The sequence below is a fragment of the Poecilia mexicana genome, unplaced genomic scaffold, assembly GCF_051168715.1.
Source record: "Poecilia mexicana isolate PSO_F unplaced genomic scaffold, ASM5116871v1 scaffold_10, whole genome shotgun sequence".
NCBI lineage: Eukaryota > Metazoa > Chordata > Actinopteri > Cyprinodontiformes > Poeciliidae > Poecilia > Poecilia mexicana.
Genome location: NW_028263379.1, coordinates 15,263,835 through 15,335,923, shown reverse-complemented (window position 1 = coordinate 15,335,923; position 72,089 = coordinate 15,263,835). Strand labels below are relative to the sequence as shown.

The 72,089-nt window shown below is 37.2% G+C and overlaps 4 protein-coding genes across 4 annotated transcripts; 2 read left to right on the top strand and 2 right to left on the bottom strand.

The window, feature by feature from the left end:
• Nucleotides 1-16,184: 16,184 nt before the first annotated feature.
• On the bottom strand, nt 16,185-32,472 carry emx3 (empty spiracles homeobox 3). The gene is made up of 3 exons (XM_014996341.2): nt 29,715-32,472; nt 20,869-21,053; nt 16,185-16,412 (listed from the first exon to the last, which is right to left on the bottom strand). Exons 1-3 carry the CDS (start codon nt 30,100-30,102, stop codon nt 16,245-16,247), a joined length of 741 nt encoding a protein of 246 aa, XP_014851827.1. The 5' UTR covers nt 30,103-32,472; the 3' UTR covers nt 16,185-16,244.
• A 4,906-nt stretch (nt 32,473-37,378) lies between these two features.
• Nucleotides 37,379-57,384, bottom strand: ccdc69 (coiled-coil domain containing 69). Its single transcript, XM_014996340.2, has 9 exons — nt 57,229-57,384; nt 48,107-48,170; nt 44,039-44,217; nt 42,437-42,524; nt 41,112-41,185; nt 40,431-40,532; nt 40,233-40,352; nt 40,054-40,151; nt 37,379-39,374 (listed from the first exon to the last, which is right to left on the bottom strand). Exons 1-9 carry the CDS (start codon nt 57,247-57,249, stop codon nt 39,206-39,208), a joined length of 915 nt encoding a protein of 304 aa, XP_014851826.2. The 5' UTR covers nt 57,250-57,384; the 3' UTR covers nt 37,379-39,205.
• A 7,423-nt stretch (nt 57,385-64,807) lies between these two features.
• LOC106923353 (ribonuclease-like 3) lies at nt 64,808-65,449 on the top strand. The gene is made up of 2 exons (XM_014996338.2): nt 64,808-64,863; nt 64,961-65,449. The coding sequence occupies exon 2, from the start codon at nt 64,967-64,969 to the stop codon at nt 65,399-65,401; it is 435 nt and encodes a 144-aa protein (XP_014851824.2). The 5' UTR covers nt 64,808-64,863; nt 64,961-64,966; the 3' UTR covers nt 65,402-65,449.
• Nucleotides 65,450-67,564: 2,115 nt separating this feature from the next.
• On the top strand, nt 67,565-69,645 carry LOC106923352 (uncharacterized). Its single transcript, XM_088009713.1, has 4 exons — nt 67,565-68,436; nt 68,512-68,832; nt 68,976-69,335; nt 69,506-69,645. Exons 1-4 carry the CDS (start codon nt 68,394-68,396, stop codon nt 69,643-69,645), a joined length of 864 nt encoding a protein of 287 aa, XP_087865839.1. The 5' UTR covers nt 67,565-68,393.
• The last annotated feature ends 2,444 nt before the right edge of the window (nt 69,646-72,089 follow it).

The window sequence follows — 72,089 nt, the reverse complement described above, 5'->3', positions numbered from 1 at the left end:
TGATGAAAACTGCAACAAAAAAAACCCAGAAGAATGTATATATTTCATCATCAGGTCATAGAGTCAATAGCCACATGAATGTAATTCTGGCCCTGATGATGACTTTTCTGCAGTTTTCTGAATAACCTCTTGACAACCACATGGTCCTGGACATGTTTCAATGTGTGATGCAGTGTCACCTTCTCTATGACTTGTTTTGTGTGGAGCTGTTTGTTTTTTCCATCTTTATTTTTTTTTATAGTTATTTATTTATTTCTCATCTTGCTGTGTTTCTCTCCCCACACACCCACTCGGCTCTGTGCTGCCTCAGAATCTGTTTCACTCACTAAATTGGCTCCTCAGACACCCTTCCCCTTCTTCCACATCTCTCATTTAAAAAGTGAGAAATTATAATTATCTGAATTATGCTTTTAATGATGCGTTAATTAGAGTCATGGAGTGAGATTAGCCTATGAATTATTACTTGTGAATTTGTTCCAGATTCATCCGAGCCTCTTGTGCAGGCAGACATGAGGGAGAGAAATGTTGCCGTGCTCGGTGATTAGCGCACCAATAAATAACAGAACAGATTGTGGTGCATATGCTTACGATTACAACTTTTAAACCAACACTTTAAACTCACACCGACTGTCTAGTGCTGGCAAGAGGTTTCTGTACCAACAGCCAGTCAGTTTTTTTGTTCCCTTCTGAGGCTCTCTGTGCAATTCTCACCAAATGTGAACTATTATTATACTGTGTTACAGGAAAGCTGATTGTTGTCCTCGCAGCTTTTACTGCTTGCAAGCTGAACGGCTGCAAAATGACTCCTAGTGCAGGAGAGTGTTTAAAACATGGGAAATAAAGCTGTTCCAATTGAATCAAATGAAAATCAACTGAAGGTTTATGTGTGTCTATGAGCTTAAGCAGAAGGCACTGGGGCATATGCAGAAGTTTTAGCATGTCCTCACTAATTACAACCATTATTGTGCCTTTTTTTCTGATCCTAGAAATGACTTCTCACCCTAATGATATTACGTCCCAATATTATTTTGATATTATTTTCTCTTATGGAATTTTCCATAAGAGAAAATTCAGCTGAATTTTCTCTTATGAAGTGTAAAATCAAAACCTTAACAAAAATATAACTATTCCAAATTCTAAATCTGAAACCATTTGCAAAAAAAAAAAAAAAACACACACAAAAACAACAAAGAAATTAATAAGTTAATTCAACATCAAAACCAAAAGTTCCCTAAAACTGAATCATCAGTGAGTGCTAAATCTACTGTCAGTAAACCTAGATTCAAATGAGGGGTAAAACACAATTATACCAATTAGACAAATATCAAGATCAAAACCATTTCAAATCCAAGAACAAACATTTTTCAATCCCAAGTCATAGATCAATCTCAAATTAAAACGACCTTTAAAAATAAACTGAAAACTGTTTCAAACACTTAAAATGAACACAGAAACCAAAGCTTTAACTTTAAAACAGATTCAGATCCAATCTCTCGTGGAAAAAGAAAAATGTTGGAGTCAGTCACAAAATAGGACTGATTAAATTGAACCCAATACAAGATGGCAACCAGTTGAAAACCAATGTCCAAAATCATCATTAGGTAAAGGTCGAAATCTTTCTCCAAACTAACATCAAAATCCTTACGAATCAAAGACGAGGGAAAGGGAAAAACAAGACCAAAACTATTCTCCAACCAACCTTTGACCTGTTTGAAAAAAATAAAAAATTCTGTCCCAAAGCATAACCTTAACATTCTGAAAACCAGGGTACATAATCAGTTTAAAGCAAAATCCTCAAGCAAACATCATTCAGCTCAATTTCAGCAGAAAAACCAAAACAAAACCAAAACTTTATATTTTACAGCACAGTGATAAGCACCAAATCAGGAAGAAGTCACTAATCATTAGTGTACTTGTAATCATTATAAAACATATCGATATTAGAATACAACTTTAAACACAAACCTACCAGGTGCATGAATGATTTTAAACTAAACAGTAAGTTGTGTTTAATCGATGCCACTTAGAAATCATACTGGAGAGCACTTAATTACAAATGACAACTTTAATGGCTCGGGTCAGTCAAAAATTAAACAAACATCGTTAGGATAAAACCAACTGAGGGATTTATTTGTGAACCAAAACATGACCTGGAGGAGAGTCCACCACACTGAGAGCTCAACCCTGTGAGCATGTTTACATGCTCACTGTCACTGCAAATTAAATTCGCCCGCTGATTAGTTGGAGGACCATTACACAGATGGTCCCAGGTCATTTTACTCTGATAGTCTTCTGTTGCAAAGAGCGGAACCTGGTGATGGGCAGAGTTGGAAAATCTCCATGGGCCCATGGATGAGAGAAAACGCAGTTGTGGAAAGACAGCTAATCAATCTACACTGTCACTATGGAGATGTTTCTGCTCTTCACAATCATCCAGATGGCTGCAGAGAAAAGTCTGAGATGTTAACCCATAATGAAGGGGAAAGGAGCCTTCTCAAAATAAACTCTGTGCAAAACAAGAGGCTGGCAGCATCAGAAGTGTTTAGTTCATAAATTACAGACTAATTACTGTTTAAGGTTCCAATTTATAATCACTATGAAGCTTCTTTAGAGTGGGTAATTCATTGTGCTCCTGCTCACTGACTGGAAGGCCAACCCTGAACAGTTTACTGCCTCATTGAACTTATGTAAAACATGCATTCCATTATTACCCTCCTTGTTCCAGTCAGCTTCACACATTTACATGGAGAAGGCAGGATTATTTCCATTCTAATCCAGAAAACCTCTGATGGTAAACAGAATTAATTCTTTCATTAGAGGTAAGATCATTCAAATCCTGCAGCACAATAATGAGTCCTGGTGTTCGGAGTTACATCAGTGGCCAACCTGATCACAAAGGTCTCCTATTTTAAGGAGCAATATTAGGGTCAAATTTACGACTATTATGCAACCAAAGTTGGCTACTTTCTTGTTGCAGGAGGTAATATGCACCAGCACCAGTACCTGAAGAGCTGGCACTGGTAAAATGAGGAGACTACACATGCATGTTAGCATTGAAAAGGCTAGAGGCTAGCATGCCTAGATGGTTCATCCCTGCCTCTTTCCTTTTGACTGCTGGTCATTGACTCCAAACACACATACCTTAACCCTTCACCCCATCCAGAAATCCACACAAATGCCAACAAGATTATCTGACTGATACCAATAAGTTAAAAAGATTAATAACAATGGTCCATGTGGCTCTTAATGCTGACACATCTTGCATGGCTACACTAACAATTTGTTATGATCCGTCGTAACTTTTAGGATAGACCATAAAACACCTCTACTAATCTTTAATTGTGTTTTCTAAGACAGTTGAAATCTGATTTGAAATGCCTTTGTCCAATATTCAAAATTTTGTTAAGCTGAGAAAATGTACCAAGAATGGCTCATCTAAAATATGTTTATAGATTGTTTATGGAATCATGTTTTTTTTTTGTTTTTTTTACACAATATGTTTAAATCTTTGTAAAGATTTAAACACAGTCATGCTGACATTAACTATTTTTTTTTTGTTTTGAATCAAAATTTTGCAACAAGTTACAAGATATAAAATAGCTGTTGTCAAACATCTATTTTATAAGCTAAGGAAAAATCCTCAAAGCCCTTTATGCCTTTATTGAAAAGTTATCTCAACCATCCTGTGCAGCTGGCCTACTATTAGAGCAACAAGTGGGAAGTAAAGTTACCTTAGGAAGCATCTCCAGCTGCTGACTAACCTGTTTTGTGTTCTAAATAATTCTTACGATGAAACATTAAATTATTTTTTATGACAGGGTGACAATAACCTTTGGAAATGTCATTAAACACAAAACAATTACTTGTGGTTTTTGCTTTGTTTTTGCAATTTAAACCTAAATTCATTTGTAATGGCTACAGACATTGATTTGAATATTTTGATTAAAAGGCCCTGGGATTTTCTGTACTTTTACTGTATGTATATTGTTTCCTGGATATTATCAATCCAGTAATATTACACAGGATTGATAATATTACTGATTAATCATTGTGACCAGATTTTTCTTTAGGAGAATAATTTGACTGACTTCCTTCCTTTCTTAAAAGTAACTCCCTATGAAGCCTGGGTTAGACTGAAGGCAACTAAAAGCTAATCATCTAATGTCCAATTGGACTTTTTGTTTTCCTGATTTAATCTAAAAGCACAGATAGAAACAGTGAAATAAAGCTTTGAAATGAGCTGAGATCAACATCAGTATCTTTGCTGTGTTTCTCGTGCCGATGATTTGCTGATCTGCTGCTGCTTCTGGAGCTAAACAGACCGTGCACAGGACATTTGGGTAAAGCCCGCCTGTAACAACACTGGCTGAAACGTTTTGAATCGCCTTCGGTGACACTGGCCCCATGTTTGGGGCCTGGCAATGAGCCGCAGGATCCTCTGTTCAAACCCAGCGAGGGAAATCAGCCTGCTAATTTGCAGGATGCGTCGTCCTCCTCCCTCGATTTAAGCATGCATGGCTGCTGCTGAACAAGCAGAGTGAAGGAGGAGGGGGCTCAGAGAAAAGGGTTCGCTTTCAGGATTTGAAAAGACAGAGCCGGGTAACGAGGCCTCCTCTTAACCTGCCTGCACCTTTTAAACAAATGATCTGAACAAATGTCTCCACAGAGGCTGGGAAACCTGCGGGCGGAGGGGTCCGGAAGGTAAATAACAACCGAGTCTGAGAGGGTTTGAATGAAGAAATGAATAAACATGATGACAGGCATGAAATAGCCTCATACTGAAAATACAGCAAAATGTCTCAGATGACTCACTTTGACTCATGTAGAATCCAGGTGTGTTCATGTCTTTGTCTCATGGTCATGTTTAGCAGCATGCTGAGAGCAGGAAAGCTCTTAAGTCAGAAATAAAAACTCTATAATATACTTCACTATATTTCCTTCAGTGTTATGGAAATGCTGTTTTATATGAAAACACTCTAAAAGAACTTTGACTTTGATATAAACTTCTGACAGAATCCTGATTAATGACTCATTCATGTGTTTTCAGTGAGTAAAAAAGACATTTTATAGATTAACTTTATGTGAACTACATTTTCAAGCCTCTATTTCTGCTAATATAATTAATAAAAATTATATTTGAAACCTACTTAAGGTTATTTTCAAAAGGTAATTTATTAATATGACAATGACAGTTCTCATCAGAATACAAATTTTCATTTATTTAATATGAATATTTGTTCTGCATATTGTTACACATATGGAGTAGATACTTGGAAAAGAGTTGTTTTTTTTTTCTTTAAATATAATTATGTGCATGACTTAGGACGTTTTCACACTCAGTATATGTTCCCCCTATCCTGTAGGGGCGCTACACTAAGAACCACTGAAGGAAATTACAGCAAAACATTGATCAAATCATTGATGTTGTTCTTGGATAATGTAGGTGTGTCCAAAAGTTTTTCCGTCATGGTGCGTGAAAATTCACTCATAGTGTCAGCTCTGCACGGGTGCAAACATGATTTTTCTGTATCTCAGGAGGAGATAGAATACTAAAAATGGGTATTTGTCAAACTAAACTTTTCACATATCTACGTAGTAATTAATAAAAACAATGTGAAAGGTCAATACAAAAACTGAAGTTTTGGATCAGTAGACAAACTGATTGCTATGGCTTTATGGGTTTTTTCCACTATATTTTCATCTGGTGTTCACCTGGATCTCCAGAACATTCTGTCTGCTCTCTATGAGCCTAACGGTTTGACATTATCTCTTATAAAGCATTCTTTCTGCCTTCCTAATCTTCTTTCATCGCTGTTTTAGTTTCCAGCAGTGTTTGGTATCTTCAACACCTCTTTTGGTACCTAATTGCAATTCCTCTGACACTGTTTTAGTCATTTATTAGAGTTAAATATAAGCACAGCAGTAAGGTTGTGTGACTGTCTCCATCAAACTTGCTAATTGTTGCAATATTCAATTTTCCTTTGTCTGGAATGTGATTAGCACCCAGCTGGCATCAATGAAATCAAACATTATTTACACGTTCACTCTGGGCACGAAAAAACTGAAAACTCACCTTGCAAGCTGCAGGATCCTTTTTCCTCCCCAATCTAACACTTTAGTTTCTGCGCTCAACTTAGAATAGATTAAAAAGTATAACGAGTTATTGTCTCGGCTCCCTCCTGCTACCAGCGAAAAAGATGAGGAGCCCACTCTGGGTGTCAAAAGAGCTTGAGGGCCTTCAGCAAATCCACAGCCACCAACGGTTCCAGGTCCTGTTGTTTTTTTTACCTCACATGTAAGTCAATGAGCCGCTGCTCCTCTCCCCTCACATGCACTCCACCCCTCCATCTAACATTAATTAGCACGGCGCTATCTTGCTCAATATTTGGTAACAGAACAACCGTAGGCGGATGCTGAAATTTGCAGGATTCAGCTCTTAATTAGCTGGAGGAGAGCACAGGTGCACTAACGAGCAAAAAGGAGCTAATTTGAATAAAAATTGTCCCTTTTATGGGGAGCAGGCATGGGGAGTGTAGCGGAGGAAGCGTGTAATGAAGGAATATTTACTGCCATTTATGGAACTTTACTGCCTCTGATTGCTGCATCCCAACAGAGGAGAAAATCCTCAAGTCGAAAGTTTAAGTGCAAATCACTATCACATCTTTCGAGTAAAGGTACAAAAGCTGACTTTAACTGTAATGATGATTATTAGACATCAATCGTCTGTTCAGTTCTAACTCTTGCGTTCGCGGACGGTGGCAGATTTTTGTTTTTGGTTGTCGTTTCCAGCCAGACGCCGTGTCTGAAAGCGGCCGACTCAGCCGTTTGGCGAGCAGGTGCTGCCTGCAGACAGATGGAGGCAGGTCATGTGATGGTGGTCGCTGAAAGCTGACGTCCATGTCTGATCGGCACGTCGGGCGACTGTTTGTGTACCAAACATTCAAATAGCTTTTTTTATGAAGCTGTCTGCTGCTTACCTGAATGACAGGTTGAGTCAGATTGTCCTGAGATGTGACATTCACTTGTCTGAGGCCGATGTGTCTGTCATGTTTTTCTTTCTTAAACCATTTTGTTGATTACCAAACACTTATTTTATGTTTGTCTAAGCCTTCTAGCAATTACTGCCTAGACTCCCATCAAGGCAGTTTTTATTACCGTAGTATAAGTAATTACAACATCATCTGCATGGATGGTTGCATATTGATTGACTATGAAGAAATCATAAACTCTAAATGTTTTTGTATCTGCTGTCTACCTGATACAAAAGCATCTATATTCAAACTCTCTTTTATGTTAATTGTAGATGGAAGCTACACAACAAGCAGCTAAAATTAATTTTTAAGATTAAGTGGTTTTAGAAATAAGACAGGGCATAAGACAGAACTCATAGCTGAGACTATTGACTATATTCATCTTATCTGGCCCACAAACACCTTGGTAACACCACTGGGAAGCTGTAGGATATTACCAAAGTGAGAATTATATTGGATTCCCTATTGCTTGTTGCCTTTACAACCTAAAGTTGAATAAATAATTAAAAAAATATATATAAATAAACTCTATGTTTCCGCACTCCAGCATATTCCACCCAAAGTCAAACTGTCTCGCTTAGAAAATTTGCAAAACAAAAAAAAAGGTACTTGAATTTACTCCAAACTGTCAACCGCAGTGGTGGAGGCTTTATGACTTGGGATTATTTTCTGCAACGGGTACTTTATTGTCACCGAGTATTCTAAAGTCACATAGGAGGCAAAGAGATCAGCTTACCTTGACCCAAACTGGATCATCAGAAAATGTTCTCATTTGCTGCTACATGATCTCATACAGCAGCAAATCTGCACCAGAATTTCTGAAGGAAGAAACGAATCCAAACAGCTTTGGTGGGACCCTATAGACCCACGTATAAGCAAGTGCAAAGAAGACCTTCACCATGACATGAAAGAGTAAATTCTGCTAAAGGTTGTTCTGCAAGGTGAAGAATCATTGACAGTACTTGGTGCTTCATCAATCCTTAAATTCCACGGTCCATTCTTCGGTCCATGTCTGAAATATGGACCGAAGTGATGAACTAAAGGAGGGTGAACTTCAACACAGTTCACCCTTCAACACAACACAGAACGCATAGCTTTATTGTGTTACCTCAGTAACAAAGCTGCATTATAGGTACCTCGGAAGTCGGAAGTCGGAGCTGGGTTTGACGTCAGACCCGAGGTAAGAACATTCTTGTTAAGAAAGAATTTCTACATGGCGACGCTCGTAAAAATTGTTTGCAGTACCTCTTACAAACATCATTTTAAGCTTTACTTTCCATAAGCAAATACAACTTTTAATCTGTTCGGTTTAGAGTTGCAGTCACTACATTTAAAATTAATCTTAGACGTACTTTTACATGCGTATCTTGAAAAATAAATATGTTTCCATCACATTTTACTGCTGATGTGAGAAGCGGTCATATTGGAACACAAAGTTGGGCTTTCAAGTCGTACCTGGAGGTAGTTGGAGTTTTTCCCAGTGAGAAATCTGAGGGCGTTCCATTTGAATTTTACGACTGGGAAGTCGGAATTTCCCAGTTCCGAGAACAACTGCAATACAGCATAATTAAAGCAATCAGTACAACAAAAACCCCCCAAAAAGCCTTAACTTCTTAACAGTGTGTAACTTGGTGAACTTGGAGAACTTAGTATGTGTGAGTACGTGTTGTTGTTTAACCAAACAAGTTAAACCAAACAAGTTAAAGTCAAACACTTTTCAATCTGGGCTTGTTGTGTGTAACTATGAAATTGCTCATTTACCACCTCTTAAAGCAATAAGCCATTTCTCAGGTAATAAGCACCACGAAAATTAAGCAGTAAATTAAATGACAGAGCGCTCAGTCTGCAGCGGAGCTTTAACTTCAGAATAAAACCTTATTTTCTTTGTGATTACCTGTAATCATCACAATCATTGTTCTGCACACTCACACCAGCCCTCACTTCTCGTTACTCAGGAGTCATTACTCTTAATTAGAGATTCTTTAATGATTCATATTTTACAGGCCAAGCTGCACTGCTGGAGGCAGCCAATCACTCTCCCATGAGTTCCTCTCAGCCAATCACAGCAGCTGGTCCAGGTGGTGGATCCTGAGAGGTGAGGTAGCCCGCGGGGCTCTGATTCAGGACCAGCTCTTCCTCCTGCTGCTCTCCTTCCTCCGCCGAGGCCTGAAGCTGATCTGGGAGCAGTGCCTCCTCCAGCCCGACCAGCTCTTCCAGTCTATAAACGCAGCTCGGCGCTTGAAAACCCGTCATTAACTCATCACAGGTGACATGAGCCACACCCACTGGCTCTGTTGTCACAGCAACAAATTGTCAGGATGTTTTAACTGTCAGCTCCTTGGCAGGGACTTTTTTTTATTTTTTTATTTTTTCAGACAAAGTTGGACAGGGTTCAGTTTACGGCATTCAGGACAAGCCAAAGCGTTTTGTGTTAATTTGACATTTATTCCGCTGTGCAGCTGAGGAGGGAGGAACATTAACCCATCCATCATCTCTGCGCTCATAAACGGCAGTTAGTGAGGTGCAGCAGTCAATAAATACAGGTTGATAATCAACAGTCATGAATCAATGACTTTTATAGATGTTCTGTTTCTTTTTTTATGATGTTTTCAGGGAGACCAAACTGCACGCTACTCTTTCTCTTGCATTGTTGAGCTGTTCACACCCCTAAAATGATACTTACATTAGATGCCGCACCGCAAATTTGAAGAATTACATTCTCGTCTCTTCCCTTTGCAGATACTTTTCATTTCCAGACTTGAGGAAGATTTGGAGGTTATCGCAAGCATAATGTGGATCTTGTTTGTGCTTGTGTGAGTTAATCCCATATCACATCATCAAAACTGTTATATAAACAAATGGATTCAAATGACAGCAATGACACATCTTTACCAGTCATTTCAGCCAAATGAGTTTTGGTTATGCTTTTAATCTTGTTTAATTAATTTTAGCTTTAGTGTGATTGTCTGTGAAGTGCCTCGGTGTATCAAACAAATTTTAATATCAAATATATAATTTCTCCATAAAGCTAACGTAAAATATTTTGAAAACTTTGAACTTTGAGAAATGCAGGTTTTTAAGTGTCGCACATTGACCAACACTGTGTGGGTGAATGAAAGATTTACAGTGTATGCTTTAGGAGCAAACTTTGGAACATTCACAGGGAAAGAGTCACAGTATTTCTCCTCAACGCACAATCTGAGTGTCTGCTGAGTGTCTGCATGCCTGCAGGCAGTAGAGACTCGGTTCAGTCCTGTGAGGACCCATACCGGTAATTTATGTCCATAACTTGCTTTTAACTTATATGATTGTATGAAGAAAAAGCACAGACTCTAACCTGTCAAATGTTTCATTTTTGCTGAAGAAACTATTAAGCTACGTAAATGAGAGCAGCGATGTTGAAATTTCAGTCATTCTAAAGTATAGTTCATGTAAGTAAAAACAACAGGAGAGAATAAAATGGATAAAATGCTATGCTGATTTGTGTATGATGCAGTGAGTATATATATATATATATATATATATATATATATATATATATATATATATATATATATATATATATATATATATATATATATTCTGAGAACATACTCTCAAAGTCCTCCTCCTATGTCTTCTTAACCATGTCTTGTAGAAATATAAATTAAATCCTAAACCACAAATTGTTAAGAATCAAAACAATACCTGTGTCTTGTGCCTGTGCCAAATTGTTGATGTATATTTCATGAAGAAGTAACAACTTGTGACCGATTCATGTTTTATACAATTTCAAAAGAAGCAATGTTTAGAAAGCTTAACGACTTCACTTTTAATTTTCTATCCTGACAATAAATTTAGTTTTTTAAAACTACACACCATATTGAAAACTGCTTGTTCTCCACATCTTTCTGCAGGCTGATTTGTGTTCCCAGTATATGTTCAGGTGAGTATACCAAGGTCCTTACATGAGTCTAAACTGTTTCTCAAAGGGAGCAGATTTAGCTGCAGCCTTTTTAGCAGCAAAGTGACCCACACTGATGTTGATCGCTTTAATTTGTTGTAATTCGGCTGATTTGGTTGATGACAGGGGTTTGATAACGAGCAGTTAAGTTAATTTGTCTTGTTTGGATAAATACTTTGATTAACACGAACGAGCTGCTCAGCCCCACTGATCCAACACACACTGAGACGACTGATGGTAATTGTGGCTCTCAGCTGATTGGAGGTCGACAAGCACAACAAGTGTGTTGCAAACTTCAGTGAACAACAGAGCAAAATGTTCAACTGTGAAAAGAAAAAAACACTCAACAAAGATGTAATCACTTGTAAAACACTTTTCTTGCGGATCATTTTCAAATTACTCAAGGGCTCCTTAATACTGATTTGGAGAAAATTTGCTACTTTTAATAGCAAAATAAATACACATTTATGGGACAAAAGTGAAAGATTTTGGGCAGATTAGTGACTGAAACTTGTTTTTAATCTTTGTGACTTCAAAAGCATCTTCATGATTAATATGCAGTGTCAATTTCTTCTGTTTCTTTGTTAATTAGTGGTATTTTCTCTAGAGCATTTATATTATAAATCCCCGAGGAACTGCGTTAAATCTTCACTCAGTTCACCTGAAAGCTTAGAGGTGTTAGCAGGATCTGCACAGCACCTTGCAAAGCTATATACACCTTGAGTTTTTCTACATTTTTTCACATTTCAGTTGTGGACTTCAGTGTATTTTAATGGGATTTTAAGTGATAGACCGAGCAAAATTGCATGACACTTTGAATTGGAAAGAAAATAATGCATGGATTTCCTTTTACAAATAGAAACTTTGGCGTGCATTTAGTCAGCCTCCTTTACTCTGATGCCCCTAAAATCCAGAACAGCCAATTATCTTCTGCAACCACCTAATGAATAAATACTTAATTGTGTGTATTTTTACCTCAGTACAAATAAAACTGTCACTATTCTTACCATCACTGCCGGTCATATATTTGATAGTAATTTTACTTTTCTGGGGGGGGGGGGTGAATTAAGATGAGATGAGAGCCCTCATTGAGTTGTAAAGTGTATTAATTTATTTATATGCAGCTTTAATGAATAAATGTCTCTCCCAACAAAACAACCCTTTGTATTTTTGATGATCCCAAGAGTATAGCCCCCATTTTGCCATCACTTCTTTGACTACTTTCAGTACACTCCCCTGGTTAAGGATAAAATTGTGTTCGGACTGCAAAATAACATCCCAAGTTTTGATGATGTCACAGAGCACTGTTCAGTCCGTCACCCAAAAATAACAGGATTATTTCACCACAGCAAACCTACCAAGGCATGGCTGTCCATCTAGACTACCAGGTCAGGTCCACCGTAGGCCCACCGTAACTCTGGAAGAGCTCCAGAAAATCATGGCCCAGTTGTTAAGATCAGTCAAAGTGACAGCTGCTCTTAGCTGCAGTCGCAAACTTCCCAAATCAGGACTTTAAAGTAGGATGAAAACAAAGGGGAAGGAGAATACCACAGTTAAAAGACAATACAAATTCATCAAGGGCACTTTGTTCAACTATATTGAATAAAATAATGGCATACAACACAAAGCAAACATCAGTACTACTCAGTTTGAATACTTTAAAAAATGTAATTTAATCTGTTTATTTGTGTTAATATACTTTCTTTTTTGCCCCTCATTCAAGTAAATTCAGTTTAAATTTTTGTCCATAATTTTCTTGATTTTATGAAGAACCCTTCATCGCAGCATCGTCCACAGAAAAGTACTCCCCAGAACAAAATCACCTTTCTTTATCAGGTTGTTTAGCCTCTTTAAGTCCCTGGTTCTGATGCTGCTGCATTCAAGGACAGAATGAATTTTTACTCAGCTTCAGACTACAGAATCTCACTGGGGAGTCTGTGCATCATCTTCTTGTGCAAGATGATGCAGACAATACATCATCTTGAAGACTGTAGACATTGAATAACCTCCTCCTAGAAAGTCAGTCTGCTGTGCCCCTTGTTGCTGATGGCTTCACTTTGTAATGTATTTTTGCCTGAGTTTGAAAGAGCCTTAGATTCTGTCATGAGTTTTGATTTTGCTATTCCACTAATATTATAATGATCCCCGCCCCCGTCTAATCAAACACTTACGAGTGTTTCTAGAGGCAACAACAACAAAAAAAGTCTCTTCAGTCATACAATTTCACCTTCTGCGGGATCAGATCCGAAGCTCATTTAGCCTCTCGATCTTTCTTTTGTTTGTTTTAACTTTTTTTTCATGACGCCTTCACTAAACCTCGGACTAAAAACGCCGCTTGTTTCTGTCTCATCAACAATTTTATAGATAATACTGGTGCGCTGTTGCCAACTTGCATTATAGTAGATCGAACTTTTTTGGCTTTGTGTATTTTTATTATTACTATTATTATTTATTTATTTTAGTGAATAACTCGTAAACAAATCGCACAGTTGTTTCCTTTTTCAGGACAGGAACCAAGCATAATGTAAACATCACCGTAAGGATGGCATGCTTTGTCACCTCCATGATCCGCCAGGCCGCAGGCTGTAGGTGGAGCCGGACACCAGGCCGAGAACCGCTACAAGGACAAAAAAAAAAAATCCAGCCGCTCCGTCCTCTGTTGGATATTTGACGTCCACATATTTAAACCCATGTCGTCAGAATCTATTCATAAATAAGGCGTAATTAAATAAATCCAAAATCTTAATTTGTCATATGTCATGCGGAACTATTGGAAATGGACAAAACTAAATATATTTTAGCATCAATATACGTTTTTTAATAATTCAATAATAATTGTATTAAATAATGAAATTGTTTTTATTACCTTCATTCTATTTTTTTTCTTTGAATTGCAGTTTTAGAAACGTATAGTTTGCCTGCAAGTGCTAAACTGTGACATTGCAGCCAAATTTGAAAAACGCAAAAGTATTAATGAATTAAAATATTAATTGTTGTAAATTGTAATGTAATTAGATTCAAATGAGCATAGTTTAGAAAAATACATAAATAACGAATGCAACATTTTAAGGGGAACACGTAATTTTATTTACTTAATTGGAAATGATGATGTTTTTAAATTGTTTTTATTTTGAACATTGTGAATCACTCCATTTGTCAATAAATAGGAAATTAACCTAAAGAGAAAAATCAAAATTAGAAAAGAAAATCAACTCTAAAAAACGAATTAAGCAAACAAAAAACATTTTAATTGTATTTATTTTATTTACTTTTTTTTTTCTCCAAACTGAGCACAGGGAGTACAAAGCCCCTTTCATCTTCTCAGAGGTTGTACAGTTAGTGCATTCGGTCCTAAAAGAATGAAAAAATAGATCTGACTAAGTAGAAGAAGAAGAAGTGCTACATGAGGAGAAGATGAGGTAAATCTGTCCAGATGGAAGAAACAAACTAATGTACTGATGCAGAGAAAAAAAAACACATCATCAACATCATTAATAATATTATCATCATTATATACACACATTAGATGCATAGAATACTTTCTCATCCAGTTTTTACATAAATACCAATATTCTACCCCCAGCCCCCCAAAAAAACAACTGATCTGGGATCCTGCTAGTTTCTGTACCTGCTGCTGTGTTTTGAAATGAAAAGCTGCATTTTCTTGCATTTTTTTTTTTTTTTTGTGTGTGTAATTTTCATAAGTCAGATTTCGCTTACATAATTACCTCAAACAAAGATTGGCATTCCAGATTTTTTCTCTGTTGGTGAGGAAAACAAAAGCTGCTGAATCAGTTCTCCGTAAAGGAACCTGAACAATCCACAAGATTTCGAGACAGGATGCAACAGCAGGCCTAAAAATTTGAGCTCAGCTCTGATTTTGCATTCAGAAACTCACAGCTGAGTCAACACTGAGAGGAGATACCAGGTTCTCCAAGTTCGGGGTTTAGAGTGAGTGTAATTGAAAAGTCGTCTGTCAGTGTTGCTCAGTGAATTTTATGCAAGTTTGTGCAGATCCATTTTAGTTTATATTCCTCATGAAATGAAGAACCATTCATGCTTTTTTATCGGTTTATAAGAATGTGGTTGGATTGCAGCAAGTTTGGAGAACCTCGTTCAGTGTGAGGAGATGGTTCACTCTTACTACTGACTAAGCAGCTGAACTCACAGTGTGCATTCATGGTGTGAGTTCAGGACCCTCCTACAATGATACTCAGACTAAGACCAGTACTATTGATGCTGTTGTCAAACTGATAAAGCACTTTGATAAGGAAGTTTTGTGCATCCTTGAAACTCTCAGAGAACTTTCATGATTTTATTATCTGTAATGAGGGAGCACATTGATTCTTAATTACCGTCTAAAAACCTGCTCAAGACCCATCTACATTCTTGCAGGCTTCCTAAAAAATTGCAGGGTCTTCATTCAGTGTGAAGGAGTCCTGTTTCTATCAGCTTTAATTTAACTGCACATGGGAACACAGGATAGGAAAATACAAAATTACAAACATTTTTAGCTGACTTTCTTTATTTTTGCAATAAGTTTTGAGCAAAGCTGTCATCCATCACATCTAATCGACTGCATTTGAAAATTGAGGGGAAAGCAATAGACTCAAAATCTCTCAGTTTGTGGGTTTTGGAAGTAGCTTTGCCTCAAACACCTTCAGTCTGGATTGTCAAGAATCTCAGACTAATGCTTTTGAAGAAACTCCAGGAAGGTTCCTTCCTCTCTTTTGAAGGAACATTGTTTCTCCCAGAATGCCTGTGAGCTGGTTCAGAAACCTGCAGCCCAGCAGCTTTGAAAGTCTTTTTTTATGTTTAATTTTCAGGACACGGTCTTTGTTTGGCACCAGAACCAAAGTCGGGTTGTCATCCTCTTTTGCCTCTTGGAAGCATCGAAGCCTTGTCAGTCCAAATCTGACAGAAAGTTTTCTTTTTTTTTCCTAGGAAAACAACCCTCTGTTCTTCTTTTCCTTATCCATTGTCCAGAATAAAGGTTCATTGTCCATCCGTCAGTCCATAGCAATGAAAGCTGTCTGTGTCTACATGTATGCGTGTCTGTTCATATGTGTGTTCGGTTTTAATCTGCAATGTGTGTGTAAACTTGCAGTGAAAAGGGTTAAACCTTGTTTTTGACTAAAAGTCACTGTTCTGAGTGACGCAGGCCTCAATTCCTTAACTTTAATGTATTTATTTACTTTTTTAAATTCAAAATGTGTTTTGTGTGTGTGTGTGTGTGTGTGTGTATGAGATGGCGCAGAGACAGCTGTTGTCTAGTCGTCGCTGATGACATCCACGTCCTCGCTGCCAGCCTGCTGCGTCGCTGCTCTCCAGCGGCTGACATGTTGGCTGCCCTTCCTCTTCTGCTGAGCTTCAGGAGACTCTTCCTCCAACTTCTGCCGCTTGTGCTTCGTCCTGCGGTTCTGGAACCACACCTTTACCTGCACACGCAGACACACACAGTCGCATCAGAATACAAGGCTCATATGAAGCTTGGATGTTGAAAATGTCTGCTTACGCTTACTGTGTTTGGTTTTCTATGGTTTTCTATGGTTTACTAAACACTGACTAATCCAAAATTACTCTTGAAATGTCTAACCTGAGACTGATAAAAGCAGTCTCTCACATGCTGGTAAGAATTGCTGCTGCTAAAGGTGATTCTATAAGCTGCTGTTTTCATTTTACACTTTTTTAAGCAAATAATGGTACAGGTACTCTACATATAACATTCAATTTACCTCATTTTATGACAAAGAAAAACAAAAAAATAATATTTTCACATTTTGATAAATAAGTTGGGTTAAGCATGATTTCAACAAATTTATTTGAGCTCTTTCCGAACTTCCAAATGCTAGTTTTGTATCTGAGAGAAAAGCTCTGAAAAGTTTCAACTCTGCAGGATTTTAGAAAAAAAAAAAAAAAACCTTATGAAGTGTAAAGATGTGACACTCAGTAACCAGTGAAGATTTCTACTGCTTGAAGGTGTTATGATTTCGACGTTTTCCAGAGGTGTTCCAGCAGTTTAGATCTAGTGATGTTCTCAGCAATGCAGTCGAGTAAATGTGTCTTGTGTTCACATATGAAGATGTATCTTTTCACAAATGATTTACAGACATTGAGGCATGCTTTAATTTCTTCCCGATTCCAATGATATTAAACTAATTAAGTTCCGTCTGATCAGAATCTGTCAAATAAATAAGCTGGAACCCACAGAATCCACTTTGTTTTGGGTAGTTAAAACACAGAAGCTGTTTCCACCAACTGCAAACATGCCTGAGAACAATGAGGAGCCATTTGGAAACCTTCGCACAGCTACCAGCCACAACCACAACAAGCTGTGATTCTGTCACTGATAGGAATGATTGTGTGAGAGCAACTCAGTGATTTAAGACCTTTTCGCTGGTAAAACACGACCATGACATGCAGAGCTGTTCAAACTCGCTGAGCTGGCTCCAAGATCTTGTTGCGCAATCTGTCAGAGGCTGTAAACTCTAGATCAGCATGATAGATGCTCAAATTACCTTCAAACATCAGATAGGTTTACCACAGATTCTACCGAGGATTCAAAGTAACACTTCGTCTTTACAGTGAAGAAAAAACACAAAGACAAGAAAGAAGAGATAACATTAAGTGAAAGATGTTTTTTCTGATATATTCAGTTAATCTAAGAGCAATCGTCAAGTAATTTTTAAAGAAAGATAATAAATTCCTTGTTTCTGTAATCTAATTTCTGTGTAGCTGAAAACACAGGCAATTTGGATAAATATGAAACATAATTTTAAAAAAATACTCTAATGAAATCTGGCTGGGTTTGTTTTGAGAAGGATTACCCAACAGACAAACTTCTGCTGCTCAGCATCAAGAGGGAGCACATCCATGATGTAGAGCCCACGCACACTGGCATGATTTGTAATGGAAAACTTCAAGTTTGACTGACCATGCCAGCCTCATACCAAGGCTAAAACCTTGCTACACTGACAGCACTTTGTGTAAGAGACTGCAACACTCTGTCCAGCTGTAATGACCAATTCATTTCTCATATGGCCATAAATACTGGCCCATACTTAGTTGCTCTTCATTTTCCCACTGGATGATAAATAAAAGGCACTTTTTCAAAATTGATAGTGTAGACCCAGGAACCCAAATATTTCTGTAAGACATGGTTTCTATTTCTAGTGATCAATGGGTGTAAGTTCAGGGTAAACCCCGGATAGATTATCAGTCCATCAACAGAGACATACAATCATGCACACTAACACTTGCGCCAAAGGTCAATTTGGCCAATTAACTTAACATACATTTTTAGTAGGAGGAAGCCAGAGAGAACCAGGGACTCCCACTGGTCCACCATATAGCCTAACCTGCCCCACATAAAGGAAGAGTCACAAATCAAACAGGATCATTGAAAACATCCTGGCACAGATAAACGACCCAAAGGTTGATACCAATGATACAATCTGAGAGAGCTGTGTCAGTTTCTGGACTGGGTCGTGGTCCCATGCATGGAAATGCGACTAGGCTGCTAACATCTAGGAAATTATTAGCATGGAAGGAAGCATGTCTCTGGTGCAACGATGACCAGGGAAAAAACTCTTTGGCGAGCATCGTGCAGCAAGCCTGCCTCACTTTAAACGCTATTTGTGGTGAAGGAAGAAAGATTTTTACCCAATCTTAAAGACATAGCCTGATAAAAACCACTCTCTTGTTTTCTGTGTTGCTCTGCAAAGAAGCTCCAGACCCTCAGCTGTTGAGAAACAATTGCTTGCTGGAGTCGTGGGCCCTGTTGAAGCTTTAAATTTTATGCAGTTGATAATATTTGACTATGACGGTATGAAGCTTACCAGAAATTGCCTGCAAGGTAAAAAAATAATGTGCCACTGCGAAAAGAGAAGTGTTGAGCTGAATGAGATGGTCGTTAATGTTAACTCAATATTTGCAACAACATGTACTGAACAGCTTAATTCACTTCATGTGCTGCCACTGCTAAAACTACAAGCGGACCACAATTCTAAAACAGTGCATCATTGTTCACAAACTCTCCTTCTGCTCACTGATCTTAGAAATCCTACCAGAAAAATCTAGATCAACGGGCGTAACGTCAGATGGAGCACTGAAAGCAGAGTTGTGCAGGATGGTAGAATGGAAATTGTTTTGCAACATTTTGCATGAACACTTTGGATCAGTCAGATCCAGAAATGACATGCTTTCCCGGTGAGCAGTTCTGTTCACACATCAAAAACAAACATCTAAAATATGCACAGCACCAGAATTTTCTACTCTCCGTGTAAAGATTCAATTGTTTAACACAATGGTGACGATTCTTACGAAAACTAAGATAAATTAAGTAGATTTATATAAGACCTGAGTCACCTTTTCTCTGCAGGGCCCCTTGTGGCCCCCAGCAGTAAGAATTAAAAATTTATTGACGCTTATTTGGATCCTAGCCCTGAGATGTCCCGCAGGAACGTTGATCACTTGATCATTACTGCCTGTAAAGGCGCTCTGATTGCACAAAGCTGTGATTTATGAGTGATTAATAACCGCTGCTGGCAAGTGACTGGCAGAGCTGCGTCCTTCTCTTCCTGTCTGTTGTTGTGAAATGAGCTCATAATTTATGAATCACGTCGTTTAACTGGCGTCAGGAGTCCAACCACCGCGCCGACTTGATGACAAACACCATCCTGAGAAAAGGAGGAGTTCGCTGACTAATTGCCCACTCAGCATTCCTCACAACGCAAAGAACACACACTGACATCACAGCTAACAATGCATGCCACTGAGCAATGCAGCACATATATGTGTGTGTGTGAGTGTGTATTTAGTGTGCAGATTATTAATTTAGTCATGATCTGGCATAGTTCTATCCTCTAGATGACAGCCAAGTATTTATAGTATGATTGGTGGTGTGCCCTGAAAATGCATCAACACACATGAGAGGCATACTGTGCAAGCGGCGTGACATAAATTTGCAACAAGAGTCCAGTCTGAGCGGTTAAAATCACTTTAGTGTCTGTGATTAATCAGATTTATTTTTTTTTTTTAACTGTGTGGATCTGTTTGTTGATCAATCTTGACCAAGCAACATCTGCAGCGTAGCTTTACCAAAAGTTTCGGCAAAGAAATGTATATATAGTTTGAAAAGGTATGAACCTTTTGGTGTTTATAAGATCTGTGGTTAGGAAACTTTCCAGATCTTAACCCTCGTTGAGAAAAAGTGGTCAGTTCTCAGAAAATAATGTGAAGAAACTGAGGGCAGCAAATGAACTCGAAAACGTGATGATAAGAATATATCCCCGTCAGTCTGTATTTGAATCAAAGGTTGGTATCCAATATGTCAGGTGAATTACAAAAGAAGAAAAACCTTCCTTTGTATACTTTGGTAAACCTGGTTGCTTTATTCTGCTTTTTAAAGTAATTATTTAGTTAGAAGTGAAACTCAGGTGGAGCTTAAGGCAAGACTCGGTAAGCTGAATTGATTTGCCAACCCTCATTTTTTTATCTGTTCTGAAAAAATATCAGTCATATCTGCAGTGATTTCTGTGTCCCACTGGTTCATTATTCCCAGAGTTGTCAGTAACTGTTAGAACTGAAATCTTATTTACCATCTGTCAAAAACTGTGCTATTCTTAACATATTCAGCTCCAGAAATGGGATCCAGTTGTTTCTTTTGGATAGACTATCAGTAACAAAGAAACATCAAAAGCAACAACAACAACAACAAAAAAGAAATACAAGATTATTATAAAAAGATATGGCTGCTTTAAGGCAGATCTGTTGCTTCAGGACGTTAACTCAGTACTGTCAGCTTTTCTTTTCTAACTTTAGTATTTACCATAACAACATCTTGTCTGAACCGTCCCATCATGCACCTCTGCCTCTATTTCCAAGTTGCCTCACCTGTGTCTCAGTCAAGCACAGCCCACTCGCCAGTTGCTTCCTCTCAGCTCCGACTACGTAATGGTTTTTTTCAAAAGCTCGCTCCAAGCGCAGCAGCTGGGAAGGTGAGAAAGCCGTCCGGATCCGTTTGGGCTTTCTGGAGAACGGACCGTGAAGCAACAGGTTCTCTGGACTGCTGTCCTCTCCTGAAAAACAAACGAAAGTCAATCAGTTTTAACTCTAGATATTTGGTTGACTTCTTTTATTTCCACTCTTTAGTAAAATATAATGTATCTAGTGGGCCATTAGGTAATCATTAATGAAAATAAAATTGTAAAAAAAAAAAAAAGTAGATTGGAAACGAAAAGGCAACTTATAATGCAAATCCAATGGCATGTTCAATATCACATACTGATGTTTTTCTCATCTGCACTGTGGCCTGACATCTTCCTTTTTAATTCTTTGATGAGAATAAAAATTGGAAAGCCGTATTTGGTCCTGAATCTTATCTGGAGGCTAAAGACCGTCCTGCATGCAGCCTGAAAGGCTGAAGTCAGGGCCTTTTATTGTTGTTAAATTAGAGTGTCATTGAAAGGTTCATTTATTTCAGTAACATAATTTTAAAAATAGCGTTTTCCACACAAGGCTGTGATGAGTATATGTCGTAGCTGAGCAGAAGTGCGGTTTCAGATTCGTCCTTGAGTCCGACTGCTTCACAAACTTTGAAATTTTCCTCTGATCCAATAAATGTGAATCAAGTTCTACACAGTCTTCACAGTTATTTAAGTCACGTCTATTAAAGCAGAGACACAAGCTAACTGTGATCAATAAATGTAAAAAAACTGGAAAAAATAAGGATGTAGATACTTATAAAATACATGAAAATCTAGGCTCTAAAAATATTGTCATTTTTACCACGACTATGAATATTACTATAGTCAGGAGTCAGGAAGATTTACACATTTAGTGAATAGGTCCTGTAGTAATTTATTTAACTTCATTAGAAGAACTGGCTATCCATCCATTTTCTTTACACCCTTGTCCCTTGCTGAGGTCGGGAGGGTTGCTGGTGCCTATCTCCAGCTAACGTTCCGGGCGAGTGGCGGGGTTCACCCTGGACAGGTCGCCAGTCTGTCGCAGGGCAACACAGAGACACACAACCATGCATACACACACTCACACCTAGGGGCAATTTGGAGAGGCCAATTAACCTGACATGTTTTTGGACTGTGGGAGGAAACCAGAGTACCCGGAGAAAACCCATGCATGCACAGGGAGAACATGCAAACTCCATGCAGAAAGACCGGGCCCGGGAATCAAACCCAGAACCTTCTTGCTGCAAGGCAACAGCTCTACCAACTGCGCCACTGTGCAGCCCAGGAACTGGCTAGTGTTTGATAAATATTGTGGTGATAACTTTTTGGCATAGTTTAAGTGTAACATTTCACATGAGCTTATACTGAGTGTCTAAAAGAGTCCTTTAACTTCAATTCCCATGAGTCAGCATGGTTTTTAAATTCATATCTGAAAGTGGGCTGTCATTACAGTTTTGAAAATCATTTATTTTATTGGTCTTATGTCTAATTTTCTGAAAAACTGAATTCATGTTTTTTGTTAGCGTTAAGCCTTAGTTTTCAAAATGAATAGAAATTAACACTCTGTGTAATTAAGAGTTTCACTTTTTGATTTGAAGTGTTGCTATAAATAGACGTTTCACTGACATTAGGATTTATTCAGATTAACCTTTTTTTCAAGATTCAAACATTTCAGTTGCAATCAGTTACTTTTTTTTCTCATCAAAACAAAACTGTAACTGAAAGCAAGAATGTCTAAAACTTCTGAGAACTGAACAGTCAGACTGACTGATCTCTCTCTCTTTGTCCTGTGAGGATATAAACATGGAGGAAGTCCTTTTCCACATTATTCCAACACAGAAATGTCTCTAAAAGCCTAATTCATTGTTTCTAGACATGCACTGATCACTTGTTCGGTTTTATTTTTGAACTGAACTAAAATCAGAAGCTGCAGAGCTCCCAGTAGTTGCAACACGCCTTTGTGTGTCTATTTGCTCTGCCTAATCTGAACAAACACCTTGTCTGTTTGACATTTGCATCTGAATCATGAGTTGAGCCGCAAACTGAAATCGAAACGCTCATCAGTAAATATAAAAAAAAGACCGGGAGAAACGTGGACGGGTTTGCTCAGATCCTAAAGTTCTGGTTGTGGATCCTGTTGCTCTGCTGGGTTTCATTTCTGCAGCAGAAACAAAAAAGGTTCTGATAATATTTCAGAACCTCAGTGAGGAAGTTTATTTTTATTTTATTTTTTTATTTTTTTATTTTTGCATGTGAAACATTTAGAAACTATTGCTGTTTGGTCTTTAGATTAACATGAGTCAGTCTGTGAATAAGATGTTTAGAACAGAAGAGATGAAAGCCCATTTTTAGAATCTACAATGTTCTGTGATTTGAAGTCAGTCAGTGCAAATGAACAAAAACACAGACGCTGATTGACTGACAGAAAATAAATCCTATGGAGCTCCTGACATGACTCTTGTGTTTTGATATATCTTAAATTAGAATCTAAAAATAAAAAAATAGCAGTCAGCATCTCAATCTGGGCTTATAAATATGTAAGTGTCAAAAAATATTTTGAAAAATCCTTTGAAGAAAATAAGTTGCAAAAACAACTAAAAAGGTAAGGTTTTAATTTTAAATGTGAAACATTTATAAGCTATAGGTTTATAATTTACTTTTATCAAAAGAATTTTTTTTTTTTTTGCATTTCAAACGTTTGCTTCAAACCAGATTCTAAACCAATCATAACCTTTATTTAATCAAATAAAAACTTCATTGAGACCGACAATCTATTTTTCATGAGGGATCAATGTTTGTTTTGTTTTAGCCAAGAAGCGAACTCACGTTTCGATGTTCAAACCACGAATGAAAAACATTTTAACCAGCTGCAGCATTGCTAACTCAAGCTATCTAAAATCCTGCTCTTCAAGGTGCTAACCGACTTTATTTCCATGCAGATCGTTTTTTGCGTTTTTCCATCTCGGTTTGTCTAATTTTACTGAGGTGCTAAAGCTAGCCTTCTCACTTTTGGGGCGAACTCGAGTCTCATTTGTTTACGAGGCGAAGTGGTTGAAAAATCCGTGTGACAGCGACGCTGCAACGGTTTCTTTGTTTCTTCGCTCCAAACCGAAGCGCAGCTTCTGCTTTTATTTTTCCTGAATGTTTATTGAAATCGCACGTAAATCCATCAATACATTTTTACATACAAACAAATATACGCTTGGGTTCCTTTTAGCACGCTGAAAAGGAGTTGCGGCCGCCATCACGCTCTACGCAAAAGAGCGGGCTGTGCGACAATGATGGCGGGCGGAGAGCCGGCACGTACCGGGCACCTTTTATCTGGCGTTAGCCGTCTTATTCACATGCAAATTCAGAGCCGTGACTAGTGGCCGTCATGGTTTGCAAATATTTCTGTTCAACGTCAAATGATGCTTTAATGTAGCAACTGCTCGAATCGCTAAAAATTTATCCGCAAAACTGAAAAATTCAACATCCACTTCTAATTGTCTAATTTCTTTAATTAACCAAATTAAAGAAATTAAAATGGATATTGAGATATTGAAAAGTTTACTCAGCAGCGAACAGCTTATCTGGGAATTAAAGTGACATCTTTGATTTTGATTTGAACAAAAACAGAAAAATCTTTCTTGTCCTTTTTATTTTACCATCCGTAAAATACGCTCCAATGTGCAGCACAAACAGACAAAAGTTTGTTTTTGTTTTTATTAATGTTGATAAGATGCATGTTTATTTATTTAAATTTTAAGACGCATGTTTATGATAAATTAGCATTTAGTCTCCTACTGACGCTGCTGCAGTATCCCTTTTTAAATTAAGCCTTTCAAATAGGGAGGCCATGGAACTCGATAAACTCTGAGTGAACCTTCATCATAGATGCAGAACAAGGATGAGCAACAGCAGAAAGTCAGAGGACAACAGAAAGGCATCTCTGAATCAGGATAAATAAAACTGCAGGAGAAACAGCCAGCGATCTTGAGATTACTGTCATTTCTATTCCTCGGCTAAAGTTTTTCAACACTTTTGCTGTTTAACTTGGAGCCTTCAGTAGTAACCCCAGAACTCACTTGATGCATTGTGTTGAGCAGATGAAGCAGCTGATTTGGCTAGATATTAAAACCCACAGACAGAAGCTGCAGCTTCTGTCCTTTCCAAGAATAAATTCTCACAGTTTTCATCAGGTTAATGTCTCATCAGTCACCTCTATATAGGAAAACGTTTCTCAGTTATAGTTCTGAGACAGTTAAGCATTTGTCTTTCTGAGCAGCTGAAGTTGCACTGGGAGTAAACAGAACGCAGACAAGGGAAGAGCAAAACCTTTCAAACTAAACCAGACCTGTTCGCATCAGACGATTGGCCTTGTTGCACATTCAGTTCAACTGACACTATTATAATGAAATCTTCTTTTATTGATATTTTTTGTGTAAAAAATAAACTTGTGCTTTTCCTATTATCTTAATAAAAGTATTACTTGATGAATGAAAGAACAATCGTCCAGAGTTCAGCTGATCAGTTGGTCAAATATAAACAAAAAAAATCCATTTTATTAATCTGAAAAACTAAACACTCCCATCATGTTCAGTCTTTAAATGCATCAACTAACAGCACATGTTTTAGATTTAGTGAGAATCGGATAAAAGTAAGTAGAAGTTTATTTGTATAGCATCTTTCAAGATATAAATCAACAAAATAAATGTGCAAACCAAATTTAAGCAGAAGAAACTTACGGATATACCTTGACATGTAAATTAATTCTTTCATTTAGGCTTACATCTATTACAGCTATCAAAAAATTGAGTTTATTTCATGGAATTGGTTAAGATCAGTATTAACAGGCCTGACCTCAAAGAAATAGGATATCAGTAAAGAAAGGCCTAATCTGTGCAAACATAAAGCTTTACTCAAAGCAGAAAACGAAGCAACTCCAGCAATGATTTAACAACAAATTACATTAAAAAACAAGCTTTGCCAAATCGACTCTCTGATTATGTTTTTTTTTTTTTTTTTTTTTTTTTTTTTTTTTTGCAGAAAGAACAGTGACAAATTTCCTAAATAAATAAATACATTTAAAAAACACCACTATGGCTGCTAGTGAGTCATTCACAAGCAAATTATAACTTTTACTTCCTTGCAGTTAAAAACACATGGTAGCATCCAAACAAAGACACTTTGCTCTAAAACCAGAATGTAAAACAGATGAAGTGAGCCTTTTAAAACAGTTTCATAGATTGTGAATAAAACCTGTCAGACGTTTTTTTTTTTTTTTTTTTAATCTGGGGAAGTATAAATGATCCTGACTAAGCTACACATATATTTTCAACATACATTATTTTATTTTATTTTTTACAAAAACTGAAAGAAAGAAAAAAGCTGTGAGTGAAAGTCCACTCTTGTTAATCTATTAAATGATGACTTGTAGTCACTTCCTGGCTCTGGGGCACAATGAGGTGAGTTAGCACAATGCAAAAGAATAAAACCATCACCAATCTTAGAGAAACATTTCTGTCCATCAAACTGAATGATCTGAATTCCATTAATTAATAAAATATGCAAGAGCTTCATCTCAGACTCTGCAAGTTAGCGTGTTAAATGCTCAACCCCGGTGCAGGACATGATCATTACTAAAGACTGAGTGTATAAACCGCAAAGCACAGTGGTGGAGAGTTGATGATCTGGGCTTGTTTTACAACCACACAAACTTGAAGGTAAGCTCCTCTGTAAACCAAATGTGAGGTCACCTGTCAGAGGAAGCTCGATAAAACTGGGTCATCGACAGGACGATGATCAGAAACACAGCAGCAAACCCACAAAAGAACGACTGGAGAAGAAAAGAACCAACATCCCAACCTCAATATGTGGCTGGACCTTAAGATAGCTTCGTAGAGACAAAGTTCAATAAACTAAAGCAGTGCTGGAAAGGCCACCATTCCCCGACTTTCACATGAGAACCAAATAGACTCAATTAAAAAATGACTGGATTTATTGCTTTAAAGTTGATTCTACAAGCAGATAGTTAGTTCATGAGAGATGATTCCTTTTACACATTGATTTTCTGTTTTGATTTAGTTCTTGTTAAATAAAAGCATTACATTGTAATATGTGATGTGTTCTTTATATTTAGTGAGTGCTAATGCTTCATGTCATGCAGGAGTGAGGACAAGGACAGTGAAACTGTTCCATGTTGTAAATTGGAGCCGGAGAAGCAGGAGCTGCAAGAGAAGTGAGGCTGTCAGCTGCTTCCACATAATGAAGAAAAATGTGTCTGTATGAGAGGAGGTGCAGCAGACAGAGGAAGAGGAGGAGGACAAGAAAGGGTTAATGGGACCACCTGAGTGGGACAGGTAACAGAGACACCTCAAACCCACACTGAGACTCAGATTCATCCGCTTCTGAAAGTAGTTCTTTTGGCGGCCTGTGTTGCAAGGCTGAAGTTAACTGCAGCAGAAATGTTCTCCTAAGATAAAATGTAATGAATAAATGTCAAATAAAACAGCGACAAATGTTCCCTTTGTCAATGTTAAAATCTGCATTTCAGTTATTTATTTATTTATTTTAATCAAACCCTTAAAATAATAACGTTAATTATAAGTCATCAAAGGAGCTGCTGGGATGAAAATATATTTAAAAATCCATTTGAAAAAATAAAATCGGTAATTCAAACTAAAAGACGCTAAAAAAAAGTCTGAACTTTAGGATGTTCAAATGATATTTTAGAAATTCTTCTAAAAAAAACAAGTGGAAAAAATTTAATTATGCTAATTTTGCCTCTCTTCTAACTTTTTATTGAGTATATTTAGACATGAAATACCAGAATTCATGTATCTTAATAAGAGCTAAAAAAAAATGGTGGCATTAGGCAGCCTGAAATATAATGCTGCATAAGATTTTTATGATTGTATTAAAAAATAAATTATTTGAAAACTAATTTATGAGTAATTGCATAATGTGTTTTATTTAAAATCTGAGATTGTATGAATTATTATTTTCTGAAACATATGATTATATACTATTGCTATTTTTATTGAAAAATAAAATTTTAAAAAATGTATGACGGTATTGTTTTAGGGTTTTTTTATTACAATGTTTATTATGAAATCTTTTTATAGGGCAATCATAAATTACTTCAATAAAATTTTTATTTTAACCAAGTAGGAATTTGAATAATGTCTCAATTAAGGTAAAATAAAATGATCATGATGAATCATAATGGTTTAAAATGATTTCTCCTTCTGGCTTCAAGTTGTGTTTAAATTTGATTTATTTGCTCTGACACTTTGACAGTTTCTGAACGTTTAATTGAATAAATACATGGAAAAGTATTTGAAATAAAGTTTGATTTCATGACTGATTTAAAATTTTACACACACTGACAATTAGGTTTCAAAAAGAGAAACAATTAAAAAATCATAGGAGTTGCAGTGAAGAGTTTAAACATGAATAAATAGAAAAACGGTGACTTTTTAATCAACCAATAAATGGCTGTGAATAACTGAGCAAAAAATTAGTTCAAGCCGTGATGAAACGGCGCAAGTGTGAGATGAGTTCACGGGGAGTCAGAAAACTTTGCTCAAACTTGTAGGATTTTAAAAGGGAGAAAAGAAGATAACCCCGTCATTTCGTAATTTTATTTTATTTTATTTAATAAACGCTTCTTTTTAAGTGTAGATATTTGTTTTTGTGTCTAAGACGAAAAATTAAAAAAAATAGTCTGAAACAGTCTGACAAAATTGTAACATTTTTATTTGTAGAAATTAATTTGCAAAAGTTTTCTAGTTTAAACTAAAACGTATTTATTTATTTATTTATTTATTTATTTATTTATTTATTTATTTATTTATTTATTGGTTTAATTTTTTTCCTTCATTCCGTTCTTTGTTTTTGTTTAAGTTTTTTTTATATATATTTATTTTTTTATTTTTTTATTTTTTTATTGGTTTAGTATGCTGGAGGGTTTTATTCTAAGACGTTAAATTACTATTTAGTTTTTTTTTTTTATTATTCTAAGTTCAATATAATCCCACAAATAATTAGGTTATTAACCTAATTATGTTAATAACTGCTTTATTGTATTTGCTCACTTATATTATTTTACGGCTAAAATAAATTCACCGCTTATGATAAAAAATTAACCATCATTTAGTGAAAATCCTATCTACGTTCTGAACTTCTGATCTGGGCCGGACCTTCAGCTGCTTTGCTTTACGCACACTTTCTGATCACTGATATGATCAGCTGCACGTGCCCCGAACGTATCTTCAACTGGTTATCAATTAATACAAAAAAAAGAAGAGAAAAAGAACATAAAAGAAACAAGCCCACAAAATGTTTGCTGAAAGCTTCCACTGCTTTTCGACCACAAACAAGACAATTATTTTAATGAATAAAACAAAATTATCTATTTATAGTTGTCATTGATATGTGATGCAGCGCTAATGATGAACTCCATTCAGCTCCATTCTACCCCATAAAGCCAAGAAAACATTCAAGCTTGGTAAAGACCAGAGGTACACTTTATATGTAGCATAGTTTAATCCTGTGAGAGGGAGGGCGGTTTCCAAATAATAAGAAATTGTCTCTGGAATGCAACAAACTGAGCTTTAATCTGTACACGTGAAGCAAAGTTGTGTTTAGTCAGAGTCAAAAAGAAAAAAAAAAAGAAACATGTTTCTGGAATGGATGAATCTTAGAAAATCAGCAGAGATAAAGCATGGACATACTGAATACGGAGGAGGAAAAGTTGAGTGAAGCGGCGGCGGAGCGCCCTCGGCTCACCTTGGAAGCGATGTCCCAGGAAGCGGCTCCGCAGCACCCACGGGTAGAAGCTGAGCGCGTCCCGATGCTGCGGGCTGAAGAAGCTCTGAGGGGGGATCTGTAGCGGGTGCAGCGGGAGCCCGCCGGGGCTCTGCGTGTGCGTCCCGGTCTCCTGCAACATCATGTCCGGCCCGGCAGAGAACAAAGTCCTCCCGCTGCCCCCCTGGAAGCAGGAGCCGAAAACCCCGGTGGCTGAAGCCGGGTGCATAGAGTCCGGGAAGCGGAGCGCAGTGGGCCGGATGGGCTCATCCCCGGAGCTGCCGCCGCCGCCGCCGCTGTGGCTGCTCGCATCCTTCCCCACCAGAGACTCTATGGTGAAACATTTCTTGTTATTACTGTGTTGGAACATGGTGAGCACCTGAGCGGAGAGGATGAAGAAGAATTTCAATTATTCGCGTCCAGTTAGTCCAGTCCTTCGGACTCTTGGGGTTCAGATTCCCAGTTCCCCCATAACTCTTCCCGATTGTCGGCCTGTGCGCACCAGCCGTGCGTAAATTCCAGATTTGAGCTCCCGAGAGTTTCCTCTCTCCGCTGCAGAACGTCAACAAAAATCACAAACTTGATCCGGATTGGGGTGCCGCGCGGAGTCTCCGAGCTGCTGCAGCCGAGTTTGAGCCTGTTAGCCTCGGATCAGTGGGTGTCTCCACGAACCTGCTGCCGCCTCATGCTGGAGTCTGATGAACCGGGAGAGCCTGCACGAGCGCACATACCTGCCGGAGGTGTGCTGTGAGCATGCGCAGAGGCGGCCACTGCCACAGCCATTTTGTTGATGGGTTGGATGAGGAGGAGGAGGATGTCAAAGGTGGTGATGATAATGACTGACAGTGATGATGAGGATGATTAATGTGAGGTCATAACAAATATTATTAATAGGCACGCTAATTAAAACTCATCAGCAATGAGTGACTCATGTTCGATTTAAAGTGCTGAAAAATATTCGGGTTTTCAAACAGAACAAACAAACAAACAAAACAAAAAAAGTGCGGTTTTGCTTTGTTGCCATGCATTGATGTGCCTTGTTTTATTCTCTCAGTTTGTGTAATTTTTGACCGCTGAATAAATCAATCACCACAGAGCGTATCCCTCCGTTTGTTTCTACTCTAAATATTTTTTTTGGTTTTGTTTAATTACTTAGAGCACTAACATTTTTTGTGGTTACTGAAAGTCGTATTTATTACAAATAAAGTTTTAGTTTGTATGTCATATTTCTATTTATAACTTCGTTAGCTTACTGTAAATTGTATTTTTTAAGCGTTTGTTCTTTCAAAGAATTTTTTCGTTTCCATGTAGTTTCGTTTTTTCTAATTCTGTGTTTCTTTGAGTTTAATCTTCCGTGCCTCTTTAATGAGTTTTATTTCAGTCTCTGATTTTTATGGTTATTTGTATTTTTATTTCATTTTTACTTTTTTGCTGCACTTCTGTCAGACCTTCCTCTTTCTTTGGGCCATTTCCTAGTTTTACATTATTTTGCATCAGTGTTGTGATGTTTAGTTGCTTTTTTTTGTCTCCATTTGTTTTGTGGTTAATCGGTTTTTTTATCTCCCTATTTATGATCTTTGACTTTTTGCTCTCTAAAAAACATTAATAACAAAAGTAAATTAACCTCAGTTTGACCACTACTGGATTACAATGTTACTTTCTACTCCTAATAAGGCATTAATTTTATTATTCTTTTGTTCAAAATTTTGTCCAAATCTGGTTTCAATTTTTCTATACTTCTGCTTCATGTTTTTAACTGTTTTCTTCAGCATATTTCTATTTTGTGTATTTATACTTTTTAACTAAATTGTTAAACTCACAGAGATCCATCTGAGTCATTATAGTTTGACGTTGCTGTAATGCCGTGTCAAAGTTGTACACATACAACAGAAGAACTCTGAACATGTCTGTGAATCCCTTAGTGACCCTGCAGGTCAAAGGTCAGATCCATTTCCTCTTCCAGTTCTTGTTGTCTTGTCAGAGCCTGGTGTTGTGACTAAAGTAGACAAATTAACTTCACATCCGTCAAAATTGACTCCCACCAACTCAGCTGGAAGTTATCCAAGGCTTCAGTCATGAAAATAATAAAAATGTAAACAATAAAAAAAATAATAATAAAGAAATGCTTTCAAAAAATAAAATAAAATCAATTTTTTTTTATTTTTGCAGTTGGGTTGTTAATTCCAATAAAAGTAACGGAAAACAAATAAAAACAATTAAAATGAAACAAAACTCAGAGGAAGTGTGTAAGATCCAGTAGGAAACCACAAAACTTATTTTCAGTCTTAAACTGGTTTAGATTAACATCACCAAGCAGAGCCTTTTTCTCTTAATGTCCCACATGTCAGAAGTTAAGATCAGTCAGACTACTTATTAAAATGTATTTAATTTTACCATCATAAGTTGTTAAAACTTCCCTAAAGTGCAACACTAGTGTGTAACAGCAACTATCTGAGTACCAAAAAACCAGCCCATCTTACAATACAGCTGTATATACACAGTACTAAGTAATAAATAATTAAATATGTAAATAAAATAAAAATGTTAATTCAAAGAAAAAGACAAGAATAAATCTAAAATAAGTAAAATTAAAACAAATCAAATGGCAGAGGAAAGAGTTCTGAACTTTCTTGTTTTATAAAACTATCATGAAAACATATTTTGGGTCTTCAGGACGGATTTATGGATTTAGATTACCCCACATAACTTTTCTGTACCAGCAGGAAAAAAAAAACACTATAGGTTGTCCCCAAGTTGTCAGAGCAACAAGTCAACTTTATTAAAATAGACTTGATTTTTTTTCTCAGAAGGGAACTTTATTTGTTGTGAAAAGTTCCCTGGCAAGGAGTTTTATGTAAAAACTAGGCAAAAGGGAATATCTCTTTGAACAGATTTTTCTATAAACAAATAAAGTTCCCTTGACTCTCAAATGTTAAACACTGAAATCTGTCAATATTAGTTGAAATTCTCTAGTTTATATCTGAAAAGCTTATTTTACAGAAACAGAGTATTAATAATGGCTGCATGCTGTAAATAAGTTATTCAGCTTTGGCACCTGTTACTGAGGTGCAGGGGAACAATGCAGTGCAGAGGATTTACCACTGATGAGTCAAAGAGCTTGACTTAAAAACTGATGTCTGATGAAACTTGAAGTTTTGGTAATGACTGAATGGCTCTTGGTTCTGAAGACTTAGCTTTATTAAATGTTGCTACAAAAAGATGAGATTTTAAATGCTGAAATTTTGTCAGAACAAAGATGAAGCTCTTCTTTTGCCTGAGTAGCCTAGGTGAGAAAACCTGATTTGGTTCACCCTGTCTGGATTCAAACATACACTTTGCATTCATCGTTACTGGCGCCTGGTTCGGCCGTGCAGTCCAGGCCCAGATGTTTGTTTCAGCCCACGCAGCTCAGACCAGGCCTAGACTTGGCCCGGACCTGTCTCTTCCTCTGCAGCTTTGGGACCTGCAGGACAAATGCCAGCCCATTCAGGAGCCGCTAATTGTGGCCCGGGAAGCCCCTCAAAGCCCCCCTGCCTCCGGTCTGAATGAGCTGCCCTGCAGAGGCCCGTGTGAACCACAGTGCCCCTTTTGCCTCCCCGCCCCGCTCCCCCCATCTCCCCCGCCCGCTCCACATGTTAATTAATAGGCCTTACTTGCATATTTGGATCCTGCTCTGCTTTGATGGAAGGCAGCCATTAGCATCTATTAATTTTGCCTCTGGCGTTCCACTGGCGGCTCTGAAAAGGAGAATTAAGCGGTGTGACTCATTGTGAGGCTGAGTTAAAGTGCGATTATTGTCCTGCAGCCTGGAGCTGTTGCTAACTGCTGCTAAGCCCTCTTGAAAGTGAAGGGGCGACTCCTCCTCATTAGTGTCCAACAACGGAAAGATATTAACAGGAAATAGCTGCAAATTTCTTTCTTCCACATTTTAATCCTTCCTCGTGAAAAGGGCACTTAAAAATCTAAAGACGTGAGCTGGAGCACAAGTGCTGAGGGCAAACTGCTGCTGTGATGATACTGTAGTCCGGCTGCTGGTTGTCAGACTGCAGTTTTGATTTTCAAAGCTAAATCTCCTCTGCAAACTGTTTTATAGCCAAGCAAGAAAACTATTGTGCCAAAAAAGAATGTCTCAACTGTGAACTACAGCGGTGGTGGCAGCATCAAGATGTGGGGCTATTTTGCATCTAGTTGGGCTGGGGGTCTTGTAAAATGTGGATGGATTAATTTTTGTCACATTTGCCAAATAATTGTTCAGCTTCATCACAAACTAACAGCTTAGATGCTTGAAACTTGGACATGACTGAATCCTCTTGAAGGACAGTTTTCATCCAATCTGGCTTTGGGACGGATGGTTTCTAGGGTGGCTTTTTCAAAGCACCAACTTCAACCCCTAAAACACTAGGCTTAAAAGTCCACCTTCACTAAAATTAATCACATTAAATACATCGTTCCAGATATGGTTTTAAAAATAATCAAATATCCAGAAATATGACATAAGTTTGTTCATGTTTACAAAAAGACTGTAATTGAGGTGCACCTTCCTGAGAGACTTTTCATCAAATGTTAAGTGGATATTTGTGGATGTATGTGTAAATTTGTCCCTGCAATAAATTCAAAGTTATTCACAATTCTTGTTTGGCAAAATTGCCGTTCCGTGCTGGAAGAAGGACTGTTAGATGATGTCCTTCAAAATGTACAGTTAAGACGCAAATCATGTAGAACATGAATGGGTTGACACTCATGAACAGAAATGTCTGGACCCAAACTGAAGAAGGTTTTACAAGGCAGCTTATGTTGCTGATGCACAGAACCAGAGTTACTGCATTTTTTTTATCCAGGTGCATCTGAATGAATTAGGTTCTTTATGTCAGGAGGTAAAACATAAATCTCAACGATGTTTGAGAAGATAATGTTTATGACTGCTGCATTTGGGAGGATTTATATTTCACACTTAGCACAGACAGCAACACATTTAAGACTTAAATCTAAATAAGGTGGTTACTGTTGTACCACATGACATTTTAGAAAAATGTAGTTCTGATCCTGATTATAATACAGCAAAATTAATTAAGTAAAATTAAGCTCTAAAAATGTAATTAGATTAACACAGACAAATTGAAAGGAGAACTGTGAGGATTTCAGCTTGTTTCGCTCATCTGAGCAGCACTTTGTCTGCTCTTCAGGTGTTTCCAGGTGTCTGTGTGGAGTCATGGGAAAGCTGTGACATGACAGCAGAGGCTTTGACCCATAGCTGCAAAAACACAAACACTTTGGTGGACATTAGACCAACTTCCTGCTGACTTAAGCTTATTTTAAATGTGTTTTTCAGTTCAAGCTGTTCAGCTGCATTTCTATGCAGGTGCATCTCAGTGAATCAGAATATTACCAAAAAGTTAAATTGTTTTAGAAACTGAATTGAATTGATATATCATATATATGGATTACACCTAGATATGCATATTCTGAGTGTTTCATTATGTTTTTTTAATTTGGCTGTTGAAAACTCAGAAGTTAGCTTCTCATACCCAATAAGAAAAGTTATTTATTTGCTTATTTATTATCACAGAAATATTGTTTTGCATCCTACACAGTCATGTAGGCTGTGTCCATTAGTAATTGGTGGAAGAAAAAAAGTGAGGTAATTGAAAGGTGTACAAGCAACAGAGGTAACTGATTTTGGGGAACAGTGGAGAGCTAAGCTGTGAAGTTTCCACAATCAGTTATGGCTGAGGGAGAAGGGTGGGAGATTACAGCATGTGTTTTTGTTTGTCAGCCGTTTAAATTCAGTTCAACTGTAAAAACGGAAATAGCATTTTGTGCTTCCCAAACTTTACAGCAATTCTGATTTTATCCAATTGATCTTGACAGATGACCAAATTGGCAACACAATCCCAATCACAGTGTCACTTTTTTTTAACTGACCAGTAAACCAACCTGATCCATTGTCAAGGTGGAGGAACACAAGAACCAAGAATGCAGATGAGATCAAGGCCACAATGAAAGCAACCCGAGTTTCCTTAACACCCCAGCAGAGCCACTGGCTTTTTACCTTCAGGCCATGCTCCACTGACACAGTAAAGACCCCAGCTTAAGGACTGAGTCCAAATACTGTACAATACCTGAACATACTTTTTGGAATCCCAGCATTTCTGTTTTCTAAATCTTTATTAGTCTGATGTGAAGCAGCCTGTTAAAACAACCTGCGTATGCAGTGCAGCGCCCCCTGGAGACAAAATTAAGCTAATCTGATCAAAAACGGGTCAAAATATCTCATGCTTTGATTCATTTTCAACCGTAAACATACTATAAAATTAACTGAATTAAAAATAGCGACCAAACATTGTTTTTCTGACAGACACCGATAAAAAGCCAGGCTTCATCCTTTGTTTTCCTGTTTAAGACGAATAGAACCTGCGCTGTTCCCGTTAGGCTGCGGGAGGATCTGGCTCTTCACTATAAATCGGCTGTGGAACTGAAACAGCTGATCTTAATAGGTAAAATTTTCAGCATGAAACTAAACACTCAACAATTAACTGCCACCTGCCGCCACCTGGCGGTCAAAACTGTATATTACATAATTTTGAAGTCTGGCATTGAAGATGAGCATTTGTTTTAAGTTTAGCTAAACCTAACTCAGGATTTTCTTAGCTCAAAGTACTTGTCTTATTTGGTGAATTTTGAGTTACTTTTTGGTCCTTTAAACATACAACACTTTCTCTCCATAGTCCTTGTCCTCTGTGAATCCCCATAAATGCAAATCCCTGCTGACAATCTTCCCTTTTCCCTATGAAAATCAAAGAGGCATTCACAGTGGAAATCACATTTTCTTTGTTTTTTTAGTCAATTTAAATCAGCATACAGGAGTAAATGATCCCTCTTACAACTGTATATAATAGAGGATTATAAATCATGATCAAAATGTATATTTACCTATCAAGACAAACATGATCAAGGATTCTACTGGATGTTATAAAGATTTACTAAAGTATAATTGTACACAAAATAAGAGATCAACTTTTTCTCTTTTGACTTTTCAGTACAGGAGCCACCACAGCAAATTATGTAATCCTGTCCTTTATACTCTCACTAACTTAATGTCTTTCATGATTTTATTTGACAAACATCATCAGAATGTATTTACTAACTTATTGGGACGTATTCCTGGGAAGAGACAGCTTTCCAGAAATATCTAGACTCATTAAAGGATTAACAAAGTGTTTTGGGCCTTTTTCTGAATTTTGAAAGAAAGAAAGGTTTAATTCCCTAAATTTGAGTTTTATTATCCAACATTAACTTTCAAGAATGAAATGGAGAAACAAAAGTGGTGTTAAACATTTTCAAGCAGTTCTGGAACTTTTTTTTTTTTTTTACAATTAATGAGTCATTTGAGAAACTGTTCTTGAATTACTAAATTGGCAAAATAAGATAATCCATATGGGATACTTTGACATCTACTGACAAACATTCAGGCATCTTCTTTAAGAATAAAATTTAAAGGTTAAAACATGGATGCATTTTGAAGACTCAGGGATGCAGGACATACAAAAGTCTGATTAAGTATAATCCTGAGAACAGATAAATGTGCATTAAAAGACATACTTTATAGATCATGATGACTGGACCACAACAGCAATGGATACAATCAATTTGTTTCATTTTTTATTTTGAAAGCCAAAAAAGTACAAGTATCTACATGAAAACAATCGGCTGCACTATCTGCTGAGAAAAGATAAAAAGCACTTTTGTAACAAGCAGAAATATTATTCAAGACTGTACAACACACCAAAAAACAAGTCTATAGTACAAATTCCTGTAGAAACCTGGTCAAAGTGCTGGTGCATATTGACAGAGCTGACAAAACACTGACAACGTTATCTTTTTTTTTAGGCAACAAATATGTCAAATACGAAAACCTAAATGGTTTCAAAAAATACAAATGCAGCATAATACAGTGACTGTTTTATGATAGCTAACAAGTATGTCCTGATCGTAAACTGGGATAGTAAACATGCTAATAATATGCATTAAATAAAAAGAAGAAAAAAAAAGCTAGCAACCTAACATTAAGCGGATGTGCCATCTAACTAAATGTAATTAATTGAGTAAACTGGTAAAGAAACATACGCATTTCTGACCTCCGCTCTGAAACAAACTGGTGCTCCAATATTAGCATATATTTCATTCAAAACTCCACATTACCATCCATAAGCAGCACAGCTAGCACATTAGCATAACTTAAGATGGTTCAATGAAGCAAGTAAGGAAGAATATTGATCAATGTGAAGCACTAAATGTTGCAACTTGCTATCCAAAGTGATGTAAAATACTTTGAATAGAAATGCAACAAATTTAAACATCCAGTAAAATAACAAATCCCAGAGGCACAAGAGGGTTTTGGGACATTGGTGTCATGTGTTGCTAGGGAATAAGGATGGCATTGCAGGGGGGGAAAAAAGAAGAAAAAAAAGATGAAAAAGTACAGTTATTCACTTCACGGTATCAAACCTTCCAGCATGGCATGAAGGCACAGATTAGAGTCCAAAAACTGGATCCAACATGGCAGACCTGCAGTGGGTCAAAGGCTGATTGCTTATATTTTATGACCAACAATCTGCCATGCCTGAGTGAAAGAAATCTGTTACTCTTTTACAACCAAAATCCTGAACTACTTTCTAACACGAACAGAGAGCTGTCCAACAAATTTATGCGGCAACAGATTCCTTCAAAACCGTCACTGAGCTCTGCAGGGCAGAGGCACGTCCACCGGTGAGAAACTAAAGCAGAAAGTCTGCACGTTAACAAACAAGGCACTTAATTTCCAAGCCCAGAAGATGGACCAATACATTTAGGTAAAGAGTCAATAGATGATTCAGTCTCTAAGTCATTACTGTGAAATAAGTCTGTAAGTAACAGGATTTATTCCATCAGAAAAAAAACATATTATGATCAGCATATCAGACATTTCGATGAGGAAGTTCTTACTTACATCATCAATTAAAGTCAGTGGCTGATCAGGTTACTTTTTGGCACAAAAGAAAAAGTGAAATCTATAATATAGGATTTAAAAAGCTTAAAGCTAACTGACATCAAAATTTGATTTGAGAAACTGGTTTTAGCTTCTCATATGGTATAATTTTTTGTTGAGTTTTACCAGTGTTTATGAAATATTGGAGTATGAAACAATGTTTTGCAAAAAAAAAAAAAAAAAAAAAAAGAAAAGAAATAAAGCTGTGAGTTTTAGCTTTGTGCTGGTTATGAGTTCGGAGATGTTACCCTGCTGGAAACGTTAGAAAACTAAGTTTAATCCAGGATGACCTGATATTGTAAGGCACTGATCCGTTTGCCGTGCTGCTCCAAGGACTTTAAACCGGATCCCAGACGGTTGTCAGCTCAGTCTGAGTCTCACACCCCGAGCAGTAAACCAGGTCAGATAATTCAGAGTCACGCCTTGAGACTCGTGTGTGTGATCAGGGTCATCTGGGGGCAATCTCCTGCATCATGGGGGGCAGGTGGATCCCTGGACATGAATCTCTATGTCTCAGTTTGAACATCAGCTGCTCTTTTTCCTGAGAAAGATTCTGGTTTACTGCCATCTGTCTCTCTAGCGCCACCTTCAGGTCCTGCTGCTCCTTTGAAAACTGCCTAGAAAACAGATAAAGGAAAATTAACAAGTGTTTTAAATTTTTTTTTGGTTGTTTTCTGATCATTTTTGCACAAAGCTATTTTGATAAACTTCTTCATACATTTTTATGAGAAAAATTCAAACTAATCTGTTATAGATTCTTTACATTCGGTGCAAAGTACTACTATAGAAAACCCAAAATTTAGTGTCCTCAAAATGTTACACAAAACTAATAAGAAAATGATGTTCAGTACATAAATGTTATGTTAAGACTGACACAACAATGGGGAACACTCAACATCTAGCCAGCAGAAAGTTAATGACAGCAAACAAAAAGAGGGGAAACCACAAATGATAATTGCTAAAGAATCTGGCTGTTCACAGAGTTGTATGAAAGTATTTTAATGGAAAATCAAAAGGAAGGAAAAACTGTGGTAGACAAAACTGCAGGATAATTTCTTTTTATTTCCTAATGTATTTACATATTTAAATGTCTACCTCGAGCACAAAGTGGAACAAATGTCAAATTTGCACAAAAAGAGCCTTTGTGTTCTAAATAAATAAATTAAGGTTGCCAATATGAAACTGTGATTATTAACTGACAAGAGACAAAGCTGTTGAATCCTCTTCAACACAAATGTTTTGTTAGTTTAGTTGGAAGTTGGCCTGGCCAGCAGATGGCCCCATATTTACACTTACTGAATGAGGGTCTGGCAGTTGTCTATCCGGACCTTCAGGTCCTCGTTCTGCTGCAGAACGTGGACGATCTGGTCCTCCAGAGACAGATTCTTCTCCACCTGAACAGAGGAAAACCAAACATCTTCAGTGGGACCTTTAAGAGCTCAAGGAGCTACAGTCTTATAACTCTCCGAACCTACCAGCTCATCCATCTGCTGGAGCTTCCTGCTTTGCTCCTGCACACGCTCAGCCTTCATCTCAATCACAAACAGCAAAGACTCCTGCTCAGACTCCCAGAATGCACCTGGGCTGCCATGTTCCTGAGCAATATTGAAGAATTTTTACGGAAAACCTTCAAAATTCTGTGCTTTATTTCCTCCAGCTGTGTTCAAAACTACCTGAATATTTCTTTGCAAATTCTTTTTAAAGGTCGACTCTTCAACTCGTTTCTTCAACTCGTTGTAGACCTGCAGCTCAGCCGTTAACCGCTCCACTTCGGCCTTCAGGTAGAGCACAATTACAAACCCAAGTAGAGAAAGTTAGTGAAAACAGATTTCACGTAATAATACACAGTCATCTCCATAGACATTTTGCTGTCCTGCCACTTTAACTGGCCTGGTGGGTGTTATGATTCAGTCACAATAAATCTCCCTAAAAATCATAATGAATTCATTCATATTCATATCTGAATCAAGGTTTCTACTGTTGTGCTGTTCTTAGTGGTGTTTTTATACAGAATACTAACAGTATTCCCTTTAAATCAAAATCTTGGCCTTCCTTTTTTTATTTTATTCCTCTAATAATTTCTATTTTTTTTATCAATTAGAAAATAATTTAAAAACAATGTTCCATGTCAATCTTATCTGTTTTGTAAGTGAAACTCAACTGTGGAATGTAAGCATTCATATTTACGATAGAATAATTTCAATTAAAAAGCTACAAGATTTTAATCTTTGAAAAACCACCGATAGTGGGTTATAAACACCACCATCTTTATTTTTTCCTCATATTCTGACATTTAGCTTTACTAAAACCTCAATATCAGAGAGGCTTTGTGCCTATTGTATTAACACAGTTACCTTGAGGATTTCTTCAGTCGCCTGAAACCTTTTTGTCAGTTCAGTTTTCTCCTGTTCATGTTTGGTCTGCAGCTCTGCGAGAAACAACAAGATGTTTATTTTCAGCAACATCACATGATAAAATACACCAGGCAAACAGTGTACTGTAGAATGGGTTTCCATACTATTTTCACTGACGTGAAGTGGTGTGGGGAAAGAAAAAAAACTCCAAGCAGAAACTTTTCAGATAGAAATTTGAAGGGTGTCAATGCAGCAACTCTCTGAAAATCCAAAATGAACTTCCTTTTGTTAGTTCCACAAAAAAAAAAAAAAAAAATGGAACTTATGTGATGATGAATTTATGTAAGAATGAATATGATGCTGAGTAATGTTAGAGGGCCTGGTTTCTATGGTGATTCTCTCCTTTTAGGAAGCGGGGGAGCGTGTATCATCACTTTATCTGACAAGAAGAGAGAATAAATGTTACGCCTCAAAAAGTCCCTGCCTGAAAACTACAAATTATAAGAAACACATTTCTTAACCAAGGGTGGAAAAACCTTCTGGCAGCGACGCAAGCACATATTTATCTCTAAAGCTGCTCCAGGTGGGAGCAGCTGAGACCTGAAATGTATTAAAAAGACAATTCAATCTCAGTTTGGAAAAAAAAATAAAGAATTCAAGAGTTGAAATATACTTGCGGTGAACTAGAGTTTGGGATTAAATACTCTGTAATGTGGGACAGAAAGACTACCAAAGCCGAGAGAGGCGCTGAGGTTACAACAGACAAGACACCTTTAAGTCAATGCATAGGGTTTACATTTAAAGATTAAGCAGTGGATATGAAAGTAGTGTCTGAATATTTTAAATGATCAAAAGCTATTTGTGACAATTTCCAATTTCATGGTCAAATGTAAAAAAAAAAAAAAAAAAAAAAAAAGCTCAACTTTTTCTGACCTGTTTAAAGGTGGTCCAAAGGAGGCTGCACTTTTTCAGTGGTTTGGCTAATCTTCAATTACAGTCCACAAAGAAAATTTTCGATTCATGTTTTGGCTTATCTATTTTTTTTTTTTTTCTGATGCGTAATGAGTAGTGAACCACAAGTAGTGACAGAGATGGAAGAAAGACACACAGGAACTATGGAGGAATTCTCATGCATTCCTACACGAGACAATTCAAATAAACACAAAGAAGTGCTAACATCCACCCACACAACGGCTTCACAAAGTATTCCCCAAAAAATGTGAACCGACAGCCCAGACGTGAAAAATCCACCCCGAGAGGAATGCAAACGGAGAGCAGGACAAATGAATGAATGAAACAAAAACCGTGACACAGTGAATGTTTACCTTCAACATGCCTCTCGTGTTCTTCTACGGCTGATTTACTTTTGCGTTCATGCAGAACGTTCAGATCAGCTGTCGTCTCTGTTCTCACCTGCAGAACCGGAGATGAGTCAGTTCCGTGACAGAATGAAAGACGGGAGAAAAAAAGAGTGGGAAATTGTGAGTTATACTATGAAACTGCACAGCAGAAGGCGTCTAAACATCTTTTAAAGCAATCTGGATTAATAGTTCTTTTTCATTAAACTTTTTGCTTGAAGGGTTATTTAAAAACTTGAGAAAAGTGGACAAATTAAGTGACAAAATAGAAAACGGATCCAGTGATTACTGCTGAATCAGGTTTTTTTTTTTTGTCCGGGTCAGAGCGAGGACGTAGGCAGACAGTAAAACGTGGCTGACAACATAAATCACATGCAGAGTAAACAACCTCCTGGCTGCTAACTCAGAAGATCACATGACTTAAGCTGCAGGATTACAGCAGCTTCTGATTACGGAGCAGAGTCAAGAGCTCCCAGCTTATTTTCTTGCATACAAACAATCCCATGAAAGGCAAAACTGAAAACCGTGACAGTCGTGACAGGTTTAGAGAAGCAGAAGTGGCTGCAATAGTCGAAATGATAAGGATCTTTTAAATTCAGGAAAAAGCCAAAATGCTGAAAGAAGGAACAAAGGTGCATTAGTTCCACCTATAAATTATAAACGATCTAAAATAAGAGCTTTGTAATGCAGGATTACCTTCACCTGACCATGAAAAATCTAGCGCCGAGAAAAAAAAAAGTTACTTCCTAAAAGACTTGTGCTTTTGCTTTATTTCCTCAACACTTAACACCCATCAAACATTTGAGATAACTCTCACTAAGTTTTTTAAATCAATGTGGAAGAAAGTCACACCACCTTCTATGCAAAGTTTTGGGGCATTAATTGGATTCACATACAGACTTTAAATAGATCCCTCATTTTGATTTTTTGGAGCCATTTAGAGACACTCTTGAGAGACCAAAACTTTCAAAAAGTTTAGATTTTCTCTGATCAGTCCAGAGAATAATGTTCTGAATTTTGGGGGCAGGGGGCTCATAAAGATGTTTACATTACCCTCATAAAAACAGGGTCTTGTTTATTTGGGGAGAGGGGTGCGTGGAGAGGGGCTCAATCATGGTTTTGGCCTTGGAACTTCCCCACAGTTAGTTTCTTGTTAAATCTCCCACTGTGACTGAGGCTTACAGTGCTTTAGATGTTCCGGTTGTTTTGAGACCACCTGTATAAGTCGCCACTCGCTAGCTAGCTAATGCACTATATAGTAGCTACTAAAGGGACTGATTACATCTGTTATCCATTTGTAGACAATGACTCTTGATGACTCAAGATTTGTAGACAATGATTCTTGATGTAGTTGGTGGGAGGCCCAGAAGCCTTAGAAACCTTTTCAGACTGAAAATGTCACACCACGCAACGTTGTTTGTCAGCTGTTCTTCATTTCTTTTCATTGAGATATGATATATTCCTACATTTTTTTAACCATGCTGTCAGACAGATCCTGTTTAAGATATTCTTGATTCAACAGGTCTAACAATCAGCCAGTATTTTCAGTATCAATCAGTGTTTTTTCACCTTATCAAGGATGCTCAGAACAAGTGCGCACACTTCTTCGTCAGTGTGGTGTTTCAGTAGCTCCGCCCTCTCTGAACTCCCATTGGCTGAGAGCACTTCCTTTAAAATCTTCAGCTGCCACTCGAAACGCTCCAGCTGCTTCTCAAGACAAACGTCCAGGTCACTAGACGAACGTTTACCTGCGAGGAAACAAACCAGTAAGAAAAAAAAAAAGAAACTAAGCAAAGCTACTACCTTGTTCCCATGCACAGCTTATACACGGTCCTTACAGGATTAGAGAACCACTAGCCCACTTTAAAAAATAAAAAACAACAACACAAAAATGTTTGTAAAATTAAGGCATTATGAACACAAACATATGAAAGCACTGCAGCTTCAGTTTGAAATTTTTGAATGAAATATCTTCCATATACTAAACCAGTTTATAAAACATTAGTCATGTTTTTGGTACCATCAAGTTCAACAATGAAATTATCTGTTAAGACATAAATAATAAAATTTTTAGATTAAAGCTAACATTAAAAGTCATTATAAACTTGCAAACAACCACACACACACACAAAATTTAAATGTTCCAAACTTTCAACATCAGTCTTCAAGACAACACCATCTAAATCATGTTCACCCGTGGGTTAAACTTAAAGGTATTTTCATTTGTATCTTATTTTATAGGAAGGTCGGACAGAAATGCATGCTTGTCCGAGTTTTGAGAAAATCCTCTATGAATGTTTACTGCGTTCTGTTGGCTTCAGTTGGTTGGATAAATCCTGCAGTCTGTAAGCATTCAGCAGGTCCGGTTAAGTGTACGATTCTCAGTATTTCAGTCACAAAACTGAAAACCGGTCTGTCAGAGTGAACACCTGGTCTTTTCAAAATCTGTGATGACTGTGAAATGGTAAACGGTAAGCAGCTTTGTACTTGTATAGCACCTTATGAAGTCCAGAGGACCCCAAAGCGCTTCACAACACACTCATTCACCCATTCACGCGCACTCTCCCCCACTGAAAATCTGTAATGTGTTACCTGGCTCATATATGTGCCATTTACAGGATAAGAGAGGAAGGACAAGATCAGATATTGAGACATGCACATAATTTATTATACATCAGCTTTCTTGAAGCAGAAATATAAGCTTTAGCAGAAGCTATCCATCATTTGCAGAAAATTATAAAAAAAAAAAAAAATCGAAATTAAGTTTTAACCTAAGCCTAGTTATCATCCTACAAATCAGTCATCAAAATTTCCACAGTTCAGCCCTACAACACTCAGGAAGGGATCCTGACTGTAATTGATTACATTATGAACATGAAGGGACATGACTTTAAACACATAAACACACACAGAGATCATTCATTCCCAATGACGTCGTCTGTTTTGATGAACCCAGTCAGCCCAACAAAAAAACTGTCACAAACTCAACTAGAGCTGTTATTATGACGGTACAACGCTGAACATGAACTGGCAGAGTTCATTTAAAATATGTGCAAACTTAAAAGACTTCAATCTAAAACATGAATCTCAAATGGTGTTTAAACAGAGGAAACTCCCACTGCTATTTAAATTAAATAGTATTTTTCTGATAATCCCAGAACAAAGTGAAGTGGAAACAGGTCAGAGCCTGTCTGCAAGTGAGCTAACGGCCTCAGTAGACTTTATTCTGAAAGATATAAAGACCAAGAGTTGCTCCTTTTAATGTGAACATAGGAGAGAAAACACTTCCTAATGAATCTGTGTTTAAACTGGAATACGGTGTACTGTAGAAACGGATATACAAGCTGTTTCTTTCTGCGAACATGCAGCAGCTGATTCATGGCATGACGACAGAGTGTCCTGTCTGAAATGAGTGGTTTCTGCGCTGTCGTCTAAACTGCTCATAAACAGCAGGAAGTTAGGAAACAAGAGAAGTTTAACTGACTGAGTCACATTTCACTACAGATGGTTCAGGCTCCCACAGCCCAGTTAAAAAAACTAAAAACACTCAGAGGTTGTTTGGTAATCATTTTCACTGTTCACTGATAAGAGGGATTTGTCACCAAGGACCAGAAAGGCTGTGGTCTTTTCTTTCTTTTCTTTTTTTTTTTTTTTTCAAACAAATGTCCAAGTAAAAGGCTTCCAACTTTCAACCTTTGCATTTACATGTTTTTAAATATATCAGTTCATCTCTTAGCCTTGGTCTTACAGGTACATTAACTCTTTAAAAAAAATCTATTTCCCACAATAAAACCCCTAAAACATAAATTCCAAAATATCAATACCTGTGATGATTACAACTCAAAACTAAAAGGATCTATGCAAAGATCCAAATGTGTCAAACCTGATACACTTGGTACCAAGTTTGATACACTTGGTATAAAACTGTGTCAAACATGTAACGTGGGAGTTCTCAAAGAAACAGGAAGTGAAGAAGGTAAGCGAAGTGAAACAGTCAGAAGGAAACCACATTCTGAAACGATCACATTGAAGTCTTGGTGGAAGGAAGATTCATGCTCTGTCAGTTCTAGGCTATAATATACGGCATCATTTCTTTATTTACCAAAAAACTAAACCAGAATGCAGACAAAGTGAGTACAAAACCCAGGCACTAGTAATATAGTCACAGTATTCACCTCAAGAAACATTTTGGCAGTGCGCTTACACAATGCCAGGAAGATAGCATTAGTAATTAAGGACACAATTCACACCAGCCGTGTTTATTCCACTATAATCAATAGTTTGCTTGCCTATAAGGTCCTGGATCATTTGGGGAGGTGAGAATACACAATCAAACTCTGATGTGGATCAAGAAATCCAACTCTGATCTGCTTAAAAACCTCAGTCTCTGTTCTGTTGAAGTGAAATCTGGCATGGTTCATATATGTGAATGTCAAGCGGACCAAAGACCGCTCCAAAATCAGAAAGCAGACTATAGGGAAGGTCATTTTGGGTAAATACAACCAAAACAAATGCACACGTCTAACGCTAGAGGGAGAAATGGCTTGTGGTCTTTTACAAACAACAAAAGAGAAATCCTACAACTACTAAAAGTTGATGTTATGCCATTTTTTGTTTATATTTTGTGAAGAAGGACGCTGCACTTATATGTCTTCTTCAGAGGTTTTCGTGTAATTTCTCTCAGTGGTTCTTGGTACAGCGCCACTACAGGCAAAGGGAAGTACACAGGTTTTTCAAAGGGTTTGGATTATTTGACAGTGCAGTGTCAAAGCAGCTAAAAATGTAAGAAATGTTGCCGTTTTGGTTCCCAGTCAAACCAAGTCTACCAGACTATCAGGTATGAAAACACCCTGAGAGAAGTGAAAAATAACTTCTAAATTATCTGGAAAGGATAAGGAGGTCATTGGTCATCTTTAGCCAAAATGCTCAAAAAACACTTTTGAACCTGAACCCAGCTGTCATGAACAGCGGTGGTTGAGGGTTGTTGATGGCAGAGTGTACTTGAGTTTATCTTAGAGCCACAGCACTTGGATGCCTTGTGCCATAAAGTCGAAAATGGACTCTCCATATACCAAAATGTTCTACAGTCAAATATAAGGCCGTCCGTCCAACAGCAAAAGCTTCTAAGTGTCCTGCATAAAGTACAATCAACAGAATGAGTAAAACACATAAGAATCGAGGTGTTGCAAAAGCCTAGTCAAACTCCAGACATCAACCTGTCTGAAATGCAATGTTCAGCCTTAAAAGAGCTGTGAATAAACCGATTCCTGCAAACCTCAAAGAACTGAAGAAATGTTGGGAAGATGAGTGGGCCAAAATTCTTTCACAACGTGAAAGAATGTGGGAGGCTGGAAACGTCATCCAGGAAATTATTGCTGCTCGGTGAGAATCAACAAGCTGCTGGATAATAGGTTGAACTTAATTTTTTCTCACACCAATTTCCTGTTTTTGTTGAGATTTTTGTCTGTAAATAATGAAGCAGTGTAATGTTCCTCAAAGCTTAATTTAACACCTACTGAAGAACAGATGATTTTTGTTTCGTCTTGAAACATGAGACCATCAGAAGTTAAAGAGCATACTTTATTTCACACCTCATGTGTTTGGATACGACACCTCCCCTACCAGATGGAAACTCACCTCCTTCATCTTGACGGCTGCTGTCCTTCTGTTTCTTCTCTCCTTTCTTGCCTTTGCTCTTTTTCTGCAGAGAGAAAAAATGGAAGATGTCCAAGTTAAATTTATTTTTCCCTTTTGAGACTCTTTACTTTCCACAAGTCTTCTGCTCACAGCTGTAAAGATGGACCAGTTTTGACATAAAGTGATCATAAATCAGATAACCATCAGCAGCGTGCTGTCAGCAAGATACAAATCTGCTGGTGTTTCACAATTGAAGCTGGCACATTTTACACTAAGACTAAATGTTTCCACTGTGCCCTAAAAAATACAGGATTCCCAGATCCAAAATGGGGACAACGTTGTGCAAAAAATACTGTTATATAAGGTGAAATGCAATCATCCATCCATAAATTACTATAGAATAGCTTATCTGACACTGGATTGCAGAGTTAATAGGTATATAAAGGGAACACAGATCTCAAGGAGTTCCCATGGAAGAAAGGACTTGCAGTCTTTCTAGAAAGTCCTTTGGTCTCCCACTTTCAGAAAGTACTAGAAAACTTTCAAAAGGAGGCACATAAAAACCATCCTGAAGAGATAACTCACTCCAGTCCATTTCATGTAAAGGAACTTTATTCCTAACTCCACCTGGATGATGGAGCTCCTTTTCGTAACTTCTACCCAAGATCTTGTTTCAGTCATGATCCATATCGCTTGACTGCTATGAAGGGCTGGAACATAGATTGACCAATAAATTGAGAGGTTTGCCTTTCAGGGTACCTTCTTCTTCATGGCAACAGATCAGAACAACCCCCTCAGGAGCAGATGAAGCTCTGATCTGTCAATCAATCTCACTGATTCCATATTGCAGAAAAGGCATCCAGTTTGGAAACTGGAGATCTTATCTTTGCAGGTGATAAAGTTAAACTGATTCAAGCTATCGTCTTCTTTGTGCACTGAGGTGATTCAAAACTAGAAATAGAGAGGAGCAAAGAGCTCATTACTGCAGATGAAGCCACGATCAATGTAGGCATTGTCCACCAAGATTCTTTAACTCTTGATGTAGACTAAACTTTCAACTTGGAAGGCCTCAGCACATCCTGAAGGTTATAGCTCGAAGACATCAACAGAACTGTATCATCTACAAAACAATGTAATCCTGCTCATAAATACAAACAGAATTGAGACCAGGAGCAGCCCTGGAGGAAACCTCCAAGATGACTGAGCTTCCCTCATTTTGGGGACAATGCAGACACAGATCTTTAGTTATGAAGATACTGTATAGAGGTCTGTAAAAGCAACTCTAGCAAACCTGGCAATGTAGCTACTGTGATACAATGAGGCAGCTATGACTGGACATTGAACTGAACTACCATCACTGACATTCTCAGAGTTCAAAATACATTTTATGAACTGACGAAGAGTGTTAGACAGTCACCCATAGATGTGTTTTAGTTAATTTAAGCATAAAAAGGTATTTCAGGATGGAAATGTAATTTGATCACACTGCATCCAGGATGATCCACTCAAAGAGAACCTGAACAGAACTGCTCTCAATCATTTAACCCCAACAAACTAAAGACTAATGTTCAGCTGGATGAGCAGAATAAGCCCTGATCCTCAGAACAAGAGTAGGAGGTTTCTAATTGTGCTCCACATGAATGAAGCTGTAACTTTCTCTCTTTTACTGAAGCATTATGTAACCTCAGTGGCTGCATGACAACAGACCACTGTTTGTGTTCTAGCTGCTGGCTTTCAATGATTATGTCTAACAAATGCAACAGAAATCACAATACAATATTAAAGAAAAATAATTACTGTATTACAAAAATGACCTGGAATCTTTATTATATAGCCCAGTTTATGTTTTGTAAGAATCATTACATAATTTATCGGACTAACGATATATTATTTCAGTGAGAGAATGATTTAGTGTTTGTACTTAATGGCCTTGTCATAATATGCCTTTGGGATGTTACCATAACTCTCATGGCATCTCCAAATGTTGAGAAGGCACTAGCAGGTTTCTTGAAAAAAATGTCTCTAAACAATCAGCCATTCTAATAAGTGCTTTATGTACATTTTCTGATTCAGAATCTATCATACCAAGACAGACTATTTGTTTTTGAACCATTCGATCTTAAACAAATGTGCAAAAGGTTGTTGACTACAGGTTGGAAACAGGCAAAATCAGCACATCAGCTGAACAGGTGATTACATCAACAGCTAAAGCTCCTGATCATTACTAGATATTTTCAGTAGCTAAAGGTCAGTGGATCAGTAGACAAAAACAACAACAACTGTACATAGTGATAGCACTGTTATCTAGATACCACATTTGATTTCCTATTTTTAACCCATTTCTAGTTTACACAACGTTGCAAATCTCCACAAGCTCCTCTGTCTCCCAGTCCAGACTCCAATGAAGACGTTGTTGATCTGGATTATTTCAAAAAATAAAGAAGATAAACATGATAGATATTGATGACTAAAACCCATCCAGCTCTGCACTTTGTAACACAAACACAGTGAAGCGTGGATCCAAACACTCGCAGAAATCATCTCTGCAGTCAAACACAGAGAGGTCAAACAATCACACCTTAAACCTGGTGCTCCCCTCACACACTACATAAACACTTTATTCAAACTGAGCTGGAACAATAAATATCTGTGGCTCAAACACATCGACGTGGAGAAAGAGAAGGAGGCGGAGGGAGAAGGTGGTGCTGAGGAGAAGCATGTGTTCTTGCAGGGGCCCTGGCCTTCATAAAGGCCATAAATCTCAGCAGAGACTCTTCTGTTTCTGCAAAGCTTCGCCTGCAAGAACAAACCTCACCACACAGAAAAGTACAGCTAAGAGCAGTAACCAGGCTGGGGAGAACATCCAGCAGTCAGCTGATTGGCTTGTTTAAAAGCTGTAGGTGGGGCTAAGTTAAAACCATGATACTTTTAGAAAAAGTGAAAGATGTCAAAGATTTAAGAATTAATAAATCTACCAGAGAAACATTTCCATTCACTTAGTCTGGACTATTATATAACTGCAGTGATCTTTAAAAACAAGCTCTAGCTTGTGCTTCTTACTAGTTTTTAGTAAGAATCACTGAAGACTTTAAAGTATCTAAACTTGACTTAACTCAATGCATATTAACTTATAGAAATGAAACAACATGGCTAATAAACTTATCGCAACATAAGCATATCAGTCAATATCAATAATTATTGATAAGTTTTTTTGTTTTAAATATATTGCCAAACTAATGATTTGAACTTTCCTGTTTTATCCACAGTTTTCACTTCAGCCTATTTAATTTTAAGCAGTTATGAGGCACGAGGGCAAAACAGTAAACTGCTGTTGCAAAAGTGACTCAAGAGGTTGTTGCTAGGTAACCAAAGAGAGAGCGAGTTAGTCGACGCCACACATGATGTCACTAAACAAAATCACCCTTCAAAAATATAATCAGAATAGAAATTATTGAGCTCATTTTATTTTATCACGTGATTAATTGATTAATAGGACAGGTCAGATGAAAACAGTAAACAGAACTCCCAGGCTAAATTAAAGTCTGAACCGCGTCCTGCTGAGATCTGATGCATTAGCTCACCAGCAGTGACTCAGAGGAAACTTATCACAAAGAAATAAAAACTCTGGCTCAGCTGACTGTGAGAGGGTTTACTGTTGGATCATTAAGAGCTCATCGTAAGATGAGTCAAATATATCAAAGGGTGAGATCAAGCAGCAGCTTGGCTTCATTCACGGCTCCTTTTGAAGAATTACAAGTTCCCCTGTTATGACTGAACAGAAGCTCAGCACTTAGAGAATATCTGTGTGTGGTTATTTTCAGAGTTTACTAGCAGCTATCTGCTCCATGATTATTAAACATCTGCTAAACAACAGATGTTCTGGTTCACATCTTGAGCTTCTGGGGCAGCATCATCACAAACTAACCAACAGCTCCCTGCTGGTTGTCTGTACACAATCAGCAGTTCGGGTGTCAGAGGTTCTCACAATTAAATCCACTGTAAGAACATATGTTGAAGTAGGTGACTTCAAAAGATGAAAGAAGTTTTGTTCCTGTTTTTCCCAAATATATTATGTAGGATTCAGACGCTGTTTTAGCAGTTCTGTGCAACACTGCAGCTAAAATTGGGGCTGTTTTCAGAAACACATTTTTGCAGTTTTTGGGGTGGCTCAAATCTTTGGTTTTAACATAACGTTCCCAAACGTCTGAGCCCTCAGTGAGTGCAGAGGACCCGAAGAGTTGTCGTCTTGCACTGAGGGAGAACGAAGAGGGGGAGCGACACGTTTCAACATGTAGACATCAACAGATCAGGGAGCAGCAGTGCATCTAATCTGGTTTCTGTTTTATTCTGAGAGGACAGCTGCATAATAGTGGAGCATATTCATGGATGAACATTGATCCTGTCTAGCTACTGCTTCTCCACATGAAGAGGAGTTAGCTAAAGTGGCTAATCTAACCAGGATGTAACTTTAGTCCTTACATTTGCATGTTTCCCAAGCAGAACCCAAAAAGACAGGGCATCAGAAAATACTCATGGCTTTCTGGAGGAACTGACTAAAGTTCAAACCAGACATGCATATTAACCTAAACTGACCAAGTACAGGGAAAGTTTAGTCTCACTTAATATCAGACGGTGAGAGAAAAAAAAACAAAACATGTCTTTTATACTGTCTGTGTAAACATTTGGTTTCTACTGTATTCCTCGTGGTCAGGGAACGCCTTCAGATTTACCAGGAAGAATTATGTAAAGGGATCTCTGGAGCCTGTTGCTACAGTTACCTGGACACAACTAAGCAGAAAACAACAGATGGATAAATATTTGGATAGATGCACTTTAAAATGTTTAAACAAATAATAAAAAAACAAAAAGTAAATTGTGGTAAAAGCATAACTTATCACAACTAAACACTTTTTATTTTTAATTTTGTTTATTCATAGATTGAGAAATAAAAGGCTTTGGTTCACCTTTAGAAATGAAGGGCTTTTTAAAGTAAAGAGACTTCTCTGATGATAACTCAGAAAAAAAATGACTTTCCTTTAGGCACGTGTCCTTTTAATGAGGACAAGTGAAGTGGTTCCATCATCAAAATATCCTTTTCTCTAAGGACAATATTACAAGAAGATGGGTCAGTGGTACTGACAAAATTAAACATGGCTGCAAGACATAAACTTTGACTAAAACACCCACATATTTTTAGTTTCTCCTTGTTAGATGATGAAGTCTGTATTCTCTCTAGGAAAAGTCAAACTTCCTGTTTTGTTTGTTTCCTGTACTGAAGAGTTTCAAGGTCATCAAGTTCAGCCCAAAGCTCCAAACTTATTCATCCTGTTTAACTTTGAAGCTTTCAGACGACTTCTTCATGCCTAAATCTTGTTTCTCTTTAAACAATTTGGTGAGCAGCGGCCCAGACAGAGACAAGAGATAGTTTCCAGGTTGGGAACAGTGACAACAAAGTCGCATTCAAGGAACAAAAGCTGGACAGGTCTGAATCAACCCACAGTCTGCCAAGATTCCTGTAAGATTTCTGCATTCTATTTCTGTTTGGAAACCAGACAGACTGTACATAAATGCAATCCAAGAGGGATTAAACTTCCAGGCTGGAACTGTTACCTAAAGGTAAACATGTCTGATCAATACATGGTTTTCCAATGTGGTCCAGGTTGCTAAACCAAGCCGGACGTCAGTCTCCCTGACCTGACTGGACTCGAATGCACCAAAACCTTTAGGGTAACAGGGGCCTGACCTTTTTAAAGCAGGAGTGATGTGCACTCTGTGTTTACATCCGATATGTCAGAACTTATTTGGTCTGTTTCAAAGAATAATCCCGTTAAATCCACCAGGGTGGGACGATCAGCCTGCTGGACCGACCTGCTTCTGTTCTCAGCTTATCAAGGATTTACCCGGCTTTCCTGTTACACAACAGCTTCTGGAGACGGCTTCTCTGATGAAGAAATAAGTCTGGAGGGAGGCTAAGGGCTAAATTATTCCTTTTTGTTCTCTTCAACTGAAATCTTCCCGCTAATTGTCAGCTCTTAAAGTGTTGAAAAGATGAGGCTTTCCCTGGAAGATGTTGATTTCCGATTTTCCTTCATTTACAACAGGTTGAATTGATTAGGAAACTATAAGATTATTTCCATTTATGCAACAAAGCAGCCATCTCTGAATATTCTTAGTTTTGTTGCATTAAATAAATCAGAAAACATTTTTTTTTCCTCTCAGTGTTTGACCTAAATTGATCATCAGTCTGATGATTAAAAGAAAATCAGTGGATTTTGATTTATTGGGGAATTTTTTGAGCAGGTCAAAATTCATGCTCAATCATTCCAGACGTCAGATAGCTGGATTATGAAATTTTAAAAACTTTGACTGTTTTGATCAATCAAATTCAAACAAGACTACCCAGTTTAAAGAGTGTTGTGTTGTTTTCTGAACATTTTCTCTGCTTAGTACAGCTTCTCATCAACGTGCTCCAGAATAACATTCTCGAAACTCGGCACAGAAACTCATAATCATGAAGCAGATGTCCACAAAAGCCTCCAAGTGCCCAAATCAGTATATCAACAAATCAAAAAAAAGGAGAAAGAGCACCTATTATCAATCAGAGCAACCTTAAAGTGACAGAAACTAAAGCAAAACGTTTTGAACTCGAAGACAGATCCTCACAACTCACCGCCCCATAAAACCTTGATAAAAACAATTCTGTTCCAGAAAAATGCCTTTTCCTCAATAGATCTCCTGAGATTTCTGATGCATCGTTCCAAATCAAGCAGCTGTTCCCAATCTCACCCTTGCTCTCTCTTATCAGTTTAGTTTGCATGGAAACATTCTTGATCTGACAAGCGAGGTCATTTCTCATCCAGACTACAGAAGCTGCCATATGGTATCCAAACAAAGTCTGTTCCTCCTTTAGGAAAAAACTGTGGAAAACCATTGGTTTGTTTAGCGTTTCCAGATTTGGTTGAGAAATACACAAGAGTTCAGGTGTATGTGTTCCAACTACTCTCATATACAGAGCAACATTTAAAGATTCTTAAAACTTCACAAACAAAAGCTGTTTATTGCCTTTCCATGGAAAAGCAATTATTTTTCATCCAACAGAAGAGAATATTTCTCCATCCATGTCTGACCTTTTGATCTGACTGCCAGCAGGGTCTGCAACAAGGCGCCGTTCACGAGGAACGAGACCGTTTTACTGCCTCCTGTTGATATTTCAGTGATTTCACCCTGAGCTCATCAGCAATAAACCTGAAGGGTTGAGCCGATCCACCCAGCAGAGGAAGATCATTTTAGCCGTTTGTATTCAAGATATAACCCACAGCTCCTAACCACAGAAGAGAGTTGAAATACTAATTTACTAGCAAATTAAAGCTTCGCGTTTTTGCTCGGCTATCTCTTCACCACAATAGACAAGCACTACAACCTCAATACAACAATCCCCAGCTCCATTCTGCCTCCACTCATAAACAAGCCCCAGAGGTACTTAAACTCCTCCACTTGGAGCGGTAACTCATTACAACCCAAAGAGGAGAATACACACACTTTTTTTTTTTTTCCCCACCTGAACACGATGAGCTCAGACTGCCAAGGTGCTAATCTTCATTACAGCTGCCTCACACTCTGCTGCAAAAATCTCTGGTACATGCTGGAGCTCTGTGCTGTGAAGCCAGGAGGATCTCCTCAACTGTGCTAAAAAATATTGATAAAAAAGAAAAACAATACACTCCAATCCACAGAAATATAGAATTAGTGAATTTGCATTAATGACTGTGGACTGAACTGTGACATTATTATGTAAAACACTGGAGAGAAAGGCCTGTCTGGAAGGAAATACAAGAAGCTATTAGAGATGTAGCAATCAAGGTCTTACTAACAAAATCTAGTTTTCCTTGAAGTCCAACATCCTGATTCCAGTTTTGACCTATACAATGTTTGTTTTTTTTTTGTTGTTGTTGTTTTTGTGGACTGTTATCCACTAAATAAAAGAGGAGCACAGGTATTTTGATAGGAGTTTTGAATACAACAGTAAATTGCAACTTTGTCCACAGTTTTGCATCAATGTATCAGACCCTAAATATTTCCTAAAACAAAGGTCTGATTTCTCAGGTCTCCAATCTCACATACAGCTGGGCCACTGGGCTCCAGAAGGAAGTAAACATGATCTAAAAATACTTTTGAATAAAATGAAACTGATAAGAAGCTGTTTAAAGGAGCAATACAGTACTACAGATTGATGGAAGCAGTTCAATATCAGAAAAGATTCAAATAAATCTAAATCAAAGCCAGACTCTGCTACGACAGGTCCACGGGCCTAGCTTTGGACACCACATGGAGTCACTTCTATCAATAACCAGAGGAGGACAGCAGCTGTCAAACTTCATGTTTTCCCTCTGAGAGGAGGAATTACTGCCAGGAGCCCTGCAGGACAGGGTTTGCAAACCATGACAACTGAGTCTGGCATGAGGGTAGGAGATTGGAGAGCACGTTATCACCACTACAGATCCTTCAGAGGTCTTTAAAAACTGAAGAAGAGGACGATGTTTGGCTCAAAACTAGCTTTTTCATTAAACTCCTCCATAGACCCAGGGTCAAGTTCATTCAGGTTCTGGCCACATGTAGTCAAAAGTGAGACAAAATAGCTTGAGTTTTGGTTTGTTTTATGATTTATAGACTAAAAACAAGGCAGGAAAATGCCCAGGTTGATGCAATGTATTTTACATCTTTATTTCTCATTTTTAAAATACCTTATCTCAAAAAATGCTGCCTTTACAGATTTTAGTGTACTTGTTGTGTCTGGAGTACTGATATAGAGAGGGGGCTGGGGGGAGGCAGGCGTGGGAAACCCTGGGATTCAAACACGAAGCTGATTGAAAACAGATGTTCACAAACCTTATGCCACATTTTATCTGCTGGACAGAAACCGACCAAAGCCTCCGGTCTGTCCGCCTGGTTCTGGTGCAAATGAGGGTTGACATATGTTGGCTCAAACCGAGCTCTGGACGCCGCTTACCGGGAGCTGCAGCAGCCGCTGGCCGCCCGCTAAGAAGCATCCTTCTGACAAACAACCCGAACTTCCCCCTGTAACTCTCCGCGGTGCTTTAATCCTTTTCAGCGGAGTTTCTCACCTTGCTGTGGCTGCAGCCCATTCCTCCACCACCTCGGAGCTCTGCTGTTGGCTTCTCTCCGGTGCTCCGTCCCGGTGCTGCGGATCTGCTGATGACAAACTTTCAAATTGAAGAAAAAAAACTTGAACGCAGCGCGGTAGACACTGACCAAGGGGTGGGGCTTATCGTGGTGCATTAAAAGACACTCAGTAAATCTAAGCATTACACATTTATTTACGTATTTATTTTGTGTGCTTTTTATATTACGTGCTGGGCGGCGCTTGATATTTTTCTCCATCCTTTCTTTCTTTACTTTGTCTGTCTTTCATTCATTCTGATTCTTTCATTTATGTTTTAAATTAATTATGTTGCTTAATTTAAATGGAAAGTATTACGTATTTTCCAGGTTCATAGTGTTATTTTTTAGCACAATCAAGTAACTATGTTACCTTCAGTTGTTATAAAAATCCTATATATGTAAAATATAATTTAAAATGAATTTGACTTTATACTTTAACAAATAAAAATTTGACTTCTGTCTATCTAAAAGCTCCTGCTCTTTGTGAAACAGGAAGTCATCACATCACTCCTCTTGTTTTCACCTGCATTGCCCTGAGAAGTAGCTCTTAAAGTATGCTAAGCAGATGAGCAGTTCCACCAGGTGTTAGCTAATTGCTGCTAGCTAGTCTGAAGAAGCTAAGTGCAGAAGTCATGAGGGAGGTCTGCTCTGTGAGGCTGAGGCTCAGCTTGGAAACTACAGCTGTGAGGAAGAGCTGCACCTCAGTCCACCCAAACGTTTTGCACAACATTGTGCATTGGCTGCCATAGATTAAAGAATTTCTTAAACGTGTATAAAAAAATAAATAAAAAAAATCAAGGCAAGGTTTTTGATGATTGAATAACTTTATAACATGATATAAAGCTCACAAAAGTAGAATTTACATAACCCCACCCTTTTGATATTTATTATATCAAAATTTGTCTGATTTGTATTTTATATCTGATATTTTTAAGCATATTTTATTAATCCTATTTAGTTTATTATTTACTTTGTTGTTTTGTTGTTTCGAGACTAATATCTTTAATATTTTATTACTAGGTTTTCTTTAATCTAATGCCTTTCATTCTGTTTATTTTATTTTTTTAAATCGTTTTATTTATGGTATTAATTAATTTTTTTTCACATTTTTATATAATTTATAGGTATTAGATTTTTTTTCTTTGCATATTATTTATTTATTTATTTATTTATTTACATTCATGACTAATTAATTTGATGTTTGTTTTACTCCCAAACTGTTTTTTATTCCATTTTAGTTAGCCTCAAAAGAAAGTGTTATCTTTTCACTCAGCTTAAGTTCTTGTATTTGATCAGTTTTAGAAGAATGCCTGGATTTGTCTGGATTTTTTTAAACCTCTTTAACCTTGACTAATGCATCATTTAGGTATAAAAAGTTAATAGTTCTTCCCAAAGTACTAATGTCCTAATGTACTGTGGGGAGTACAGCTGCTTTGAAAGTTGTGTAATTTCTCACAGCACCTGAAGTGGCATGTTGAAATTGAGCATGCGCAGACGCGCCTCTTTTGTCTGTGAAAGCGGTTACGATAAAGTAGCAAAATTTCAGGGTCCCTAGAGATTAAAAACGCTCCTCAAAACTCCCATCTGAAGGTTGTTCGGTTTGTTTTCTATAAACCTTAAACTAATCATAAAAACATGCGGGGATGGTGTGACGTTCAAGACAATAAAAAGCTTATTTATCCAGCAGGCATTCCTGATTTACCCTGATATCAAAAGCATCTGAGCTGCCTCATGTGATTTTCAAAAGGACTCTGTGAAATTAGGGGGCTTTTTCTAACAGTGGCCATAGCGACAAAGTTAAACAATAATCAAGTTGATTATTGTGATTAAAATATTTCTTCACAGGCCCTTTAAAAGTTTAGATCAATTTTCTAGTGGCCTTTACGCATTTATTAATGTAATACTTTATTGTCTAGTAAAATAATTAACATCATCATTTCCTTAAAAATGATGATGTGATTTTCACCCAAAAAATTCCAGTCTTTCCAGGTGGAAAAGTTCTCAAAGACCTATTGTGCAGAGATTCTGGGAAAAAGATCAAAGCAGGTTGTCATTTAGTTTCACCTGAGCTGCAGTTGTCTTCATGAGTCACCTGTGAGGCTTTACTGTAATAATATTGCTGTAAAAATACGGCATATCTGAGTGAATCAAGCACACAGCCCTGAGTAATGATGCCTAAGTGCAGCTTCAGCTGCACAGTCAAGTTGGACATCTTTCTGCTTGGCTCCATGAAAACAATGACTTCACCACATGGCTACCAGCTGAAGTCACAGGCATTTCGAAACAGTTTTCCTTACTGCAATTCAGTAGACGTTACGTGATAAATGTAATTTCCATAGATGTGCTCAGATTTATTGGTTAACTACCACAGCCATAAAAATATACATAACCAAAATGAAACGTCAATGCACACTGAAAATGATGAAGGTATTAGTTTAAAAGTGATCATTTTAAGCTAACGCTTTGATACAAAAAACTTTAAAGATGTTAATCAAAGAGTCTACATGAGTTCTTTTATGGTTCTATGCAGGAAAAATGTGAACTGCTCACTACATGTTTGTGATAAATTTCTGCCAAATGAGTTTAACCTATATCTTGGTATGTTAGATGGATGGAATATAAATTCAGTGTCAAATACCAATGAAAAAGGGGACTGAACATTTAAACAGTGGTCACTGGTTTCCCCTCTGTTCCTTCTCACGTTCTCTGACTTCCTTATCTTCAGCTGTTTTGCCAACTCAAACCTTTGCACAGCTTCATGAGATACAATCATTACATCACAACATTAAAAGGACGCAATCAGAACAGATTAAAGTTTGCCTGCTGCAGCAAATGCTCAGTAAAATTCCTCTCATGTTTTGGTGAAAATATTCGTCTAGATAATCTTCACAGTTCTTGGCACTTGATCTTGGACTCAGTTTTATCAGAGACATAAGAGGAAGCAGAACCTTAACAATTCCCTTGTGAAATTACTTCAGCCTCAGGGCTTGTTGCCTTGGAGAGACGTAATTATTTTAAAGCAAACGGTGCTTATTTATGAACTTTAAGTGAGGCATAGACCTGTTACAGATTTTTCCCATTTTTATAAAGATATGACTCTTGAGACAAAGGTTTTGTTTGATAGAACTGGACTGAAAGAGTCTTCAGCTCCCCTCAGATGTTCTGCTCCTCAGCTGACCCCAGTTACTGCAGGATACTTGGCCTCCCTCTCAACATAAGACAGAGAGAAATATGCTACTTCTTGCTTTTCAAAGGACTAGGAATGACTCACCTACTTAACAGATTAAACACATCCACTCCATGTGCAAACAAGTACAGTGCTGTGAAAAAATCTACTCAATCTTATGGATTTATTCCAGATTTTTTTTTTTTTTTTTTGCTTTTTTGTCACATATACATGTTTCACAATGTCACATTTTAATATCAGACCATTGTATAGATAATCTTTCATTTTATTAATCAAGTTGGAAAAAAGCTATGCAAATCAACCTGCCTCTACATGACAAAATTGTTGTTTGCCACACTGTTACTCCACAACCCAAAGTCTTCCTCTTTTTTCTCGTCCTTAGGGAATAAAGTCTCAGTGATTATCAAGAAGTTTTTCTTTGGGGGTGAATGACTTTTGTACCGATTTAGATAGCAATAGTTTTGCCATGGAACTCTATCATTATGGCCATTCTTTGCTTTGGTCCTTTCTTATTGTGGGATTAGGAACACTTAGCATAGTAAGGACTTATCTGGCACTTTTCCAGTCAAGGCGCTTTACACTAGGCCTTCCATTACATTTGCAAACACATGCACTCGTTCATATACACCAGTATCAACATTTGGTGGCAATGAGAACAGGGTGTGGCCACTGAACCAAGATTTCCAAATCAATCCCAGTTAATTCTTCATATGATGAGGTAGGTAGGTATGTTGGTTACAGTATTTTGTCTCTTAATGAACTCCTGCTTAAATACTGAAGTGAATAAAATTCACACACAACACTGTCCTATTTAAAACTAAACTCTAGAATCCTATTTTGAGGGAGAACAAGACAAATCCAGTGATCTCCAATTGTCTCCTTGAACTGTGATTCTCATATGATGTGAAATGGTGTGCAAATGAGCTGGTTCTCTCCATTTGGGGAACTAATTTTGTATTTTGATATATTCATATGGAACAAAATAGAAACACAGGCAAAAAAACCCTGAACTAACAGCCCCGGTTTAGCATTGGAACTTATTTATTGCAAAATCCCTCAATGAGCTCTGTCAAGACCATCAGTCTTTATCCTGGGATGATATTACGTCAATATAATCCCAATCTGGGCACTAGTAGAAGCACTGAATATTTTCAGGAGAGTTTTCTGAGCACAGGATATGGTTTTGTGTTAAAATAGACAACAGAGCAGGGATATTGTGGGTACTATCACATGAATACTTATGTAATCTTCACTCACAAACATGACAATCAAATTTGCGTATAATCTCATATTTATCCACTAGTTTCTTACCAAATCGCTCTTGTAAGACTGGAAGGCCAATTTAATTAAAATTTTATTAGATCTGAAAGCAGTTGGATGCAGTCGTGCTTGATGTTTCCGTCGATGTTTCTAACGTAAAGCAGACGGCAGTTAAACCCTGGATGATGAGGTCAGTGTGGGTGGAGCTTTACAGCAACCATCAGAAAATGAAGCAGCTGTTGTTGGATGGAAACTTCATGTGACGCTGAAAACAACAACTGCTACTCCTGATTCTGCCACGACGACGACAACATGCTAAAAATACACACAAATTCACATTCCAGCCTTGATGCCGTCCTAGTGTGTGTGGGAGGGGCGAAGTTTGTGGGGTAGGGGGCGATAATGTTCAAACTTTGTCAGGGTGCAGTACTGTACAGACCGGCTGCAGATCCCAATATAAACTCAGGCCCTGACAGCTCTATAAATAGTCTGCAGGTCATTGTGGAGCAGATTACAGATCAGCGTGAGAAAATCCAAACAGTTCAACCTGAGTGGCCACCTCAGTCTAAACCACTGTGACAGTCTGGAGACTTTAGGTTCTGCAGACACAGAAAACAATGAGTTGGTCACGGTCACATTTCTGTGTAGTAAATCCTGGTTACTGACCTCAAATTCAAAACATGGAACGCAATACAATAGATCAAAAGCATATAACTATGTTTTCAGGAAAAGTATGTAGTGTGTATTAAGCTAGTGTCCCTAGTGGGCCCTAGTGGCCCTAATTTGAAGGTCACTAGGGGCCACTAGCCCCTACTGTCAATAGGTTTCATATAGATGTCAATAGACATCGATATGATGTCAATAGACACTTTAGAAATGTTTCTTGGGTTACATGTGACAGTGTCCTGATGTATTAAAGATTTTTTAGTTTTGGACTTCAGAGGAAATTGAGCTTGGAGAATTTCTGGGAAGAATATTATAAAAGTGTAATTAAATCCATACTTGGGTTGCAGGCAACAGATGTTGTCTTGTTGTTTTCGTTATGGATCAGACTTCTTGTTTGTTTCGGCTCCCCTATTGCTAAGCGACACATATTTCTTTAAAAGAAAAACAATCCCCAGTATAACAGTAAGATCACAAGTTTGTTTTTAAAAAGTTTATGGATTCTATTTGTCTTGAAAGTGGCCATAAAAAAACTTTTCTCTCTCTCTCTTTAAGAACCAAACTGCAATGTATTTTGTTCTGCTCCACTGTTAATCTTCAGATTCAATTACCTTCGAACTACTGAAAAATCTCCAAAGAAATGGTATCACCTTGTGGAAAGAGGCAGACATGTGTAAAACCACTCAGAGTGTTAAAAGCTGAGATTATCTAAATATAAAGCTCCAAGAACAAAAATCTGTTAATGTGTCACCTTCTTCTCTTAGTTGAGGCTGGCTGCATGAGCCTGCTTCTGGTTCTTAATTTGGAGTAGTTTTTCCTCACTGTCAACCCATACTAATTCTGGATGATGGTGTGAAATTGAAAATCTGGTGCGATCTAAAGATTTCCTTCAAAAGATACTTTCTGTTGCCTACCAGTGACATAATCTGACTGTATTGTCGTGAATTCATTTGAAATAATATTAAAGAGTATTAGATTACGTGCAATTGGATTAGAGCTAGGCTAGATTTTGTGTAAAATACGAAAACATGACTGCCTTGCTAAAACTTTCTATGACATATTCACAGACGTCAAAGTCCTGACTGGCAGGTCTTCTCAAAAGTTGATATGTGTCGCCATCTGCTGGTCAAATACAGGACTTCAGACCGTCATATCAGACGAAGGATTCCTCCTTCGTCTGATATGACGAAGGAAAAATAATACAGGACTGTATTATTTTAATACAGTCCTGTATTAAAATAATACAGTCCTGTATTAAAATAATACAGGACTGTATTATTTTAAAACTGCCGTAAAACTAACCCAGTCAAACAGGGGTGGTAGTGTCATGATCTGTGGTTGTTTTACTGCAACTTACTGCAACTGACAAAATAATTGAATAACAAAACATCTTGAATGAGAATGCCCAGACGTCAATTTGGAACTGGAAAAGCAAGAGCAATATTCAAGAGAAGGGTTATTGAGAAATCCATCACAATAATGTAAAAGCCTCTTTGCCAGGCCAGTTTTCACAGACACTTGATCCCAGTTATTTCTGGCAAGGGTAAGCCAACCATAGATTACGGAAAAAATTACTTTTCATTCTAGGTAGCTATTACTTTCTTCTTTTTTTTTTAATAACAATATTACCTTAAAATTAAAATTACATTTGTGTTCACAAAAGCAATAAAATAAAAAGAAAATTGAAAATAGGTTTGAAAGTCAAATGAGGTGGGTCAAAATGTAGCCAATCAGCCAAACAAAAAAATTCGTATCTAACATATTCATGACAAACACAGTAGGATTAGACTAGGTTGAATGGACTTTGGGTTGTTCAAATGTTGACAGACAAACAGTCTAGTTAACTGCAAAACAGATGTCACAAGAAGATCTTGCAAAAATCATGCTGACTTTGAAAATAATGTTCAACATCTATTAACATTTGATCTTCTGTTAATAGGGCAATATAGAAGAACGTGATCTATTGCCAAATATTATTGCTACAATTATTCTCTAATCTGGACTCATCAGACCATAATATAAACTTTACACATTTCAAGTATATCCTGTAAGATTCCTTGAACTTTAATCATTGTAAATGTAAATGTATTTTTTTTTTTTGTGTGTGTGACCTTAAGTGCAAAAATGAAATCATGCCTCTTGGGATACAACACTGTTTAAAAGTCTTCTTGCAGTCATTTGAGAAAACTGTTAACCCATTTCACCTTTGTTCCATCTCTGCTAGGTTTGTCCTTCCATTTTGGTTATTGATCAAAAAGTCAAAGTCCGAAATAAATCCTTTGAAATGATCCTAGTTTACTTTTCACTGGCCAGTATCAACTTTTCACCAATTGAGGTAACAACTGCATGAAGATAAATGTTGAAATATTTAAAAATATATATCTGTTTCAACTTTTTATATTTTATTTTAGCTTCTAGAGGAAGTCTTAACGGAAGGAAAACGAGGATCAGCTTCATCTTTACTTCGGTTTGTAATTTTACTTTTTTTCATTTTTGTCCAAATCGTATGGCTAAGTTTATTATTCACAATATTCAATTGTCTTTTTTTATATTTGTTTCCATAGTGGACAATGAAGATCCCACTTGCTTGCTTGCTGTTGCTTTTTAGCTCTGCATTCTGTCAAGGACAAACTGTTGGAGACCGTTACCGAACATTTATAGCCCAGCATATCAATGGAGGCATGAGCCAAACCCGATGTGATGCAGTAATTAGCCAGAGAGGCATTTCAAAAACTGACAGCAATGACTGTAAGGAAACCAACACTTTCATCCGAGCCAGCACTAACTTAGTTAAACAGATTTGTGGAAGTGCAGGTGAGCCGTATGGTCAAATGAGGAAAAGCCTTCAACCTTTTGATGTTGTTGTCTGTACTCTGAGAAACCAAGGTGCCAGACATCCACATTGCCAGTACAGGGGGACTAGTCGTGTCAGAAGAATTGCAATCAAATGCGAGCAAGGCTTTCCTGTACATTACGATGGAGACGTTGTAGTCATTAATGACTGATCAGATCCAGCGGTCTTGTGTGCCTTCTTAAATAAAACATATATAACATTTGTGTTTCTCTGTGTGCCTTTTTGTTAATAAAACAACCTTAACATGATTTACAGTGTAAAATTAACTCAAAGGTATTCAGAAAATACTAAATTTTTATGAAATAAAATGAATATTTCCAACTGGAATATATCAGAACATAGACATTGTGAGTTTACCTCATACACAGTAAGGTTTTATAGGATGTGCAAAAGTCATTTTCTCCCACGGTGCTGCCAGAAGAAAGCTAGTCTCAAGGAATACTGGCCTCGATTGCAACAATCTGGATTCTTACGTGTATGATAGGAGTTACATACAAATAAATTATTGAATATTGCAGGTATGTTAGCTCTGACCTTGTGAATTCTGAATTCTGAACAGTGTTTAGTGCTACCATTTTAAAGCAAAAATAAATAAACTGCTAAATTAATTAAGTTCAAATTCACTTGAAATGTTATCATTCTATAAGAAATATCTTCTTTAGTTTCCCATTTCCCACAGTTTATGTAGTAATCTGAACTTGCTCCTGAAAACAGATTTTTCCCCACACACAGAATATATATTTTGGCAAGATAACAATCAATATAACAACACAGCAGGTGTAGTTAAGACAAAAAAAAAAAAAAAAAACTTTAGCTGATGAAGATAATGTTTCATTGCATGTTAGACAAATGACAAAGTCAAAAATATTGGGTAAAATATATGGATCAAATCCCAAGCAGTGGAACAGAATTAGAATTTTTCAAACCTGCAGCAAGTTGAGAGCAAGATAGATTTAATGAACATCAGGAAATCCTGGTAGAAATGTCATACTTTTACTCTTGCCACTATCAGTCCGATATGCCATAAATGAAGTTCTCTTTTAAAATATCCAATAATCAGCTAATCCCAAGTAAGTACAGTATTAAATGTTTAAATTATTTAATCTTTAAATTTTATTAATACACAATATCAGAGGGTGAATTCCCAATTGCACATTTTGCTTAGGTTACTTTTTGCTCAATAACATTACCAAGTGACATATTTAGAAGATAGTACACAATTTCTGACTCCTGATACAGTGGCAGGATTAATGGCTGATTAATCTTTTATTAATTATTATTATTACCTTTTATTATCTGAACTGCAGAGTTTGAAGAATTCATTGTCATGTTTTCTTTTTTTCTTGAAAGAACTGAAGGTCAGTTTTTCAGAGGTTTGCCAGGTGATGGGTAGTTCAACTATATTTGTCCTGTCACAAAGAGAATCCAGGACAATAAAATTTTATTTTCAACAAAATTTCATCTTCATATGTGCATTTTCTCCCAATCAGACATATTATTTTTAGCATCATATGTCCTCTACACGTAGGTGCCATAACTACCAAAATATATCATCATAATATAATCTTTTGCCGCCCTTCTGCCCCACATTGCACCACCTCCAGGCCTGGCTTTCGTGTCCAGCTGAGAAAACAATTTTCAAAACAATTTTTCATCATAAGGGGTCTTTCGGGCTGCACTTTGCTTGATACCTCATTAAACATTAAACATTTCTTTTAAATCACCATTACCATTCCAATAATGAAAAACACTTGAAATAAGTCATCTGTACAATATATGAGCTTCAGGTTTTCATTTAAATTACTGAAAGGCAACAATTAATTAAACTGTCTACCACCAGATGGCAGCACCTTAAACTAGAGTTGACCTCCTTTAGGTCATGGGGTAACAGAAGGCCTTCACAAATGAAATTTGGAAGGCCTAAAAGGCTCTAAGCTTTCAGAGAAACAGTGTAACACATAACAGAGTGAGATCATGTTTAACCAAAGCCTTTGATTATTTACAATAAAACGTATTTAAAAATATTTTATTTTACTTAAAAAGATATATTGCTTAATCAATAAGCTCTTTTCTAATGGTTTTGAACTTTTTACGTTTGTGATTTTGTTTTGCTTTCCCATTGAAGGTGAATTGTTGTTCATGTCATCTTCGTTTTACTGTTTTGAAATTCTGCACTAGTTCTTGTGAAAAAAAAACATTCTTTAGCTTCAGGATTCACATAAGAATACACAACAAAAAGTGTTTTCTTTGGAGAAGACGTCATTCTTGCATGCAACTTACAATCTAATTTTTTTTGTTTCTTCTTCTGGATGAAATTTGCTGCTGGAAAAAAATCTGAATTCTTAGGAGCAACTATTGCTAGTTATCATGGCACCTGTTAACAAGACACCTTCATAACAAAACAACAACCATGACCTTCTTTACTCCAGATAAATCCAATGTCACAGTTGTGTGATATTGCTTCTTACTACAATGAGGAAGCAATTGAGCAGCATTTCCAGATGCTGGATATGCTGCGTTATTGGCAGCATATCCATTAACACCTCTTGCAAGGCCTTTTATACTCTGTCATGAAATGACTCTTTTCATAATAAATTCCCATTACTTGCTGTTTTTTTTTTTTTTTCAAAATATGAGAATTAGATATGGCAAATACTTCTCTGTTTAGGAACATGTTTTAATTTAAGATGGCATACTTCAACAATGCAATTCATTTAATTGAATCTTTAATAGTTTGTCAAACAAAGCTTGGTGAACCAAACAAAAAGAAAAAGAAAAGAAAAAAAAAACTCTCTTTAATTGAAAAATAAATGTGACCAAAAACACATTCAAGATAAAATTTCCAACAATTAAGAAGGAAGATATCTAGATAAGTGAAATTGAGAGGAGGGGTGTCCCCTGCCTTTGCACAGCATTTCATATTTTATAAAAATATCACCCTCAATGGAAAGGAATGGGAGTAGTATAATAATTTAAACTATGTAATAGCAAAGAAGAGATCATTTATTAAAAAAAGAAAAAACAAACAAAAACAGCCTCCTCCCATATCTGGGTCCCCTCCCATTCTATATAGCCATATAAAGCTTCATAATATGTTTACGAGATCTAAATAATCAGATTCCTCCCCTGATATAACCCGTACAATGATGATCATACTTTATACACTTCTCCTCTTTCCAATTGGACGTGAGTATTGCTGCGAACATTAAATTATCTTGGCATTTTACATTGATGTTTATGTTCATTTAATTTGTCCTTCAGGATGTGCACAAGAATATACAACAAAAACTGTTTCTGTTGGAGCAGATGTCACTCTAACATGCAGCCGGAGACCCAGTTCTTCAGGTTACCTCTTCTGGATGAAAGTTGTTGCTGGAAATTTGCCTGAAGTCTTAGCAGCAACTTATACTTTTGATAGCAACATTGCTAACTCTACACCTCGCATCACAACAAAACAAGAACCAGGAACTTTTCTTCTCCACATAAAGCAAATAGAGCTGAAAGACACTGCTTTTTACTACTGTGAGGAAATAATAGATCTACAGAGAACCCTTTGGAATGTGACTTTTTTGAAAGTTAAAGGTAATCGGAACAATTATTTTCTGATGCTCAGCTTTCAATTTTTAGAAGTTTCTCTGTAGGAAAAAAATGTAGGTTGCATAAATTAGTTTAATTTATCCCAGCGCATTCTATGTAGACTTGAATTTTTCCATTATATCTCTCAGGACCAGAAGCTGAAATTACCACTGTTGTTCAAGAGCCTCCATCGCTTCCAGTCCACCAAAGAGACTCCGTGACTCTTCAGTGTTTGGTCCAGTCTGAATCTGATGACCATGCAAGTTCAGATCATCACAGTGTTCACTGGTTCAAAGCCAACGATGATGAATCTCCTTCCAGTAAACTTTATGTTCATGGAAAATCTGCAAGTAAATGTGAGAGGATTCCTGAGACCCCATCTGTGAGGAAATGTGTCCACAACTTTTCACTGAGCGATGTCGGCTCCTCTGATGCAGGAACGTATTACTGTGCCGTGGTCACTTGTGGAAACCTACTGTTTGGAAAAGGAACAAAACTGGAAATTGAAGGTATTATTACCAATGAGCGATTTAAACTTTTTCTTGTTCAGTAATTGTTTTACAATGAAGGAAAATCCTCAATAATCAGAGTGAAATAAGTGCTTAACTATGACTGAGCCTTAAGTCACACTTCTTGTTTTTGCTCAGTATACCTTAATATTTTCTTTTTTAATTTTCAGGGCCCTCATTTATCTCTCATTCTGTTGGGACCATTATGTTCACCGTCCTGCTGTGTGCTGCTTTGGCTGTCACTGTGATAGTTATTAACCAACTAAATCACACCAACAAGAAACTAAGGAGTGATTCCATTGGTATTTAAACCTTATTCTAATGCAGTCACTATCTGGGTTTTATGTCTTGTCATTTCCTTTTTGTAACCTGTGTTTTCTCTTTATATAATTCAGAAACTACTGCAGATTCTGAAATAGCTGCTGCTCAACAAAGTCAAGCAGTAAGTTGGGAATATCCTAAGTCGGAAAGCAGATTTTGTAATTTTTCTCCATCATAATGTTTTGTTTATTCCTGCAGATAAATGAAGATGGTTGTGTTTATTCTGTAGCAAAATTTACAGAGAAAAAAGGCTGAGCAAAAAGGAAAGAGAGGCGCAAACGAAGCAGAGGGATGAAGCATCTGTGCTGGTGCCCAGATGTTGGGGTACGAGTAGCAGGATTATCTTGTCTATAATCTGAAGCTGATTTAATACTTGATGATATATCACAAAAAATCTACTTATCTTCTGAAATGGCAATGATGTATGTGAGGATCATTATATCATACATTTGGATAGATCAACATTGTTTTAGTATATTTGCCCCTTTGTTATAGGTTAAGTCAAAATACATGCATAGAGCTTGACAATTTTCTTTTCTTTACTGCTCATAGTGTTTTATATTACCAAAATACCGATCTGCGTATTGGTGAATAAATGTGTGCGCGTTTGTGAGTGCGAATGGGTGAATGTGACTCTAGTGTAAAGCACTTTGAGCGGTCAAAATGACGGGAAAAGCACTATATAAGTTCAGTCCATTTACCATTTATATCTGTTTGGTGACAATTTGCATTTTAGTTAGATGCCATGAGAAACTCGCTCTCATAAAGGCAAAATAAGAGGGTAAGCAAAAGTACAAGTTGCTTAATTAACAATAACTGGCACTGGATTCAGTTTTCCAAGTGTAGCTTAGGACAAAGTGACATTTAAAAAGTGCTTTTGATTGTGTGAAAACTGATTAACAAATGCTACTGAAAATAATATCTAATTTTTATGCTTTTTATATTTCCTAAAACTTTTATCAACTTTATTTTTTATGTGCTGTTAATGACTATCCAATTAATTTTCTAATATTTTAATGTAGATGTTGTTTGAGTATGTATTGTTTTTGTTTTTAAGTGTTTTTGATTTGAGTGCTACTTTTTGCCTTACTGCACAGTACAAATAAGCTTATTCTTGAGCCTAGAAAATTTGACATGTAAAAAACACATAAAAATTGCATGTTGTATTGGCTCTGGTGATATGTGGTATGTTTGTCTGTTTTGTAGAGCACATTTTAATGCCTGCTTCCTTAACATTTCAGTAAAAAAAAATAAAAATAAAATAAACATTAACTTTAAATTGCTTTGAAACTGCAAGGTGTATTATTGCCTTTAATAATAAAAAAATGTTAATGTTATAACTGGTGAGAAGGAACAAACTGGCAGTTAATGGCAACAAAAACAAGTTCATTCTGGATTTGCAGGAGAATAAATATGAAGACAACCACAGGAGGTCAGTAAAACTGTTATAACACACATATAAACCACCTGGTTGAGAAGAGGTAGACGAAGCGATGTTTATTAAAAGACTGCAAGCTATTTCATGTCAATCTAGTGTTCAAGTGCTATTTAAGCTCTTTAAAGGCACTTTCCCACAGAAGTCATCAACATGATGCTCACATAATGACTGATTCATCTGAACAAGAGAAAAGTTTTAAAAATATAATTTCTTATCATACACTTATAATCACTGATTTTTCTTATTTATTTAGATAACAGCATCATGCTGTTGCTGCAGGTTCTTTAGCTGTAAATATATGATGTGAATATCCCTTTCCATATTTTCAATGGATTTGGAACAGATGACTACTTTTTACTACTGTGAGGAAATAATAAGCAAGTTCATTAAACGAGTTTGAGAGGCTTTGAACCTTGTCTGATGATGATTCATACTGCTGATAGCAGCCACCAGAAGAAGTGCACACTGTGATCAGAGGAAATAGGAGATAGTAAGAATCCCTGTTCAGGTAGGCTCCACTGTTTAAATGTATGGCATTTAGCAGCCATATAGAAGAACCCAATAGAAGAGTTGTGTGTGAAAACCACAGTAGATCAGCAGTTCCTGCAATACTCAGAACAGCACTATGGTTTAACAGTTGAACTTCAGCAAGCTGGCTGCATGGCATGCAGGAATCCTCATCTGGATACGTGGGATGAGGATACCTGCAGAGAGGACCCAAAAATGATGCTCAAGTAAGCGCATATTAATTGAGCATAATTATTTTGCTCCAATAAAGGGATTGACTGATTACTGCCATGTTATTGACTGATTAATTTAAATGCTGTTTAAAAAGCAATTAAACAGGTGTACCTAGTGAATTGGCTGGTGAGTATAAAGAGTAATATCTCATTCTCAATATCAGCTTGTGTTGGCATATGTTCAAGAAGCTAACCTGAGAAAGAATCTGGAAGATTTTATGGAAAATGACTTTATGCATCCATAAGAACCCTTAC

Coding starts and splice junctions, on each gene's coding strand:
- emx3 (XM_014996341.2), bottom strand. CDS start 30,102: ATGTTCCAACACAGTAATAACAAGAAATGTTTCACCATAGAGTCTCTG. Junction 21,054..29,714: donor CCTGGGACATCGCTTCCAAG/GTGAGCCGAGGG, acceptor TTTGTTTTTCAG/GAGAGGACAGCAGTCCAGAG. Junction 16,413..20,868: donor TGTGCTTGACTGAGACACAG/GTGAGGCAACTT, acceptor CTGCGTGTGCAG/GTAAAGGTGTGGTTCCAGAA.
- LOC106923352 (XM_088009713.1), top strand. CDS start 68,394: ATGATGATCATACTTTATACACTTCTCCTCTTTCCAATTGGAC. Junction 68,833..68,975: donor GACTTTTTTGAAAGTTAAAG/GTAATCGGAACA, acceptor TATATCTCTCAG/GACCAGAAGCTGAAATTACC. Junction 69,336..69,505: donor AACAAAACTGGAAATTGAAG/GTATTATTACCA, acceptor TTTAATTTTCAG/GGCCCTCATTTATCTCTCAT.
- ccdc69 (XM_014996340.2), bottom strand. CDS start 57,249: ATGGGCTGCAGCCACAGCAAG. Junction 44,218..48,106: donor CAGCCGTCAAGATGAAGGAG/GTGAGTTTCCAT, acceptor GTTTCCTCGCAG/GTAAACGTTCGTCTAGTGAC. Junction 39,375..40,053: donor AACTGCCAGACCCTCATTCA/GTAAGTGTAAAT, acceptor TCTGTTTTCTAG/GCAGTTTTCAAAGGAGCAGC.
- LOC106923353 (XM_014996338.2), top strand. CDS start 64,967: ATGAAGATCCCACTTGCTTGCTTGCTGTTGCTTTTTAGCTCTGCATTC.